Source organism: Coregonus clupeaformis, chromosome 14 (assembly GCF_020615455.1).
Source record: "Coregonus clupeaformis isolate EN_2021a chromosome 14, ASM2061545v1, whole genome shotgun sequence".
Taxonomy (NCBI): Eukaryota; Metazoa; Chordata; class Actinopteri; order Salmoniformes; family Salmonidae; genus Coregonus; species Coregonus clupeaformis.
The window spans coordinates 38,181,112-38,251,856 of NC_059205.1; the positions used below are offsets into that span (position 1 = coordinate 38,181,112).

The window sequence follows — 70,745 nt, forward strand, 5'->3', positions numbered from 1 at the left end:
GTAGATAGAAACACTGGCTCATCAGAGAAAGAGACTGGGTACAACAGCCTCTGTCTGTCTGTAATTGTCATCATGGCCATCTAGCCTTATGTGAGCCTATAGCAGAATTATCTGTCTGTCTGTCTGTCATCACCAGTGGATCTGTACTGGCTGAGGCAGGGGATACAGGGCAGATATGGAACCCATTTTGGACAGACAAGAGTGGGTATAGGCTATTTGGATGTCACTCTTCCTCTACTAATATCAAGCTGCCAAGATGGAGGAGCAGAGAACCAATCATGACAGCAGAATGAAGCAGTCAATCGGGTTTGCTTGTCTGCAAAGACAATGGGAGATTGCAGGCATATTGCAGCACTCACTGTACAGCTACAGTCTGCCTGCCCACATGGTACAACTGCTTGATATTTCACAGCCTAATTTCCCTTAGCATACAAGGATTTGATTGCGTTGATATAGCTTTTGGCAAGTGAATCTTTCCATTAACGTCAGAACAATATACACCTTGGAGAGGGCTGCAGTCAAAGCCAACCTGGCTTTGGCTGCAGCCCTCAGTCTCCGGGAGCATCTTTGTCTCCGTGAGCATCTTGATCAGTCGTAAGAGCTTTTTTCAAGGCCTCCCCCAATGCAGCTTTGGTCTGACAAATTGATTCTTACAATGTTTACCTTTCCCCATCTTATTAATTAACCCATACATTAGGGATTGCTTGCTTTTAAGTTCCTCTGAGGTGCTGTGGAAATTAGCTGGTTAATTAACTTATTGTGCCTTTGGCTGGGAGCCATGGATTAGGAAAATATTGCTGCGGAGGCTGAGAGAAGACAAACAACTGGTCTGTCTGATTTGTAGGGAGCCCCTGGTGACATCTCCAGTGGTCTCTCAGGTATTTATTCCCACAGCGATGAGATGGATTGATTTCTGATCACCCAGGGTATTGGTGAGCTGGTGATTCACGGAGGTGCTTGGAAGGTTATGGTGCAGTGGGAGGACCATAGGGCTGGGCAGACATAAACATGATGGAGAAGAAGAGAAAGAGAGAGTGGCATCTCTCTCTCTTTCTCTTCGTTGGCCAACAGCAAGTGTTCCTCGAGGGGTGCGTGGCTGACAGAATGACCATGATTCATTGAGCAGAGCTGCAGAGTATGATGATAATTACAGCCCAACAGAAAGAGAGAGGGTTGGTATGGTCACACTGACTAGCTCCTGTGTTCGCCTTCCTTCCTAGAGTTCAGCTCACCCTGAGGGGGAACTAGCACCCGCGTCCTACCCCCTTTCTGCATGCTTGGAAATCTCTGAAATGCTTGAGTCTCCCCCGTCTCCCCCTCTCTCCGAGGCTACATTCTTCAGTGGCCTCCAGATTATAGATCCGCCATATCTCCCAGCATTGCTGTTGCACCATGTAGAAGTTGTGACACTGTAGCAACGTGATAACACCACTGTGCCATTCCCGAAACCATTCCTGACGTTTCTTCAGTAATGCATGACAGAGACAGACATGTGTATAGGTAGCTTTGAGAAAACAGCAATTTGAGAAGCATGGTTTGCGTCCCAAATGGCACCACATATGTGCCCTGGTCAAAAGTAGTACACCATATAGGGAATAGGGTGCCATTTGGGACACAGACATGGTTGTATGGGCAGCAATGAGACACAGAGGGAGGCTTGTGCTGCAGCAATGTCTTACAGTATTTTTCCTCTGACTGGAGACTGTTATTAATGGCTCAGGCCAGATCATTTTCCATCGCTCCTCCTCCCCCATGAAGAAACCCTGTGCTTCCTGTGTCCTGGATGGCTTTGCTGGTGTCTAGTGGGGAAAGGTCAGGATGTGATGCGTCCCAAATGGCACCTTATTCCATATAGAGTGCACTGCTTTTGAAAAAGTAGTGCATTATATAGGAAATAGGGAGCCATTTGGGACGCAGACAGTACTGGTCAGCTGATAGTGTGTCTGTGATGGTCATGCAACAGAGCAGTACGTACCCCACAGTGTATGTGAGGACAAATGAGGAGACTGCTCTTGGTAGACCAAAACACACAGCAGGTTCTGTCCTTCTTCTCCTGTCTTGTCTTGAGTGGGTGGAGGGGATGGTGGTTGGAGCCTTCATCCAATCAGTCTGCTACCCGGCCCTTTTCCCTTTCCCACCTTAAGCCGCTCCCTGCCTGAAGAAGAATATTTTCTTGAGAAAAAGAAGCTGGAGATGGAAGAAAGATTCTCAAGACAGATTTTATTTTCTTGCGAGCGCATCTTAAAAAGGGATTTGCTGGAGAAAAAAAAAAAAAGCCCTTGATATGCAGATCAGCGCCTATTAATCAAAGAAACGAGATTAGGATTCCAAATTGAGATGAAAAAAGCCTCATTATCTTGGTTGAGTGTCATGTTTAATAACGTGGAACGGCTATGTAATTCACTGGCATGGCAGGCTGAGGAGCAGGCTGAGGAAAAGACATTGCGCTTAACGGGTCCTTGGCGGAGTTATTTTAAGTGCTAGGTGACCTGGGGAGCAGGGAAACAGGGGGCTGGAGCAAGCAGGGGGCTGGGGGGAACCACTCAGCAGAGAGTAGAGGGAGAGGGGGGAAGAGAATCAAAAGAACACGCTCCTACAGGAGCCAGGCGACCATGTGTGCTGACTTTGATGTTAAAGTGTCTTGCCGTGTTGTGGGGAGCGGGGTCTCCATCGCATGAATAATGGTTTGTATAAATGTTGCCACTACAGTACACTCTGACTCACGCACCTGCAGACTCTGCTGCCATCTTTCTGTTCTGTTTTGGTCTGGGGATGGAACTGGTAAAACAACTTAAACACACGTAAACAAAGAAAAACGTCAACAAAAACACAACAGACTGTAGCATCATATTTAATAATCCTCCACATATTAGCAAAAGTGCATTTGTGAAATGTAATTTTAAAGATTCTGCTGTTGCTGGGGCGTCTCAGAATTTATTTTGACAATCTCCTTGCCTTTGGGAAAAATACTGAAGTCACTGATGACTACACTGTTGTACTCTCCTGCTCCTTGGGACTCGGGAGCCTGCGAAATTATGCTGGCATTAATATTTAATATTACGAGGGTCTGGGGAGAACACATGTGCCAGATCCTTTGTCTTTGTGTCAATGAAATGTGCTTGGATGCAGGCCGAAAATCATTTGAAATGGAAGACATGGGAAATGAGCTGCACCTTGGTGTTGTGTCTCTGAATAATGCAGAGAGAAGGCCAGCCGGAGCTGGGCGGTGGGGTGAAGAGGTAGACAAAGAGAGCCAGTTTAACAATCTGCCCATCAACCACAACGGCCAACTGAACACTCACTGTTTATGCATGTTGAAATATGCAATAACCTTTGGCATGGATTGACATGACTACATCAAGGGGCGAATTTGCAAAGGCAAAGTAGGCTATGTTCATGTGTAAGTACAAGTAGTAACTTACAGCCAGTTTCTCTGTCCATTAATGAAATCCTTAAATCTATTCTTAGTATCACTTAGTATCACTTATCTTAGAAACAGATAATTTGATGGTTAGATGGTTACTGGATAGTGGAAATTGTGGAAATAGTGGAAATATAAGTGCTTATTTCAGACGTCCAATCACAACTAATGTAAAGTGGTTAGTGTCAGTTAAGCCTTCTCAGATCTATCACACATAAGAGGGTCAGGGACCCCCACTAACTGACTGTGTGATCCCACTGAAAATGAAGGTCACAGGGACCAGGCTTAGAACTTAGTCCTCTGGATATATCATGTGAGGCTTTCAGGCCTTCAGGCTGACCTTAGAATGACCTTGTGATGAAGGACACAGAGATAGTATTCCCCTCAGAGTATATTGTAAAATAATGATTCGATGTACAATCACAATGTTATGGGTGAGTTATTAGGACTAGTTTATAAGCAGGTATAGACCACTAGTGCCATTCAAATGAGCTTGGTATGGGCTGATCTCACTAGAGGGCAGTGACGAGATGTATTTGACAAATATATCTAAACCAAGTAAAGTGTTTATATCAAATAGGGCCCACTGTGTCTGTGGCGTGAGGCTCTGCATCACGTTTGGTGTGACAATAACACCACAAAGGAGCGGTGTCTGTTTGATGGTGATTTGGTAAGGCTACAGGGTACATAAAGGACCACTTTAAGCGTGTGTGCATGTTCTTGTTTGCTATGTTTCTGTGTGGGTGTGTATGTGAGTGTGTGTGTTTGGGGGAGTGTATGTGGCAGACGAGCTGTCTGCACATTGGAATTGAACCTGACAGCACAGCTGCTGATGAAAATCTGAACACAGAGGGAGGCCAGGCGGTGTGCTGCATTAGAGCACTACTGATAAAGGTAAACTCATCTCTAATTGAGACCAGAGAGCTAGAAGCCTCAGTCACAGAAAAACCATCCAGTTAGTCCAAGCTAGAATACGGTTCGATATTAGACCACTGAAGACTGCTAATATGTGGGGAATTATTAAATATGATGGTGGGCTGAAGGTGGCTTACTTGTCTCACTGTTCTATGAGGGTTCTGCAAGAGGTAGTCAAGATGCTAGATTAGGAGCCTTTCTAGCCCTTCGGCAGCCATTTTGTATTGTTCATCAGACATCCCCCCCATAAAAGGCACAACCATGACACCTACATAGTGTAATAACACAAATGTGTGTGTGTGTGTGTGGGGGGGGGGGTTGAAACAGATGGTGCTTCTCTTTTTACAAAGGGTCAACCCCAAACACAATTCTAGGGCATGTCCGGTGAGATATAATGCAATCAATGAATGAGTGATGAGCTTCCAAATGTCACGCTATATCAGCTTGAGCCTGACTTAGCAGAACATTAAATTGCCAATCCTTTGATAGCCGGGGGAAAGTTTGTGAGTCAAATTTGCTATTCACAGTCACATCGACCCAATCCAGAGTAGTGAGAATGATCCACACCTGTTTTAAATTCAGTGTTGTGATTGCAAACAGGAAAGAGTTGAGATGGAGCGGAGTGGCCTCTCAGGTCTGCCAAGTCTGTCTGTGTGTATGGTATGTTGTATTCAGACTGGTGCTCTCCTCTCCTAGTCACATGAAACAGGCCTTAAATGATGACTGCAGCATCCCCACTGTGTCGCTTTCAGCTTTCACACACAGAGAGGCTGACTCATCCGCACACACATGACTGAGATGTTAATCAGGCTTAGTGTGTGTGTGCGTGTGTGTGTGTGTGTGTGTGTGCGTGTGTGCGTGTGTGTGTGTGTGTGTGTGTGTGCGTGTAGGGATATCCATCTTAAGCCGCTTCCATTAGGAACCAAATGATAAACTCTTGTTTCAACAAAACAATTTCCATCCATGTCTATATGGACCTCTTTAGCATGCTCATACATACCTTATGCCCTGTACTGACCCCTTTACGAGTGCCCTGTACTGACCCCTTTACAAGTGCTAGCTGGTTGGCTGGCTGAAACAAGAAGCTGAAATGAAAGCACTAGCTGAGATTGCTCACCCTCTTGTTAACCCTCTTTGTCTGAAACCAGTCGCTCACCTCAAGCACCATCATCAGCCGCTCATTCTCCAGCCCCTCTCACTGACTTTGTGATTACTGGCTGGCCTGGCTAAGGAGGGCTCACCCCCACTTTAAGTGATTACTAATTACAGTCTACAGACAAGGTGCTACTTGGTGTTACTGGGGAGCCTACCAAACTAACTTACAAGTGCCTCTACATCATCACTTTCCCTTGCTGTCAGTGGTTGTGTTTTTTTCCCTCTTGTCGCCGTAAGTGGTGTATGTTTGTTGATCTGTGAGTAATTTTATTCAAAAGATAATGTCGCCATGTCTAGATGTGAGAGAGACTCGTGAATATGAGTTCTTATCTTGTTTGAGGTTTAGGCTTTTAGCTTGTACAACAAATACAACTTTTTCGGTGCATAGTGGATGGATTTTTAGAAAACAATCATATTTTAGCAAATATAATTAATGTTGTTTTTGATATGTGAAGCATAGTTATATTTGTTTTACAGTATACCTACAGTGCCTTCAGAAAGTATTCATACCCCTTGACTTATTTCACATTTCATTGTGTTACAGTCAGAATTTAAAATTGATTAAATATATATTTTGGAGTGTCATAGCAAAGCGGTGTGAATACTTATGTAAATGTGATATTTATGTATTTCATTTTCAATAAATATGCAAAAATGTATATAAACGTGTTCACTTTGTCATTATGGGGTATTGTGTGCAGATGGGTGAGAAATGTTTTATTTATTTAATGCATTTTGAATTCAGACTGTAACACAACTAAATGTGGAATAAGTCAAGAGTATGAATACTTTCCGAAGGCACTGTACATGTAGAACAGCATAGAGTAGCTGGGGACAGCACACAAATTATTCAAATAATATAATAATAATATGCCATTTAGCAGACGCTTTTATCCAAAGCGACTTACAGTCATGTGTGCATACATTTTTACGTATGGGTGGTCCCGGGGATCGAACCCACTACCCTGGCGTTACAAGCGCCATGCTCTACCAATTGAGCTACAGAGGACCACTTTCTCAATCCCAAATAATTTGGCACCAGCCATTGAATGTAAGATGGCTCCCTTTATATCAGTCACAACCGTGACATGCTAAACTAAAGAAAGGGCGAAACAAAGAGAGGGAGAAACAGAGGAGGGAGTTAGGGGAGAGATTCTCATTCCGTCCAACCTCTCTCCACCACAAAGTAATGTGCTTTCATCCGCTTTCAATTCCCCTTATCAATCGGCAGCAGGAGAGGAAGCCGCCGATACTTAAAGTGACAGTGGCGTTAAAGGATGACCTTCATCTCCCGTCTCACGGGGAAAGTGACATTTAACTGAACACCCAAGAACCTGTCACTTGTTTATTGCACAAACAGTCAGTGGACAAACGTTGAGGGGTGGCCTCTGCTGTAAATCACTGCAGCTGTAGACCACTTCATTCTCCCAGACAAGTCACATTAAAAGACAAGTTCCAAGAGGATATCTTGTCAGATAATATGTAACAGGCTTAGGGAGCCAAGGAGGAGTGTTGGCTGTGTCAAACTGATTAAAATGAGAGTGGTGGAAAATACTAGCTATCATTTATCTGCAGTTTGCACAGACAATGTGTTGTAAGGAGACTCAAGGGTTTGTTTTCAGACTGTAAACTCAGTGGCACTAGCACAGCCATGAGCATGTGGTGTTGGATGGCTGGGGTTGAAGACTGACAACAATATATTGCTCCTCTCAAATATCTCTGTTGGAGGACACATGCCCCCAGAGCAATACTACAGAGCTGATTCCAGTGACAAAATATGTCCAAATGTGCTTCTGGCAATCAGCTGTGGGGTATGAGATGTGACACTATATACTTGCGAGGAAAACAATGGTCAACTCACCAGCAGCATATGGTCTGTAAATCTACACAGCTGTATCTATGAGAGACATTTAGAACTGGCTACTTTACATGGGGCCACAAAGCCCCTCTGTCCTTGGTCGTGACATGTGTCACAAAGACGTCACAGTGCCTGCGCGATTGTCCTCTCAGTGAATGTTGTTGAACAGCTTTTTAAGACATCTGGCATGCAATTCAACACAACAGACTGAGCACTGAGCTACGTCGTTTTCCAGCATCCATGAATGGTGTGAGAATGAGAGTTACACATCCAGGTTCAGGGACGGCCCCAGGCATAAGTAACATAAGAGGTCACTTAGGGCCCCCGGCCGCATGTTTTTTGGGGGGGTTTCAGTCAGGGTCTCAATTTACTGTTGAGAGTTAGAATAGTAGAATACACAAGATGCAGTTTCGAAATGTGGTTGTGCATTAGCAATTTTTATTTTGTTATGTCAATCACTGACAGTCAATTAGCCCATGTCAGCTAACATTTTTTTTGTTATAGTCTAGCAGCCAGCTATCCTGACCTCCAGGTGCCCCCCAATGATTTTGTTAGTCACTTTCACTCAGATATCATATTAACCTGCCATGTACATTTCAGGAAATTAGCTTTAACACTGCAAAAAAAAAGATCTCCACCCCATGGGAAAATGTGTAGAATTGTAGTAATTTATCTGTGAAACTGCACATTTCTCTTTCCGTCCCATGGCAAAACGAGTAGAATTGCATGAAATTAGTTATGAAATTGCAACATTTTCTCTCCGTCCCATTGCAAAATGTGTAAAATTGCAGAAAACTTGCCTTAAAGGAAGACTCAGCAAAATGTCATTGCCATGAGCAGCACCACAGATATTGGGATGAGCGAGATGCAAGACTTCGCTCTCAAACCACAGTGTAGTAGCCAGAGCACCAAAACAGAGGAGAAGTTGAGCCTTGTGCTTTTACCCACTATGCTGTTTACCTTATGCATCTTTAAAATGGCAACATTTTCTCTACGTCCCATGGCAAAATGTGTAGAATTGCAAAAAATGTAAAATGTGTTCTTGTTGCCGTCAAAACACTAAAATCATCTGACTGTGTGTCCCTTTAAAATGGTGGGCTGTTTCAGCTAGAGAGAGGGTGAAGCCAATTGATGAGCATCTAATCTTGGGTCCCTGGTGTACTGTTGTGAATGTTAGGGGAACAGGAGGGAGGATGGGACAGGAGGTGACGGGTGAGGAAGGGGGGTTACTGGGAATCCTCACAGAACAGTGACAAGGAGGGAGTAGGAGGGGCTCAGGGGGCAGTTTTAGACTGCCTGCTGACTGGCGATTGGCTTACCTCCCAGCCAATGACTCCTAAGACAAATGAAGTGTCACAGAGGGAGATTAGATAAATAAGTGGAATCTAGACCAGGAGGCCTGCTCGGGTTTATTTCAATTAGGCAGAGTCGCCAGAGTGTGGCTGAGACTTCATCCCTAATGACCAAAGGGGGGATGGGAGGGAACGGGAGAGGGCTTGCTCTGGGGGTCTGTGTGTGTTTGTTATACCACAGGTGGGAGGGAAGGCTAGAACAGAAACAGAGGCTTTGGTCCAGAAGATAGAGACCTGCTTTACTTAAACATGATTGGTCAATAAATAGATCAATTTTATTTTATTTTAAATACAGTATTAATGACATGACAAAATCTGTAACATTTGCCTCTGCATCTCTTTCTCATGTCTGTTTGCTCTTCTTGTTAAGGTAGCTCTTGTACTAGAAGTTTCTGAAGAGCGTGATGAGGCTGAGGGAGTAGGCAAACACCACAGCGTTCATGGAGTCTGGGATGTTGCAGTCAGTGAACAGGTTGTAGCTGGTGTGGATGGTCACTATGAAGAAGTGGAGCTGGGGTCACAAAGGGTCAACATAACCAGTGTCAATAAGAAGAAAGCTCAGTTGTGGGCTTCTAGTGTGACTACATTGGAACTATACAGTTGTAGAGCCCATAAACAGAGTTAACGTATTTTCCAAACAATTAATACAAACATCAGGACCAAATCAGGAAACTTAAACAAACAAGGTATGAGTCAGCACTAACGCTCAATACATGCTATCCTATTGTCTTGGCACAACAATTATACACTGGCCTCTCTAGATTTCAGACTGTTTTGGTGAGAAGGAGTTTTGGCCTTCCATGGTGAGATCAACATGCGGTAAAATTAGTTAATAGACCAATAAGAAAGAGAGTTCAAAACCTCTGCCAATAACAGCTCATGTTCAGTGTTCCCCCACACACTCAAACCACTCTCAGACGGTCCTAGCAAAAATCTTGCTTGAGAAATTGCTCTTTGCTAAGAAGCATTTTTTCCCCATTTATTTTTCCCATTTTAATTGAAAACAATCACAGTAAGGTACTTAATTGTTACCCAGAAATTATTTGATATTGAGATAAAAATGGCTGCATTGGACCTTTAACAAGGCTTCTTCCAATGAACAGATCATCCACAGGCTAATTAGCCTAGCATCCTGACAAAACACTGAAGGTTAAAGCACTTTAAGGTGCGAGGAGAGGGTTGGTAAACCCTGCTTTTACATGATATACAGTAAATGTAAATTAAGTATTATCTAGACTCTAGGATGTACTGTACGGGTGCTTCCCAAATAGCACCCTATTCCCCTATGAGTCTTGGCCAAAATTAGTGCTCTATAATAGGTTATAGGGTGCCATTTGGGAGGCGGCCATACTGTAGCAGAGGCTCTGCATCAAGGCCACTCTACTCACCAGCTGCAGGGAGGTGAGGTAGCGCTTCCACCAAAGATATCTCTGCATGTGAGGCCCCAGGGCTGCTAGCCCATAGTACAGATACACTACATGGTCAAAAGTATGTGAACACCCATTCAAATTAGTGGATTTGGCTATTTCAGCCACACCCATTGAGCACACAGCCATGCAATCTCCATAGACAAACATTGGCAGTAGAATGGCCCGTACTGAAGAGCTGAGTGACTTTCAACGTGGCACCGTTATAGGATGCCACCTTTCCAACAAGTCAGTTCGTCAAATTTCTGCCCTGCTATAGCTGCTCCGGTCAACTGTAAGTGCTACTATATTGTGAAGTGGAAACATCTAGGAGCAACAATGGCTCAGCTGCGAAGTGGTAGGCCACAAAAGCTCACAGAACAGGACCGTCGAGTGCTGAAGCGCGTAGTGAGTAATAATCGTCTGTCCTCGGTTGCAATATTCACTACCGAGTTCCAAACTGCCTCTGGAAGCAACGTCAGCACAAGAACTGTTAGTCGGGAGCTTCATGAAATGGGTTTCGATGGCCGAGCAGCCGCACACAAGCCTAAGATCAACATGCGCAATGCCAAACGTTGGCTGGAGTGGTGTAAAGCTCGCCGCCATTGGACTCTGGAGCAGTGGAAATGCGTTCTCTGGAGTGATGTATCACTATCTGGCAGTCCGACAGACGAATCTGGTTTTGGTGGATGCCAGGAGAACACTACCTGCCCAAATGCATAGTGCCAACTGTAAAGTTTGGTGGAGGAGGAATAATGGTCTGGGGCTGTTTTTCATGGGTTGGGCTAAGCCCCTTAGTTCCAGTATAGGGGAACGCTACAGCATACAAAGACATTCTAGACGATTCTGTGCTTCCAACTTTGTGGCAACAGTTTGGGGAAGGCCCTTTCCTGTTTCAGCATGACAATGCCCCCGTGCACAAAGCACAAAGCGAGGTCCATACAGAAATGGTTTGTCGAGATCGGTGTGGAAGAACATGACTGGCCTGCATAGAGCCTGACCTGAACCCCATCCAACACCTTTGGGATGAATTGGAACGCCGACTGCGAGCCAGGCCTAATCGTCCAACATCAGTGCCCGACCTCACTAATGCTCTTGTGGCTGAATGGAAGCAAGTCCCGCAGCAATGTTCCAACATCTAGTGGAAAGCCTTCCCAGAAGAGTGGAGGCTGTTATAGCAGCAAAGGGGGGACCAACTCCATATTAATGCCCATGAGATGTTAGACAAGCAGGTGTCCACATACTTTTGGTCATGTAGTCTACATCACCACGTGCACCAATAAGGAAGGCTGGAGGGAGGAAGACACAAAATACCCAGAGAATGGGCTATTCATTCAGTGGTATGTTCATAGTTATTCACTGTTTTAATACAAGGTAAGTTGTTTAACTTGTTTCTAAAGCTGGGTTCTTTCATTGAATAACAACATCTTGACCAGAAAGATGGCGCCGGAGGAGATGGCTGCCGTTTCACGGCCCTCTAACCAATTGTGCTATTATGTGTGTTTTTTCGCGTTATTTGTCATTTATTTTGTACATAATGTTTCTGCCAGAGCTTCTGGATATCAGAACAGTGATTACTCACCTCGTATTGGACGAAGATTTTTTCTTCAACAAGTCGTACGCAAAGGATATTCTACAGACACCCGACAAGGCCCAAATCCCCGTCACTCTCTGAGAAAGAGACGGAGATATCGTGGACGTAGGTCGGGGTGCCTTGTAAGGATCCAACGGCGAGCAAGTAATCTGCCTCTTCCATCAATCCTATTAGCTGGCGGGATATACGCTACATCAGCAGGATAGAACGGCAGACTCCGGTAAGACAAGGGGTGGCGGTCTGTGTATATTTGTAAACAACAGCTGGTGCATAAAATCTAATACTAAGGAAGTCTTGAGGTTTTGCTCGCCTGAGGTAGAGTATCTCATGATAAGCTGTAGACCACACTATTTTCCAAGAGAGTTTTCTTCTATATTTTTCATAGCTGTCTATTTACCACCACAAACCGATGCTGGCACTAAGATTGCACTCAATGAGCTGTATAAGGCCATAAGCAAACAGGAAAACACTTATCCAGAGGCAGCGCTCCCAGTGGCCGGGAACTTTAATTCAGAGAAACTTAAATCTGTTTTACCTCTTTTCTACCAGCATGTTAAATGTGCAACCAGAGGGGAAAAAACTCTAGACCACCAAGCTCTCCTTGTCCTCCATTTGGCAAATCTGACCATAATTATATCCTCCTGATTCCTGCGTATAAGCAAAAACTAAAGCAGGAAGCACCAGGGACTCGGTTAATAAGGAAGTGGTCAGATTACGCAGATGCTAAACTACAGGACTGTTTTGCTAGCACAGACTGGAATATGTTCCGGGATTCTTCCGATGGCATTGAGGAGTACACCACATCAGTCACTGGCTTCATCAATAAGTGCATCGATGACGTCATCCCCACAGTGACTGTACATACATACCCTAACCAGAAGCCATGGATTACAGGCAACATCCGCACTGAGCTAAAGTGTAGGGCTGCCGCTAACACGGAGTGGGACTCTAACCCGGACGCTTATAAGAAATCCCGCTATGCCCTCAGCCGAACCATCAAATAGGCAAAGAGTCAATACATGACTAAGATTGAATCGTACTACACCAGCTCCGATGCTCGTTGGATGTGGCAGGGCTTGCAAACTATTACAGACTACAAAGGGAAGCACAGCCGCGAGCTGCCCAGTGACACGAGCCCACCAGACGAGCTAAATCACTTCTATGCTCGCTTCGAGGCAAGCAACACTGAAGCATGCATGAGAGCATCAGCTGTTCCGGGTGACTATGTGATCACACTCTCCGTAGCCGATGTGAGTAAGACTTTTAAGCAGGTCAACATTCACAAGGCTGCAGGGCCAGACGGATTACCAGGACGTGTACTCTGAGGATGCGCTGACCAATGGGCAAGTGTCTTCACTGACATTTTCAACATGTCCCTGAATGAGTCTGTAATACCAACATGTTTAAAGCAGACCACCATAGTCCCTGTGCCCAAGAACACTAAGATAATCTGCCTAAATGACTACCGACCCGTAGCACTCACGTCTGTAGCCATGAAGTGCTTTGAAGGGCTGGTCATGGCTCACATCAACACCTTTATCCCAGAAACCCTAGACCCACTCTAATTTGCATACCGCCCCAACAGATCCACAGATGATGCAATCTCTATTGCACTCCACACTGCCCTTTCCCACCTGGACAAGAGGAACACCTGCGTGAGAATGCTATTAATTGACTACAGCTCAGCGTTCAACACCATATTGCCCTCAAAGCTCATCACTAAGCTAAGGACCCTGGGACTAAACACCTCCCTCTGCAACTGGATCCTGGACTTCCTGACGGGCCACCCCCAGGTGGTAAGGGTAGGTAACAACACATCTGCCACGCTGATCCTCAACACGGGGGCCCCTCAGGAGTGTGTGCTCAGTCCCGTTCTGTACTCCCTGTTCACCCATGACTGCATGGCCAGGCACGACTCCAACACCATCATTAAGTTTGACGGCGACTCAACAGTGGTAGGCCTTATTTGTTCTTTTACATTTTTTTTACTTATCTATTTTTTACTTAACACTTTCTTTTCTTAACTCTTAACTGCATTGTTGGTTAAGGGCTTGTAAGTAAGCATTTCACTGTTGTTTTCGGCACATGTAGCAAATAACGTTTGATTTGATTTGATTTGATTTCATCGCAAAGTGTGACGAACTGCCCATCTGTCCATCTTAGGACGCGCAATGTGAAATAAAATAGCCAGGCTGTGTTTACTATCTTTAAACCAAAAGGAGGGCAAATGCTGCACTAAGATGCACCGCCAGCTGTTTTCTGCAAACTCACCGCCATTTTAAACAAATTATAATGCATCTCAGTGCCAAAAGCTTGTCTTAATCTTGGCCGTTCTGTTCCAATCCTTGCTAGTCTAGTTTGATCACTGCTGCTTTCACCGCACCAAATGTCTTTTTCAAATAGCAGGGGTGTGAAACAGTTCCAAGGACACTGTGGGTATCGTTGCACGTGTTCCACTCATTGAAATGTAATGTGCATTTCAATATGTGGGTGTGTGTACTGTATATCTCCAGAAGAACAAGTATGAAAAGCATAATAATTATTTCAACCAAGGCTGAGCAGGAAGCAGATACAAGAAATAGATTGTGCATTGCCATACTGTTACATACAGGAGATAATTGTCTGGGTCTAACACCAGGTAAATGAAACACTGTCCCTGCTGTAGTGATGTGAATGGGACAACACTTACACTGGCCTCCTGCCACGTACTTGACCCCAGCCCACCAATTGAAGATCATGGTGCTTTGGTGGTAGACATGCGGGAAGGTCAAGTGACTGTTCATCTTCCTCAGGATGAAGAACACCTGGAAGAGACATGTCATATTTGTTTAATTCACATGACCGATACAGTTGAAGTCGGAAGTTTACATACACTTAGGTTGGAGTCATTAAAACTTGTTTTTCAACCACTCCACACATTTCTTATTAACAAACTATAGTTTTGGCAAGTCGGTTAGGACATCTACTTTGTGCATGACACAAGTAATTTTTCCAACAATTGTTTACAGACAGATTATTTCACTTATATTTCACTGTATCAGAATTCCAGTGGGTCAGAAGTTTACATACACTAAGTTGACTGTGCCTTTAAATAGCTTGGAAAATTCCAGAAAATGATGTCATGGCTTTAGAAGCTTCTGATAGGCTAATTGACATCATTTGAGTCAATTGGAGGTGTACCTGTGGATGTATTTCAAGGCCTACCTTCAAACTCAGTGCCTCTTTGCTTGACATCATGGGAAAATCAAAAGAAATCAGCCAAGACCTCAGAAAAGAAATTGTAGACCTCCACAAGTCTGGTTCATCCTTGGGAGCAATTTCCAAACACCTGAAGGTACCACGTTCATCTGTACAAACAATAGTACGCAAGTATAAACACCATGGGACAACGCAGCCGTCATACAGCTCAGGAAGGAGACGCATTATGTCTCCTAGAGATGAACGTACTTTGGTTCCAAAAGTGCAAATCAATCCCAGAACAACAGCAAAGGACTTTGTGAAGATGCTAGAGGAAACAGGTACAAAAGTATCTATATCCACAGTATAACGAGTCCTATATCAACATAATCTGAAAGGCTGCTTAGCAAGGAAGAAGCCACTGCTCCAAAACCGCCATTAAAAAGCCAGACTACGGTTTGCAACTGCACGTGGGGACAAAGATCGTACTTTTTTGAGAAATGTCCTCTGGTCTGATGAAACAAAAATAGAACTGTTTGGCCATAATGAACATCGTTATATTTGGAGGAAAAAGGGGGATCTTGCAAGCCGAAGAACACCATCAGTCAGGAAGTTAAAGCTTGGTCGCAAATGGGTATTCCAAATGGACAATGACCCAAAGCATACTTCCAAAGTTGTGGCAAAATGGCTTAAGGACAACAAAGTCAAGGAGTTGGAGTGGCCATCACAAAGCCCTGACCTCAATCCTATAGAAAATGTGTGGGCAGAACTGAAAAAGCGTGTGCAAGCAAGGAGGCCTACAAACCTGACTCAGTTACACCAGCTCTGTCAGAAGGAAGGGGCCAAAATTCACCCAACTTATTGTGGAAAGCTTGTGGAAGGCTGCCCGAAACGTTTGACCCACTGGGAATGTGATGAAAGAAATAAAAGCTGAAATAAATCATTCTCTCTACTATTATTCTGACATTTCACATTCTTAAAATAAAGTGGTGATCCTACCTGACCTAAGACAGGGACTTTTTACTAGGATTAAATGTCAGGAATTGTGTAAAACTGAGTTTAAATGTATTTGGCTAAGATGTAAACTTCCGACTTCAACTGTATACAAGAATATGACAAGAAACACAGAAAACAAATCCTCAGGAATTAGCTACATTTACAGACATTAGTCACATAGACAGAAGACAGTACATAAAATATGTCTTGATAGAAGAGATGTAAATATAGTCCAAGTGGTGCTGCTCACACAATTTTTGCTTCAACCTGGGATAGTAGAATCCCCGAAGTGTACTTACATTATCACTAAGCTCAAGCTTTGGAGAAGTAGAACCACTAGCAGACCTTGGCCATCTGTTCAGAACACAGAGAAGAGACATTTCAGCAGTAGTTTTAGGTCAGAAATCATTTAGATATGTACTGTATATTAAGGCAATTGCAATGCATTGAAAGCATTGCCAAAACCTTTAAACACCTTGCTGTAGGCAGCAATATTAAGTAACCTTGTTGCAACTGTTGAACAAGAAGTTATAATATTACCTGTGAGCCTGTGAATAAATAAATAATACAATTAGAAAATTTAAAAAAGGAAGGAAGAAAAATGCATTAAAATACTGTATGTTTACAGGTAGAGGAATAGCTGCTCATCGTCACTTATTTACACATAGAGTATATAACGAGGATATAGATAGGTACTGTGTACAATAGATCTAAAGAATATCCAAGATGGGTAAAATAGCTACAAGTTGCCCATGCTTTCCCCTGTTTCCATACCTCATAGAACATGTGGGCAGACAGGCAGACCATGGCAAAGCTGTAAACAATGAGCACAGGCTTGAGGTTGACTGGCTGTCTGAGCCATCAGCTTGGGGCCCACCCATATGAGGAGCAGGTAGCACAGGAGGATGCAGGTGATTGGCACAGGTGAGTACACCAGCAACCAGCTGTCGGTATTTTTGTCTGGAAGGACACAAAGACAGCATTCCTATAGGCTAAGAAAATGGTATTGGACTGAGAACTTCAGTGAGCACTGTGTCTGGACTTAGTTACCTCCATTCTCTAGCACCTCTTGGTAGAACAGTTGGATTTTCTGCCATGTTGTGGCCATCCCTAAACGCTGCAAAAATGCATTATGTGATAAGTTATATTCAGTTACTAATTTCCATTATATAAAGTAAATCCTGACTCTAATGAAACTACAAGAAATTACTCCTAGAAGTTTACACTATTTCACAACTCATATACCATACCTCATATGGAAATGTCTATGCACACGACAGTACTGCCATCTAATGTCAGATTGGTAAATTATGGAATGGGACACAATTGCAAAACCTGCACAGAAATATCTGACAGCTACCTATAAAAGATCCACTGAAGCATGGCAGATGTTTTGTTGATAGCCTACTCAAGTCAGTCGGCAGGCTGGATAAGCTAAAGTAGGTTTAGCTTCTTGCTTCAGGAGGATTTAGAAAATCACTTACACAACCACACTTATTCAACCTCTAACCTATAAACGTTTCTGTTTTAACTCCCTGTCGCCTACAAAATAGTTAACATACACTTTCTATGATGGTTTCTTTCACAGACGCGTAACACAGCCTACATCAAATAACAAGGTGTTGTTGGCATGAATAGTAGTGATTGTGATAATGGTGATGATGAGGATGGTCGCAAACCATCTAACCATGGCATGAATCAAGCTTCAAGATCGTTGGAATTGTCTGCCGTCCAGCGCGCCATTCTCCCGAGTGTTGATGATGATTTGTGACCTGAGTTACCATCACCCCGTGCGGCAATGAGATAATCCACCTGCTACGCATGGTGTTTTAACCTAGGCTATCTATTTAATGCCTTGCCCACTTGTGAGCGGTTATTTAACTTTAAAAAATGAAGGGTTTTAAAGAATGGTGAATAGATTAGATATAGGCCTAGGCACAAACAATAATATTTTCCGATTATGTGTTGGGAAATTAATTAGTTCACATAAAGGTGAAACACTACTGACACCGAGATGTAGCCCTACTGCTAATGTATAATGTATGGCTCACAGGTCATTAGCAGCAAGGTAAGATTCATTCAACTGGGATTGCAGGTCACCAACCTCTCTCCTATGGCACATCAGTAATAGAGCAGCTGAGTTGTTCCTCAGCTTAGTCAGACTAGACCCATTTTCTCAAACTGTATTTGGAATTCCCTACTTCTGGCTGCCCCCTCTCCACTCTGTCCTTGGTGCTTGTCTTACTTCACTTTATGCAACTCTTATTATTTCAACTTTTGAGGTGTTTTGCTGGTGATGTATTCATATTCGGTTTCCTCACTTATCCACTGACAGTAACTGAAGACAAGCTAAATAAGTCTACCCTGACCCACGCTTTATGAACATAGGAACGCAACATATTTAATGTATTTTGATTACAATCATAGAACATCATAATCATACTTTTAATTGTGCATTTAGATTAGTTATATAGAACATAGTAGGCTTAGGCTACATGCTTGTGAATAACCAGTATCTGACCATGGAACAACTAGCAACCTGGAACCTACATTTTGGATGCCTAAGTATACCCTGAAGTCCAGCACACTGCCCTGCATGGGTTCGGTGACTATCAGTCCCATTTTCCTCAGCACAGCATCTGCCTACAGGCACCTCAGTAAGGTTTGACCCGCAGACTTCATAGCAGAGGAGAGTAGAACCTGTCACCCAACCACATGTAGGGAAGACACACTGTATTCCAAGGGCCAGTTTACTGTACAGGTTTGCTTTATCAGATACAATTGACAGGCACAGACAAAATCAAACTGAATTCATACAAAACTATTTATCGGACGGTCAAGTCACTGACATAAGCCACCACCACCATGCTAACTAACTATTACTCGTCTCAGAAACTACACAGATGATGTTAATTGGAGTCCTGTTTATCTGTGTCTGACCCAAGGTTGTGGTGGTTATGATGCTGCTGGTGGTTATGTTGCTGCTGCTGGTTATGTTGCTGCTGGTAGTTATGTTGCTGCTGGTGCTGCTGGTGATGTATGTTTAGCATATTAACACCCCCCTCAGACAACATCTGGTGTCCATCAGTTGGAGCTGGGTTGCCGACAGTAGCGACTTCAATCTGCCTCACTGTATCTGCCACTGTGCTGTCTGTCTCGTTAACACCCATCCCTGCGCTGCTCAGAGACTTGTTTCTCTGGCTGCTGTTACACCCAGCTGAGGAAGTAGAGTTGGAGTCCACCTGCATAATAGTAGAACACACTAAAGTTAACAAAATAGATACAAGCTAAAAATACATCACCTGGGAGAGCCACAGATAGATCTCATTATTTGGTTAGCTATTCAGATTCAGTTCCCATTCTAGGGGTGTTCCTGTTCTAGAAATTATATTCCTATGGAGCGCTACTGCAGACAGTAGTGTTTTCAAATGACGAGTCAAACAGAAATTAAATATCTGTAATTCCCTTAAGAAGTGTGCTTTCACTTACGGTGCAGTTGCCACAGATGTCCTTGTGGTAGGTGGCTCTGACAGCTGCTTCTATACAGGGGTAGTGGGGGAAGCTGTAGGGCAGGACTATGTGGAATGTTAGTCTCCCACATCTGTCAGCGAGAGGAGAGAGATCCATGGCCACATGAATGAGGTGTCACACCAATTACAAAGATCTATGTAGATAGAAAATATCTCATTTAAACCTGAAAAGACACTTCATACCATTAAAGAGCAGTGGTAAGCTTTAGATTGGTGCTGACATGTTGCCTTCAATCAATACAAACCCATTCCTTATTCATGGAACATTTATAATTCTGAGAAGCAACGTGACAGTATTTGGACCTGGGCTGTCCCACACAAGGACCCCTCTGTGATGGATCTTACCTGTCATATTGAAGTGACAAGGTTATTCAGCAACTCTTGGAGGACAGTGAAAGTTGATAAAAGTGCTTGTTTATTGTTTCAAGTAAAACCAAGGCATTTTAGCCCTCAGCCTTCATCAGGGCTTTTTCTCGTCAATCCCTACACCTTGGTTGGGGAGCTAGGTATGGGCAGTGTTCCCTTCCCTTCTTCTCATATAGCCTCATTATTGTTATTTTATTGTGTTACTTTTATTTTTTTAGTTTATTTAGTAAATATTTTCTTAACTCAATTTTCTTCAATCTGCATTGTTGGTTAAGGGCTTGTAAGTAAGCATTTCACAGTAAGGTCTACACCTGTTGTATTCAGCGCATGTGACAAATAACATTTGATTTGATTTATATCAGGAAGTCCTCCTTGTTTCCATATAGGGCCTCCCAGACATCATCCTGTAGCTGGGCCTGTTGGTTGACAGGGATGTCAGGGGGCCCCCTCCTCTTCAGCTCCCAGTACATGCCTCTGGACTGGGCCACCCGCTCGTTCAATATGAGGAAAGACACTTCTGTCAGGTTGTTGTCACACAGGCCTCCTAGAGCAAACATGATACAGTGCCACTAGATGGTGATATTTACTCCTACCCATTCTGTCGTCATTTGGATACTGTATATTTGGGTAGGCTGCTCTTAATAACTTTCTGAAATGGATCACTGGCAGCATTTCATCAACAACATCACATCAATTTGTTTGAAAATACATTATTACAACATCATTATGATTTCTTTACCAAATCTTTCCACAGTGGTATAATAACAGTATGTTACAGTAGGTCCTACAGTAATTATTATTCCAGAGAGATTCTGAAGACTACTCTCTTACTTGGATGCCTGTGTGAGGCTTCCACATTTTCTTCACCATATAGGCCTACTAGCTGTCGTACAGTCAGTCTTTGCTATATTGTCCTGTCATTGTGTGTTGCATTCTTCCAAAATGAAACACATATTCAAACAAATTAATTTAAAATCTCTTTCATGAGTCATGACATCACGCCAATGAAAGCCTCCTCATCGTCTGGACTATCACATGTGGATATGATTCCTAGACCTAGCTCTGCCAGCTCATCACAGCCCATGGCTGTCGTCACCATGATTTTGTTCTCCAGGCGGTTGCATAAAGTTCTATAAGAGGGCAGGGGGTAGCCTAACTCCCGGAGGAATTCATAACCCTTGTCACCGACCGCACATCGGATCTTACGGGCCTTCAGCACAGTCTCGTGGGACCACACAGCTCTCCGGGAACGCTTGGTCAGGGTCAGGGCACGGACCTGATCTTCATACAGAAATGTCTGGAGGCCCCTCTCTATTCTGTCCAGTCTGAACATCCGCTTTTTCATTTCCTCTACCTGCACAAAAGATGAGATAACATACATGTTGAGGTGTTGTCTTTTCAAAGACGCTCACAAAATGTTGTTGTTCTTCCCTGTAAAATCATTCTAATGACTGAAAGATTGAAGTGTCCATTGCATAATTGCACATAACGTATCAATAACTTACAATGAAAAAGTTTGAATGGAGAAAGTTGTTTTATGAAATATGAGGCAATAGTTTGAAATAGTTTAGAAAAAGGAGCTAGCACCACACCTCTTTCTGTAATCTGGCTGTGTGTTGCATTTCTTGTTCCAGCAGGGTTCTGTAATGTTGACAATGGGTGCAGGGACGTTCCTCTGTCTTGTGTAGTTCATCAGCATCATCTTCCTCCATGCCCAGAGTTGTTTGCCGTCGTGCGTAGCGGTGATCCCCCACATTGAGATCCCTCTCCACTAGATAGACAGAACATTAACAACACATTGGACTCACTCACTTGATCCACTTTTACAATCAGGAATGAACAGTTAAAAAAAAGTTGTGTTAGATCAACAGGACCAACATTTGCATTAGGCTTCTACTATCTGACAATTGTGTGCTTTCTGGTAATCTATCAATATCTAATTTCACATATGTTTTTTTATGTGATTTTGAGAAATAAATAAAAAGTAAAGTTACCTGGCTCTGGCTTGAGTGGTAGCACTCTATGTGGGGTGATGGGATAAGGTGGATCTCGCACATTGAAAAGAGTTGGGATGGCATTTGGTTTCAGCTTCTTTCCCCCTGCTGGCGACCTGGCAATTTCTTCAAACTGACTCAGCTCAAAATGGTCCTGCAAGAAGACATAGCTGTATGATTAACGTTAGCTGGCTAAATATCGACATATTTCTCTTGGTGCATTATAGTGTACTAAAATCAATTAATACCGTTATGATATTAAATGTGTAGGCAAACTTGTCAACATGTTTTGGCCTAATTTGGAGTTAGGAATCTGTTGACTGGTGGACCTAGCTAGCTAGCCAGTAAATTTAGCCACCCATAATAAACTTGCCTGACACAGTCTGGAATGTGGAGTTGGTACACAATTACGCCGGCAGTTTACAAGCCATTTCTTCTTGCGTATAGGCTCTTTTGGAAAACGAAACAGTTGCTTCCCAATGGTTGTTGAGTTTGAGCAATTTGGAGCGGAGCACCCACCCATACCTAGCGAGCTAACAAGTCACAAATAGCTAAATTTAGCTAGCAAGCTAACTATGAGCCAGAGTGTTGTTGGCAATGCAATCGAACGACACAGCTAACTAGCATGTAGCTTGGTGAGGCTAATGCTACCATAACTTTACACTTGTTCTCATAGGAAACAAAACTAAATACAGTATGGGTTGAAACATGAGCTCATGTAACATATTTGATCTCATCCTAATCGTTTACAAAAACATCAAGCGATGTTAGCAACATGGCAAAAAATATGAAATTGCAAAGAAGGTAAATTCCGACTGTTTGAGCCAAAATGGCGCACTTGCCCCAACGGTTGTTTGTCAACGTCACCGGTATGCGCTGTCCAAGTGAATGCCAGCTTTAAACATTTATTCAAGAGAAGTAAATATAACATCTCACGCATTAAAATTCGAATTATGCTGACTAACAAACGACACCATATCTATTTAGTCGAAATTGTCTCCATGTTGAAAATTAAGTGATTACATTTTTAACAATAAAAAAAACGGTCCACGCCTACTGGGGTCCTTTGTGTGTTGTTGACGGAAAATCTGTGAGGGCCCATTCAGACCACGTTGGAATTTTTACTGTTTAAACTACGCTTCATTCTAGGCATTCGATCACACTATCTCCAGCTAGCTAACATTAGCTTAGCTATCTAGCTAAGCTACAGACGTTGAACATTTAGGTTGTGCTCCAAAATATTAACCAGGTAGCTATGACATCCTCCATCGTAGTCCCTGTTATTGATGTGCAGAATGATAATTTCAAAGAACTGTGGCCTGCTATGGTCCTTGCAATCAAGACTGCCTCCTTCATTGCACTGGATACGGTAAGTGTCCCATCAGTTTAGTAGACAAATATAGCTAGCTACATCCATGGTGTTCTATACGTAATTATATGGGCACAACAACCTTTATGTAGGTCCATTGATACTAATAATGTCATATTCTGTCTGTGCATGTTTTGTTTCAGGAATTGAGTGGCCTTGGAAATAGAAAAGCTTTACTGGCAGAGTATGGATGTTTATTAATTTCAGTTTAATCTGGATTTCTCATTATGTAATGTACTTGCACTATGGTATCTCAATCTCAAGTGTTACATTGGATCTATCTCTGTTTTAATTTTAAGATGCATAGAGGACCGTTACAAAGCGATATGCAATGCAGCTCGCACACGCTCCATTCTCTCCCTTGGGTTTGCTTGTTATAAGAAACTTGAAAACAAGGTAAACGTCTCCTATGTACATTTTGACATTCAGAAAGCTAAACATAAAATGTAACATTAATTGATGTCATATCTCTTTCCAGGATGATGATACGTACCTTGTGCAGGTGTACAACCTGACATTGCTCTGCAGTGAGAAGTACATAATTGAACCACAGTCCGTGCAGTTCCTGGTGCAACATGGATTTGACTTCAACAAACAATATGCTGAAGGTGTTCCTTATCTCAGGGGAAATTACAGGGTGAGATCAAGATTTTGTTGTGATCACTCATAGATTCGCAGAGACAAATGCACACGTTTATCCGCTACTAGGCTGCAGATTTGATTTTGTGGACTATTCCTTATTGTTACCTTTAAGCAGTGAAGTGATCCAGCGTTCTATTCCTTTCTTGTATCCAGGGAGTGGATGCCCATGGAATAAACATGAGGATGCTGTTTGTGGAACTCCTACGGGCTCGCAAGCCTTTGGTGCTGCACAACGGCTTGATTGACATGGTGTTCCTTTATCAGTGCTTCTATGCCCAACTGCCAGATAAACTAGGCACTTTCACTGCTGACTTGTCCCAGATGTTCCCTGCTGGGATCTATGACACCAAGTACGCTACAGAGTATGAGCTGCGCTTTGCTGCCTCTTACCTGGAGTATGCCTACAAGAAATGGTTAGTATAGTAAATACTAATATATATTCAGGGCTCTATTCAATCACATCCGCTTTAGCCGACATCCGCATAGCGGTTGTTTTGACATGTCAGAAGTGGAACTGTGTTAGAGCTGTCAAATCCACAAGTGGCTCCCGACATTATACCTAAAGCGGACATTGCCATTGGCTGCACGTAGTCACATTAACAGAAATCCCCATGTAGCCTTGTTTACAAGTTTGAACGCTGGAATTTGATATGTAATCTACACCTCGATTAGGATGATAGAAATCTGCATTATTTAATGATTTTTCAATTTGCGCGTAATTATTTCTATATAGCCTACACTTTCTCGTTCTGAACTTCTAACGGGAGTGGGGCAGGTATGGCTTTAAAACAATGACCACAAGAGCAGCTGCTCACCGATTTTGACTGAGCCAACGCAGTTCCACCTCTGACAGTGCCAAAACATCCGCTATGCAGGTTTCTGCTATTGCCAGTTAACGCTTGATCTGATTGAATCTAGGCCTTAGTCTATCCAACCATAAAGCTGTGGTAGTACATCAATGCTGTTTGCTACTAAACTTTGATTAGTACAGTGCATTCGGAAAGTATTCCGACCCCTTGACTTTTTCCACATTGTTACGTTAGTCTTATTCTAGGATGGATTAAATAAAACAATTTCCTCATCAATCTACACACAATACCCCATAATGACAAAGCGAAAACAGGTTTTTAGAAATATTTGCAAATGTATTAAAAATAGTAAACAGAAATACCTTATTTACATAAACATTCAGACCCTTTGCTATGAGACTTGAAATTGAGCTCAGGTGCATCCTGTTTCTATTGATCATCCTTGAGACGTTTCTACAACTTGATTGGAGTCCACCTGTGATAAATTCAATTGATTGGACATGATTTGGAAAAGCACACACCTGTCTATATAAGGTCCCACAGTTGACAGTGCATGTCAGAGCAAAAACCAAGCCATGCGGTCGAAGGAATTGTCCGTAGAGCGCCGAGACAGGATTGTGTCGAGGCACAGATCTGGGGAAGGGTACCAAAACATTTCTTCAGCATTGAAGGTCCCCAAGAACACAGTGGCCTCCATCATTCTTAAATGGAAAAAGTTTGTAACCACCAAGACTTCCTAGAGCTCCGGGAGGCAGGGCTTTCTCCTATAGATCTCCATTTTTATGGAACAGTCTGCCTACCCATGTGAGAGACGCAGACTCGGTCTCAACCTTCAAGTCTTTACTGAAGACTTATCTCTTCAGTAGGTCATATGATTGAGTGTAGTCTGGCCCAGGAGTGTGAAGGTGAACGGAAAGGCTCTGGAGCAACGAACAGCCCTTGCTGTCTCTGCCAGGCCGGTTCCCCTCTCTCCACTGGGGTTCTCTGCCTCTAACCCTGTTACAGGGGCTGAGTCACTGGCTTGCTGGTGCTCTTTCATGCCGTCCCTAGGAGGGGTGCGTCACTTGAGTGGGGTTGAGTTACTGACGTGATCTTCCTGTCTGGGTTGGCGCCCCCCCCTTGGTTTGTGCTGTGGTGGAGACCTCTGTGGGCTATACTCGGCCTTGTCTCAGGATTGTAAGTTGGTGGTTGAGGATATCCCTCTAGTGGTGCGGGGGCTGTGCTTTGGCAGAGTGGGTGGGGTTATATCCTTCCTGTTTGGCCCTGTCCGGGGTTTCTTCGGATGGGGCCACAGTGTCTCCGGACCGCTCCTGTCTCAGCCTCCAGTATTTATGCTGCAGTAGTTTATGTGTCGGGGGCTGGGGTTAGTTGGTTATACCTGGAGTACTTCTCCTGTCTTATCCAGTGTCCTGTGTGAATTTAAGTATGCTCTCTCTAATTCTCTCGTTCTCTCTGAGAACCTGAGCCCTAGGACCATACGTCAGGACTACCGGGCATGCTGACACCTTGCTGTCCCCAGTCCGCCTGGCCTTGCTGCTATTCCAGTTTCAACTGTTCTGCCTGCGGTTACGAAACCCCTACCTGTCCCAGACCTGCTGTTTTCAACTCTTAATGATCGGCTATGAAAAGCCAACTGAGAGACCTGAGCCCTAGGACCATACGTCGGGACTACCGGCCGTGGTGACTCCTTGCTGTCCCCAGTCCGCCTGGCCTTGCTGCTATTCCAGTTTCAACTGTTCTGCCTGCGGTTATGGAACCCCTACCTGTCCCAGACCTGCTGTTTTCAACTCTTAATGATCGGCTATGAAAAGCCAACTGAGATTTATTCCTGATTATTATTTGACCATGCTTGTCACTTATGAACATTTTTGAACATCTTGGCATGGTTCTGTTATAATCTCCACCCGGCACAGCCAGAAGAGGACTGGCCACCCCTCATAGCCTGGTTCCTCTCTAGGTTTCTTCCTAGGTTTTGGCCTTTCTAGGGAGTTTTTCCTAGCCACCGTGCTTCTACACCTGCATTACTAGCTGTTTGGGGTTTTAGGCTGGGTTTCTGTACAGCACTTCGAGATATTAGCTGATGTACGAAGGGCTATATAAAATAAAATTGATTGATTGATTGAGCTGGCCGCCCAGCCAAACTGAGAAATCGGGGGAGAAGGGCCTTGGTCAGAAAGGTGACCAAGAACCCGATTGCCACTGAAAGCGCTCCAGAGTTCCTCTGTGGAGATGGGAGAACCTTCCAGAAGGACAACCAGCTCTGCAGCACTCCACCAATCAGGCCTTTATGGTAGAGTGGCCAGATGGAATCCACTTCTTATTAAAAAGCATGACAGCCTGCTTGGAGTTTGCCAAAAGGCACCTAAAGGACTCTGACCATGAGAAACAAAATTATCTTGTCTGATGAAACCAAGATTGAACTCTTTGGCCTGAATGCCAAGCGTCACGTCTGGAGGAAACCTGGCACCATCCCTACTGTGAAGAATGGTGGTGGCAACATCCTGCTGTGGGGATGTTTTTCAATGGCAGGGACTGGGAGACTAGACCGGATCAAGGGAAAGATGAACGGAGCAAAGTACAGAGGGTAACGTAACAAAATGTGGAAAAAGTCAAGGGGTCTGATTACTTTCCGAATGCACTGTATCAACACCACATTTCAAGAGGTAGTTAAAGTATATATATATATATATATATATATATATATTTTTTTACAGCAAATTGGACAACAGCAAGTCGATTGAGGCTGGTGGTAGTGGACGCCATCTGTTCCTGGAGTTCTGCAAATACACAGGCCACCTGAGCAAATATGTGGACTACAGGCCCTGTCTGGCTGGGTCTAGCCCGGATGGACCGCTCAATGTCTGCCAGCGCTTCTCTGTAAGTAGTTGTACATCACTTCTCATAAACCAGGTTGTTTTAAAGGATCCCTAAAATGTCTGTGCCAGGATGATCAGCACTGGGGTATTTCATGGACTATTTTTCTAATGGTAATGCAGACTCAAATAATCAGTGCCATGTTTACCACTTAGCTTGTGTTTTCTGTATTTGCCAGGATTATGATTGGTGCCCCAATGGGTCACAGTGTCCCTTGTCACATGACACCGACCTCATCATCCAGCATGATGAAAAAAACAAGAAAAAGAAACGGAAGAGGAAAAGAAATAGCTCTTCTCAGGGGAAAGCTGAGGTTGATGGTGCCCCCGAGAGCAAGCAGCCCCATATGGAGCTGGAGCAGGTGATCCCTGACAGAGACACCAAACCTCTCCCTGTCACAGAGCTGGCAGATGGGGCTCAGGCACAGGGGTCAGAGAGCGACGAGAAAATGAACACTAAGGTGGAGGAAGGCAACGGAGTCAGAGAGCCACAGGCTGCGTCTGCAGATGGGGAATTGAAGACTGACAAAGAAGAGGTGGAAGGAAATGGAGTGTCAGAGCCACAGCCTCTCGCCACACCAGCTGCAGAGAAGAAAGAAGAGTCCATGAGGAAGAAGCTGGAGGGTGGTACACACCGGACAGGGTTTGATGCATTCATGACAGGCTACATTTTCTCCTATGCCGCCACTTTGACAGAGAAAGTAGGTGAGCCACTGAGCTCAGAGTCCTGGCTCCCTGAGTGCCTGAACAAGGTTTACCTCAGTGGCAAGTCTGTCCCGATGCATATCGTCAAGAGCACATTCTCCAAGTCCTTCAAGGCTCACATGCGCATGATGGCTGTCGTGTGGGGAAAGAGCGTGGTTAGCAAAGTAGAGGGAACTGTGTAATCATTCAATGGAACCAAATCTATTCCTTGTTTATAATAAAGCCTTTTTAGTTAGACATGCTTTGTTGCAGATTTTAGGGTAATTTCATTCAGTATTTGTTGATAGTATTGTTTCAATAAATGCTTTTCCTTGGTTATGACACATGGTGATTTGTATCCTGAAAACCCCTTGATGCGAGGTTAGGAAGGAAAATAGAAAAGCAAGCCCTTATTTCACATTACTGATTGCTAATGATGAGTAACGTGTATGCCTACGTTCATAGGGTCACACTGAACGAAGCAAAAGTTAAACATTTATTTTTAAGCGATTGGGGACGCATGTTCTTTCAACAATAAAGGTACAATTCAATCCAGATTTGTATTAAAACAAGCTTTTTTGCCAAGACTGGGGGGAATAAGTAATTACAGTTAACAATCGGCAAACATCTCAATAACATTGCATACAAAACATTAAGATGTAAACATCGATCTTCCTTTATAAATATCAAAATAGATCCTCTATGCAAAACGATCCTGATGCAGTTTACATTTATTGCATAGAAATGTAGTGATAAACAAGAGAGAGGTAACTTTTTTTCCCCTTTCAAGTGCAATTTCCTATTAAAGTAGTTACTGACTGGAGTATTTCAGTAAATCAAAACAGGTGCCAAGGGAGTTGTGAACCAAAGCATGAGCGAGTGGGCCATCCACACCAACTAGTGCTGCTTGCACAGCTTATACCCAGAGGTGCTGACCAAAATAGGACCCACTTTAACAAAAGTGTGGTGGATCACACATTCAAGCCACACTCAATTCCACAAGTGTTCACATCATTCCTCTCTATTCATAGAGCTATAATTTTTCATGATTGAGGACAGACATACCAGTGAAAACAAAACTAAATGTGATAAACTGGTCTTCAGAATCTATCAAAATATTTCTATAAGCAGGGTCATTTGAAAGAAACAATCCTTAGAATGTGCACACCAACATATAGGCCTACCAAACTTTTAAATCATATAAAAATGTTAAAGGTACATACAAACGATCACATTTCCAGTGCTCGTGGGGGTGTACAATAAACAAACTTCGGTTTTACTGGTAAGTTTACTGTTTAAGTGCTCTGTAATGTACATTTTTATTAGTCTCCATAAGAGACCTCAGTAGTCTGGTAGACCACTCAATAAATAGCCCTTTAAAATGGTCATGATCTATTCCCTACACCTTGGTTTGGACTCATTCTTCTGAAATGCACACTTGTCCAGTACAAAAATACCACCAGTAACAATGAATCTTAAGGCAGGGATCTCAATGGTTGCCATTTTTCATTCAGACCCCAACCCTTTCTCCCTGTTAAGAGTGTTAGATTTGTTACTTTCATATCATGTACATGTACTCCCATGCATCTCCCTATGGGGCAGAATGTAATCACAATAAAACCATTGAACATCAAGAAGGCAGTGACTTAAAACCAGCATACACACAAAGAACCTCAAGGAATTAGGAGACCCCTGGTTTAGGGACGCCTTTTTTAAGAAACAAAACACATTTTCAGTATATTAAATAAAAACAATCTTGAAAAAATAATCTCTATCTGCAAAGAATTGATTAAGATAATCGTCACCACACGTCATCATTCCTATCCGAGTGTCTCTGAGGAGTGTCTCTCTCAAAGCGGCCTTTCTCCATGACCCGTTTTATTCCTAGATGTCACACTTAAGAGGGCAGTTCTGTGGTGGCATGTGGGGCCGTACATGGCACCAGTACGATGGGACTCAGATGGCCTCCGTTTGTGGTTGGGCTGAGGGTGACAGTGTGACATGAGGTCTGTTGCTGCTGCTGCATGCCCTCCTGGTCCTCAGCCTCCATCTCCTCACACATAGACACCATGCCTCTACTGTCCTCCACTGGGCCTCCATTCTGGGCCTGCATGTGGCAGAAGAAGTGTTTGTCCTTGTCCTCCACTGGGCTCCCTTGGCTGCTGGAGCAGTCCATAGCCTCTGCATTGTCACTGGGCATGGGCATGGGAGAGGGAGACCAGCTCTCATCTACTCTGTTCTCCTCCCCTTTCTCTACCTCTACCGTTTCTTGACCTCCATGGTAAGGAGGGATCTCCATCACAGCATATTTCCTGGCCCAAGCGCTGAGCACCTTCTGCCTGACCTCTTGGCACCGCTGGGCCGGGTCACACTTGGCAGAGAGGGGGCAGGAGGCCGGGGGGCAGGAGCCATCCGATAGGGCCAGCTGGGGGGAGGCAGGCAGAGAGCGGCACTGCCTGCCGGTGAACCAGGTCTCCTGCCACATGCCTGGGTGGACGGGGGCTCCAGAGTGGGTCTGGGTCCCAGAGGAAAACACGCTGTCCTGGAGAGAGTGCAAATCGAACATCAGAGAGAACACAGACTTGCTGGGCACGTCAAAGAACTTGATCTTGCCTCCGCACAGGTCCTCACGGGCATTGAAGGGGTTGATCTTGCGGGCCCCTGGCGCGGCCCTGGGGCCTGGGTTGTAGTAAGGGTCGTGGACATTGACCTTTCTGCCTGGCTTGCGGGAAAATATGTCTGACTGGCTGCGGGAGAGCCAGATGTTGCGACGAGGACGCGGTGATTTGGGAGGGATCTTGTCGTCCTGCAGACCCAACGAGTTTAACCTCTTAATCCCCTGGACCTTTTCACCTGGACCTGGAGAGAGAAGCAACAGTCAAACATCTCTACTGCACAACACATGGGATTGTTATGAAGTGTTAGTTCCCAATGTAACCACCAGGGGGCAATATAGGCCAAGACCTACAGTACAGGCATGAGATAAATAAAGGAGGCACAGTCAAATTCTTAAATTGAAGTAAATCGCATAGGTGGAAGCATTATGGGAAACATATGCAAATCGTTTCTAAGATATAATGTAGAAATACTAAAGTGAACTGGGAAGCAGAAGGTAAATAAACAGTGAAGAGGGAGTGACTGGCCGAGGAAGGAAAGCTAGCTAAACAAAACAAAGCCCAGACCCAATACTCCCATGAACCAAATTAAAAAGGAAATAGACAAATTATTTCCAACTACTCTGTGTATACATGGTGGTTCCCACCTAACAACCTTACTGTAGCTTATTCTTTGTTTCACAGAATCGGGTGATTGCGAAAACACTTAAGAGGTTAGAAGTTTATGTCATGCTAAATTGTAGTAAGGCAACTTGAACCTGCAAGCAGACACTGCATCATAAAAGTAGAGGAAAGGACTGGGGAAAGTATATGACTCTTTGGGACAGAGTTGGGAGGGAAAGGACAGCCCTGGCTTGCCACTGGACCTATTTAGAGTAGACCTGATTTACATCCCAAATGGCAGCCTATTCCCTATGTGGGCCCTGGTCAAAAGTAGTACACTATAAAGGGATTAGGGTGTCATTTGGGAGGCAACCCCGGTGGATATGCAACAGGCAGATTACAATGTGGAGCAGCTACTGGCAGCCTCACTGCTGCTTGGTTTACAGCTTCTTCCTGCTTCCAAGAAACCATTGGTCTGCACTGTGCAGTCTTGACACCGTGCAGGAAACTGGGTGTCAAGTGGTGCAGGACTGCAGGCTAACACATGGCAGTCAGGGGGAGTTGCCACTATGAAAAGCAATAATGTGAGGCGAGGTTTTATTGCCAGTACAAATGCATCTGCAACACTAGATCACAGACTTGGAGATTCAAAATCATGTGTAGTGGACATTGAAGGGAAAGTGGTAACTGAGGGGCATTTTTAAACTGTTGTAAATGTTTTAGGGAGTTCATCTGGTGGTGATGTTTATGGTTTTGATCATGCTAATCTTATGCTATCCTCATAAAATTCTACTCAAGAATGAATAAATAAAACAGTCCCACTGCCATGGCAGTCAGGCTTCTGAAGGGGTTAGATACGAGGTGGTTGGAGGCATCACCTTTGGGGATGGTCTTCTTGTCATTTTCCCCACTGAGGGGGATCCTCTCTCGTCCAGACTCCTCGGCCTTCAGCCGACACAGGATCTCCTCCAGTCTCTTGACCAGCTCAGGGAACGAGGGCCGCAGCTTGGGGTCCATCTGGAGAGTGGATATGAAGAGGAGAGGTGATAGAGTAGCCAGGTCAAACAAGATAAGGGGGTACTACTAAATCAGATTAATTCTAATCAGATTGTGTTACTAGTTTCTATTCCACACAATCAAATACAGATTTTGGAAAATTAAGAGATTGAGGGCCTACTCACGTTGCAGCAGTTGAAGGCCAGCTGTAGGAAGTCATGAGGACAGTCTCCTACCATGTGCTGGAAGGCATGATAATCCAGGCCAAAGTTCTATCAGGGAGGGAGAGGAGAGAGGGAGTAGGTAGAGATAAAATAGAGGGGGAGAGGTCCGACAGGAAATCCATACTTTGGGATGTTATCTATGTTAATCTATTTTTGGCATCTAACTCAACATATTGAAAGAGCTGTGCTCTTCTAAACCACCTCTGGTGCCAACATAATGTCAACTAGATCTAGACATGAGTCTTATGAGTGTTAGTCTTATGTAATGTGAGGATCAAGGGGATGGAGGACAGAGGAAACGGAGCAATCCTCACTTCAGTGCGAGGAAGGTAATCGGGGTCGGCCTGTATTCGGGCGATGATCTCACAGAGGACAATACCGTAGGAGAACACATCCGCCTGGAAATGGAAGAAAACAGAGAGACAGGCGTTTAAGATGAGTTCTTAGCTTGGGGGGGTTGATGTGTAGGAGATAAGTGGTCCTGTTTAGTTCAGGGAGAGGTCAAGGGTTAGAGGTCAGAAGTCAGGGACCTACCTGCCTCTCCCATGCCCATGCCCAGTGACAATGTCCTCTGTAGCTCAATTGGTAGAGCATGGTGCTTGTAACGCCAAAATGTATGCACACATGACTAAGTCGCTTTGGATAAAAGCGTCTGCTAAATGGCATATTATTATTATACCTTCTCATTGTAGGGTTCATCTCTCAGCACCTCGGGGGCCATCCAGAAGGGAGAGCCCACCACCGCCAGCTTCTCCCCCTCACCACTGCAGGCACAACACAAGTACAGGAGAAAAATGTTAGACTGGAGGTTGTGTCTTTAGGGTAAGGGAATAATGCAATTAATTACTTCAATAATTTGACAATTTTTGTATTTTTATCACAACAATTAGCAGACAAACCAAACATTTTATGTTCCTTCTCCATGACTGTTTTGAGGAAAAGGTATATTCATGATCAGGTACAGTGCCTTGCAAAAGTATTCAGACCCTTTTGGATTTCTTCACATTTTATTGTGTTACAAAGTGGGATTAAAATGGATTTAATTGTGATTTTTGGACAACAATCTACACAAAATATTCTGTAATGTCAAAGTGGAAGAAAATTATTTTATTTTTTAAAGACTAATAAAAATGCAATAAATAACTCAAACATAGTCATTGCATAAGTATTCCGCTTCCTGAGTCCATACATGTTAGAATCACCTTTTGCAGCTATTACATCTAAGAGTCTTCTTGGGTAAGTATCTAAGAGCTTTGCACACCTGGATTGTGCAATATTTGCCTATTATTCTTTTCAGAATTCTTCAAACTCTGTCATCATGTTGGGGATCATGGCTAGACAGCAATTTTCAAGTCTTGGCTTGCCATAGTATTTCAAGCAGATTTAAGTCAAAACTGTAACTTGGCCACTTCGGAACATTCACTGTCTTCTTGGTAAGCAAGTCAAGTTTAGATTTGGCCTTGGGTTGTAAGTTATTGTCCTGCTGAAAGGTGAATTCCTCTCCCAGTCTCTGGTGTAAAGCAGACTGAAGCAGGGTTTCCTCTAGGATTTTGCCTGTGCTTAGCCCTATCCAGTTTTTTTTATCCTGAAAAACTCCCCAGTATTTGCCAATGTCAAGTATACCAAAAGCTGGGACCGAGAGAATGAAAAACAGCTTCTATCTCAAGGCCATCAGACTGTTAAATAGCCATCACTAGCACATTAGAGGCTGCTGCTGCCTTTTGAAATCACTGGCCACTTTAAGGAATGGAATACTAGTCACTTTAATAATGTTTACATATCTTGCACTACTCATCTCATATGTATACACTGCATTCTATTCTATTCTACTGTATCTTAGTCCATGCCGCTCTGTCATTGCTTGTCCATATACAGTGAGGGAAAAAAGTATTTTATCCCCTTCTGATTTTGTATGTTTGCCCACTGACTAAGACATGATCAGTCTATAATTTTAATGGTAGGTTTATTTGAACAGTGAGAGACAGATCAACAACAAAAAAATCCAGAATAACGCATGTCAAAAATGTTATAAATTGATTTGCATTTTAATGAGGGAAGTAAGTATTTGACCCCTCTGCAAAACATGACTTAGTACTTGGTGGCAAAACCCTTGTTGGCAATCAGAGGTCAGACGTTTCTTGTAGTTGGCCACCAGGTTTGCATACATCTCAGGAGGGATTTTGTTCCACTCCTCTTTGCAGATCTTCTCCAAGTCATTAAGGTTTCGATGCTGATGTTTTTTCTGGATTATTTTGTTGTTATTCTGTCTCTCACTGTTCAAATAAACCTACCATTAAAATTATAGACTGATCATTTCTTTGTCAGTGGGAAAACGTACAAAATCAGCAGGGGATCAAATATTTTTTTCCCTCACTGTATGTATATATTCTTAAATCCCATTCCTTACTAGTTTTGTGTGTATTGGGGATATGTTGTGAAATTGTTAGATATTACTGCACTGTCGGAGCTAGAAGCACAAGCATCTAAAGCTGCTAAACACGTGTATGTGACAAATAAAATGTGATTTGATACCCATACCATAATGCAACCACCACCATTCTTGAAAATAAGGAGGCAGTTACTCAGTGATGTGTTAAATTTTCCCCAAACACAGGCCTTTGCATTTAGGCCAAAAAGTGTATTCCTTTGCCATGTGTTTTTGCAGTATTACTTTAGTGCCTTGTTGCATACAAGATGCAGGTTTTGGAATATTTGTATTCTTCTTTTCACTCTGTCATTTAGGTCATTATTGTGGAGTCACTACAATGTTGTTGACCCATCTCAGTTCTCTCCCATCACAGCCATTGAACTAGCGGTTTTAAAAATCACCAAATGGCCTCATGGTAACATCCCTGAGCAGTTACATTCCTGTCCTACAGCTCAGTTCAAAAGGATGACTATATTTGTGTTGTCTGGGTGGTTTAATTTATTTTTATTTTTTATTTCACCTTTATTTAACCAGGTAAACCAGTTGAGAACAAGTTCTCATTTACAACTGCGACCTGGCCAAGATACATAATGCACAGCATAATTAGTAACTAGACCATGCTTAAAGGAGATATTCAATGTCTGATTTGTTATTGTTACCCATCACTGCCCTTCTTTATGAGGCTTTCGAAAGACCCTGGTCTTTGTAGTTGAATCCGTGTTTGAAATTCAATACTTGACTGAGGGACCTTACAGATGTATGCATGGGACACAGAGGAAGGGTAGTCATTCAAAAATCATGTCAACCCCTATTATTTCACACAGAGTGAGTCCAGGAAACGTATGTTATTTGTTAAGCTAAATGTTACTCCTGAACTAATTTAGACTTGCCTAAACAAAGGGGCTGAATACTTAAGCAATGACTATATTTTAGTTGTCTAATTTTGTATTAATAAAACAAATATTTATAATCTTCCACTTCGACAGAGTATTTTGTGTATATTGTTTACAAAAAATGACAATTAAATCAATTTAATCCTACTTTGTAACACAATAAAATGTAAAGAAATCCAAAGGGTTTGAATACTTTTGCAAGGCATATGTAATAATGAAGTCCTAGCCATGAGAGAGCGGGGCCTTCTTAACCTGCTCTGGTATTATTAGCCTAGCGCTCCAGTTTATTCCTGACCTGAACAGTACTTCATGTTCCTTCCTAATCAAATGGCCCTCTCATACTGGCACTTGTCCATCCCTTTACCTCGCAGTCCCACATTCATTTAGTACAGAGAGATTTAACTGGACTGACTCAAAGGAGCAAATCTGAATTATACACTAACGGTCAAAAGTTTTAGAACACCTACTCATTCAAGGGTTTTTCTTTATTTTTACTAATAGAATAACAGTTAAGACATCAAAACTATGAAATAACATATATGGAATCATGTAGTAACCAAAAAAGTGTTAAACAAATCAAAATATATTTTATATTTGCGATTCTTCAAATAGCCACCCTTTGCCTTGATGACAGCTTTGCACACTCTTGGCATTCTCTCAACCAGCTTCATGAGGTAGTCACCTGGAATGCATTTCAATTAACAGGTGTGTCTTCTTAAAAGTTAATTTGTGGAATTTCTTTCCTTCTTAATGCGTTTGAGCCAATCAGTTGTGTTGTGACAAGATGGGGGAATATACAGAATATACCCTTGAATGAGTAGGTGTTCTAAAACTTTTGACCGGTAGTATTCAAAAGTTTGGGGTCACTTAGAAATGTCCTTGTTTTCAAAAGAAAAGCAATTTTTTTGTCCATTAAAGTAACATCAAATTGATCAGAAATACAGTGTAGACATTGTTAATGCTGTAAATGGCTATTGTAGCAGGAAACGGCAGATTGTACACCTATGTAGATATTCCATAAACAGAGGCCCATTATCAGCAACCATCAGTCCTGTGTTCCAATGGCATGTTGTGTTTGCTAATCCAAGTTTATCATTTTAAAAGGCTAATTGATCATTAGAAAAACCTTTTGCAATTATGTTAGCACAGCTGAAAACTGTTGTGCTGATTAAAGAAGCAATAAAACTGGCTTTCTTGAGACTAGTTGAGTATCTGGAGTTTCTTGTAGTTGGCCACCAGGTTTGCACACATCTCAGGAGGGATTTTGTTCCACTCCACTTTGCAGATATTCTCCAAGTCATTAAGGTTTCAAGGCTGACATTTGGCAACTCCAACCTTCAGCTCCCTCCACAGATTTTCTATGGGATTAAGGTCTGGAGACCGGCTAGGCCACTCCAGGACCTTAATGTGCTTCTTCTTGAGCCACTCCTTTGTTGCCTTGGCCGTGTGTTTTGGGTCATTGTCATGCTGGAATCCCCATCCACGATCCATTTTCAATGCCCTGGCTGAGGGAAGGAGGTTCTCACCCAAGATTTGACGGTACATGGCGCCGTCCATCGTCCCTTTGATGCGGTGAAGTTGTCCTGTCCCCTTAGCAGAAAAACACCCCCAAAGCATAATGTTTCCACCTCCATGTTTGACGGTGGGGATGGTGTTCTTGGGGTCATAGGCAGCATTCCTCCTCCTCAAAACACGGCGAGTTGAGTTGATGCCAAAGAGCTCGATTTTGGTCTCAACTGACCACAACACTTTCACTCAGTTCTCCTCTGAATCCTTCAGATGTTCATTGGCAAACTTCAGACGGGCCTGTATATGTGCTTTCTTGAGCATGGGGACCTTGCGGGCGCTGCAGGATTTCAGTCCTTCACGGCGTAGTGTGTTACCAATTGTTTTCTTGGTGACTATGGTCCCAGCTGCCTTGAGATCATTGACAAGATCCTCCCGTGTAGTTCTGGGATGATTCCTCACCATTCTCGTGATCATTGAACTCCTGAGTGGCGCAGTGGTCTAAGGCACTGCATCGCAGTGCTAACTGTGCCACTAGATCCTGGTTCGAATCCAGGCTCTGTCGCAGCCGGCCGCGACCGGGAGATTCATGGGCGGCGCACAATTGGCCCAGCGTCGTCCAGGGTAGGGGAGGGAATGGCCGGCAGGGATGTAGCTCAGTTGATAGAGCATGGCGTTTGCAACGCCAGGGTTGTGGGTTCGTTTCCCACGGGGGGCCAGTATAAAAAAAAAAAATGTATTCACTAACTGTAAGTCGCTCTGGATAAGAGCGTCTGCTAAATGACTAAAATGTAAATGTAAATCATTGCAACTCCACGAGGTGAGATCTTGCATGGAGCCCCAGGCCGAAGGAGATTGACAGTTATTTTGCGTTTCTTCCATTGCGAATAATCGCACCAACTGTTGTCACCTTCTCACCAAGCTGCTTGGCGATGGTCTTGTAGCCCATTCCAGCCTTGTGTAGGTCTACAATCTTGTCCCTGACATCCTTGGAGAGCTCTTTGGTCTTGGCCATGGTGGAGAGTTTGGAATCTGATTGATTAATTGCTTCTGTGGACAGGTGTCTTTTATACAGGTAACAAGCTGAGAATAGGAGCACTCCCTTTAAGAGTGTGCTCCTAATCTCAGCTCGTTGCCTGTATAAAAAGACACCTGGGAGCCAGAAATCTTTCTGATTGAGAGGGGGTCAAATAATTATTTCCCTCATTAAAATGCAAATCAATTGATAACATTTTTGACATGCGTTTTTCTGGATTTTTTTGTTGTTATTCTGTCTCTCACTGTTCAAATAAACCTACCATTAAAATTATAGACTGATCATCTCTTTGTCTGTGGGCAAACGTACAAAATCAGCAGGGGATCAAATACTTTTTTCCCCTCACTGTATATATACACAGTGGGGAGAACAAGTACACTGCTCAAAAAAAAAGGGAACACTTAAACAACACAATGTAACTCCAAGTCAATCACACTTCTGTGAAATCAAACTGTCCACTTAGGAAGCAACACTGATTGACAATAAATTTCACATGCTGTTGTGCAAATGGAATAGACAACAGGTGGAAATTATAGGCAATTAGCAAGACACCCCCAATAAAGGATGGGTTTTGCAGGTGGTGACCACAGACCACTTCTCAGTTCCTATGCTTTCTGGCTGATGTTTTGGTCACTTTTGAATGCTGGCGGTGCTTTCACTCTAGTGGTAGCATGAGACGGAGTCTACAACCCACACAAGTGGCTCAGGTAGTGCAGCTCATCCAGGATGGCACATCAATGCGAGCTGTGGCAAGAAGGTTTGCTGTGTCTGTCAGCGTAGTGTCCAGAGCATGGAGGCGCTACCAGGAGACAGGCCAGTACATCAGGAGACGTGGAGGAGGCCGTAGGAGGGCAACAACCCAGCAGCAGGACTGCTACCTCCGCCTTTGTGCAAGGAGGAGCAGGAGGAGCACTGCCAGAGCCCTGCAAAATGACAGCCCAACACCGTGCAGGACGTTTGGCATTTACCAGAGAACACCAAGATTGGCAAATTTGCCACTGGCGCCCTGTGCTCTTCACAGATGAAAGCAGGTTCACACTGAGCACATGTGACAGACGTGACAGAGTCTGGAGACGCCGTGGAGAACGTTCTGCTGCCTGCAACATCCTCCAGCATGACCGGTTTGGCGGTGGGTCAGTCATGGTGTGGGGTGGCATTTATTTTTCATTTCTCCATCTGCTCGCCAGAGGTAGCCTGACTGCCATTAGGTACCGAGATGAGATCCTCAGACCCCTTGTATGCTGGTGTGGTTGGCCCTGGGTTCCTCCTAATGCAAGACCTCATGTGGCTGGAGTGTGTCAGTAGTTCCTGCAAGAGGAAGGCATTGATGCTATGGACTGGCCCGCCCGTTCCCCAGACCTGAATCCAATTGAGCACATCTGGGACATCATGTCTCGCTCCATCCACCAACGCCACGTTGCACCACAGACTGTCCAGGAGTTGGCGAATGCTTTAGTCCAGGTCTGGGAGGAGATCCCTCAGGAGACCATCCGCCACCTCATCAGGAGCATGCCCAGGCGTTGTAGGGAGGTCATACAGGCACGTGGAGGCCACACACACTACTGAGCCTCATTTTGACTTGTTTTAAGGACATTACATCAAAGTTGGATCAGCCTGTAGTGTGGTTTTCCACTTTAATTTTGAGGGTGACTCCAAATCCAGACCTCCATGGGTGGATACATTTGATTTCCATTGATACATTTTGTGTGATTTTGTTGTCAGCACATTCAACTATGTAAAGAAAAAAGTATTTAATAAGATGATTTCATTCATTCAGATCTAGGATGTGTTGTTTAAGTGTTCCCTTTATTTATTTGAGCAGTATATTTATATATATTTTACTGTGGGATTCAATTTCAGTCTTGATCTTATCATGTCATGGATCGTGTTTGATAAATAAGCGTTTCTGTGGAAATGACTTACTCCTGGTTGGGAATCTTCTCAGCAAGACCAAAGTCACCAACCACTGCTGTGTAGCCGTTTTCGTCAGACTTGATCAGGCAATTCTGAGGATAAACAGTGAGCATAAATTCCATCATTAGCTTCTAAAATGACAAAAATGTCTGGAGAAAATGGGATGTTTCAGAGATAATGCTCAATCAGTCATACTTAAACTGAATCAGAAATGAACTGAATCACATACAGTGGGGGAAAAAAGTATTTAGTCAGCCACCAATTGTGCAAGTTCTCCCATTTAAAAAGATGAGAGAGGCCTGTAATTTTCATCATAGGTACACGTCAACTATGACAGACAAAATGAGATTTTTTTCTCTCCAGAAAATCACATTGTAAGATTTTTAATGAATTTATTTGCAAATTATGGTGGAAAATAAGTATTTGGTCAATAACAAAAGTTTCTCAATACTTTGTTATATACCCTTTGTTGGCAATGACACAGGTCAAACGTTTTCTGTAAGTCTTCACAAGGTTTTCACACACTGTTGCTGGTATTTTGGCCCATTCCTCCATGCAGATCTCCTCTAGAGCAGTGATGTTTTGGGGCTGTCGCTGGGCAACACAGACTTTCTACTCCCTCCAAAGATTTTCTATGGGTTTGAGATCTGGAGACTGGCTAGGCCACTCCAGGACCTTGAAATGCTTCTTACGAAGCCACTCCTTCGTTGCCCGGGCGGTGTGTTTGGGATCATTGTCATGCTGAAAGACCCAGCCACGTTTCATCTTCAATGCCCTTGCTAATGGAAGGAGGTTTTCACTCAAAATCTCACGATACATGGCCCCATTCATTCTTTCCTTTACACGGATCAGTCGTCCTGGTCCCTTTGCAGAAAAACAGCCCCAAAGCATGATGTTTCCACCCCCATGCTTCACAGTAGGTATGGTGTTCTTTGGATGCAACTCCAAACACGACGAGTTTAGTTTTTACCAAAAAGTTCTATTTTGGTTTCATCTGACCATATGACATTCTCCCAATCCTCTTCTGGATCATCCAAATGCACTCTAGCAAACTTCAGACGGGCCTGGACATGTACTGGCTTAAGCAGGGGGACACGTCTGGCACTGCAGGATTTGAGTCCCTGGCAGCGTAGTGTATTACTGATGGTAGGCTTTGTTACTTTGGTCCCAGCTCTCTGCAGGTCATTCACTAGGTCCCCCCCGTGTGGTTCTGGGATTTTTGCTCACCGTTCTTGTGATCATTTTGACCCCACGGGTGAGATCTTGCGTGGAGCCCCAGATCGAGGGAGATTATCAGTGGTCTTGTATGTCTTCCATTTCCTAATAATTGCTCCCACAGTTGATTTCTTCAAACCAAGCTGCTTACCTATTGCAGATTCAGTCTTCCCAGCCTGGTGCAGGTCTACAATTTTGTTTCTGGTGTCCTTTGACAGCTCTTTGGTCTTGGCCATAGTGGAGTTTGGAGTGTGACTGTTTGAGGTTGTGGACAGGTGTCTTTTATACTGATAACAAGTTCAAACAGGTGCCATTAATACAGGTAACGAGTGGAGGACAGAGGAGCCTCTTAAAGAAGAAGTTACAGGTCTGTGAGAGCCAGAAATCTTGCTTGTTTGTAGGTGACCAAATACTTATTTTCCACCATAATTTGCAAATAAATTCTTAAAAAATCCTACAATGTGATTTTCTGGAATTCTTTTTCTCAATTTGTCTGTCATAGTTGACGTGTACCTATTATGAAAATGACAGGCCTCTCTCATCTTTTTAAGTGGGAGAACTTGCACAATTGGTGGCTGACTAAATACTTTTCCCCACTGTAGCTACCGAACAAAGTGTGTAAATTAGATCCAACTCAAGAGGTTTACACCTTGCAAGCCCCATGTGTTTCAACCCGAAGTACAAGCCGAATTAGCCAGATAATCACATCTTACAATAACAATGTACTCTGCGGAAAAACAGTTTCCAACGCCCAAGGTTTGAAGAACAGAAACTGAAGCACACGTTGCTGTATTTAAAGCGAACTAGATCGATGATTCTTATCTCTGTTGTAGAAAGAAGACACAGGTGCATCTGAAATGGCAACCTATTCCCTATATATATAGTGCATTTCGGACGCATCCATCCACAGTTAACAGCCACCCACTTTGGAGGTGAGGTCCCGGTGGAAGATGCCTTTGGAGTGCAGGTAGCCCAGTCCATTGGCGATCTCACAGGCCAGCTTGAGCCTGGTAGCCCAGCTCAGAGGCTTGTTGCTGTCCAACAGCTGCTCCAGGTTCCCACCATTGATGTACTGCAGAAAGGTAGAGAGGGAGGGAAAACATGCTCACGTTTAAAATTAGACTTCAGTACAAAGTACACATTACGAATAGGCCTAAATGCACATTGTCTTGAATTCAATTCCCATATATAAGCCTACTGTATGTACTTTATATGAGGTAGAGATAAGGTACTGCACTATAAGTAAAGTCATTGTTACAGCATCCTGTCGGTCATTTGAGGCTACTCTACACACCACTCCATTCCATTCAGGAAGACCGGTCAAAGAACTCAATTGAGTTACTCTGAGCGCTCTAAACATAGCATCAATCTAATGCCAGGCACAGTTGGGGACAATGACAGTGACACAGACGGGATTGCCTGCGTGCAGGGAAAACGAAGTGAAGTGGGAATCTGCTAGAAAGTAGCTCTCTTTTACGTTGTGCATGTCAGCTTTAATCGTGACAGGCTTGGCTGTCCCGTACACAGAACTACTATATGACAAGTGCTGTAGAATGCCTCACCACATCCAATAAATAACGTGACAATTAATTACAGAGAGAAATGAAAGTAGACAAGAGTAATGTAGAGAGTAAGACACAGGTCCCTTGACTGACCTAATTTCTCTGGGCCTTACCAGTGGTTCTAGACTGGTGTGTTTTCGTTTTCTTGGCAAACTGTCACAATGACTTCATTGATGCCTTAGGAAAGTTAACATTACTCAAACGTGTCTGTCTTCACACAGCTGGAACTGTAATGATCACGAAATATGAACACAGCCTATAGCCTATACCTTTTAATGGGATTAGTGAGCAGAATTGAGTCTGCCCAAAGTGAAGAGGTTACAACGTCACTCACTTTTGACTTGTGCTTCAGTCTTCGATCTTTGTTCAGGTAGACTGTTTGTAGTAAGCCTAATAATAAGTCAACCTAGACAATATACTGTACAGGTAGGCCTATAGTTTACCACAGGATATGCATATGATACCAGAGAAACAAATGAACTTCAAGTGTGTTGGATGTGCATGTCCATGGGTCTAAGCTTAGGCACTAAAAGCCCCCCACGCTGTAAGGCTCTCTACACTACCTCCTCTGTCTTCCCTCCCCCTGCCCTGCAGACCATTCCCAAACCAGAGGATTACGTCGGCTTTACCTTACAAATTCCTCTGTAGCCCCACTGCATCTGTCGTCTGCCAGCCTAGCGCTCCACTAGGAGCCTCCCCTACACAGGGGTAAAGCCCAGACAAATCCTGCTGCCAGTCGGTCAGTGTGGACATGATGCACTCCATGAACTCAGTAGATTTAGAGACGAGAGTCTCCAGATCAGAGGAGTGAGCGAAGGAGCGTAGGACAAAGTTAGGCACACAGGGAGGCCCATTTTAGGTTATGAGGCAACATCACCTCACCTCACCTCACCTCCACCCCAAACCCTGACACCGTAACCCGGAGAAGGGAGTGCAAGGCCATTGACACGTGATCACAGATCAAAGACAGCAGAAGCAGTGGACAACAGGAGAAGAGGGGGAAAAACCCAAGACGTTGAAATGTCTTAACATGGAGTAACACATCTACACGGATGCTATTCTTAGAATTTCTCAACTGATAATATCGACCAGCTGAGGAAACTTTCCTCGAACTAATAAGAAAGATGGAAAGAAAATGGGAATTAATTGTCTCGTGACCACTGTGAGCATCTTCAAATAATGGTGTAATCCCCAAGTGGGTCATGGATTACCCAGATTATAATGGTCCTAATCGGTATTTGCCTAATGTGTAGCCTAGATCTATCAGGCAGTGGGAAAGCAGTGCAGCGGTTACTGTGCCAACCCAACGGGCCATGGCGGGGCCGGCGGAGGCCAAGGAGCTTTATACGGACGACTGATTGTATCTCTAAGCCTGTGGTTGCACAGTAACTTGACTCTTCATTTCCTACCATGGAGGTCTGTCAGGCCCGTCGCTAAGGTCAGGATCCAGTCAGAGCAAACAGCACTGGTAGCTAGCTGCTAGTTCTGATAACACAGCAGTAGCTCCAAAACATATCCCCATGATGCAGTGTTTTCAGTATTCACAGCCTGTGGCTTGAGGCTGCTGACATCAAAGCCCAAGAGACTGGGGGTGGGGTGAGCAGAACCGAGAAACTGCAAGCGCGCCAGCAGAGACATTTCCCTCCCTCCCTCCCTCCCCATCTCCATGGATCCACATATTGGATAACATCCTGCTATCATTCACTTCACACAAGTGCTTGGGTGAATGTGATGTGGCAGTCAGTCGTAAAGCTTTTCCCTAACTAATCAACGCTAATCATTAGCACAAGGTTATCTATTTGGATTACAACAAGAGAGCACACCACACAGGTTAAAAATAAGTTGAGCTTGAAAACAATAATGGAACCCATCCCCTGGCTTCTCATTGAGAACATCAACACACACAGCTTTATTTGCGCACATGTAAACTGTGCCTTCAGGTGAACACAAGGTTCTTTCAATTACAGGTTCCTGTACTGGGTGATGTGTCAATGTTCACCTGAGAAAAACCCCTGACAAAGACTTGGTTGAGCACGCAGTCAAACACTTACACCTTTTCATTATATTCACACTGCAAGGAGGTCACCTTTTAGAGGGTTATACTTATCTGAGACGTACTCATGTAATATAACATCAAACTGACTGTACTGCAACGTGACTCATTGAATAATATGACAGTATAAGCTACATTAGAAGTAAAATGCATCTAGGCCTATACTGATGCTAGAGGACCCATCATGTTTCTAGAATCACATTCTATTATAGCGTGGATGAAAAACTTAATAAGAAAACAGACAGTGTCTCAACGTCCCAACCTGAAACATGACAGCCAGTGGCACAGTCAGGTTTCTCAGGTGTAGGCTATCTATAGGAGGCTGTAAGTAATAATAATAATAATAATAATAATAATAATAATAATAATAATAAGCCATTTAGCAGACGCTTTTATCCAAAGCGACTTACAGTCATGTTTGCATACATTTTTACGTATGGGTGGTCCCGGGGATCGAACCCACTACCCTGGCGTTACAAGCGCCATGCTCTACCAATTGAGCTACAGAGTCACAAAGGAGAACAGTGGTCCCTCTTACCTCAGTCAGAGCATGGAGCTGGCCTTCCTGAACACACACACCCATGAACCTAGAGGAAGAAAAAACAGAGAAAAAAAAAAAAAGGGTTATGTTTCCATGTAACTACCACAGAGAAACATGTGGTGGACACATACACTACCATTCAAAGGTTTGGGGTCACTTAGCAATTTCCTTGTTTTCCATGAAAACATACATGAAATTAGTTTGAATAGAAAATATAGCAAAATGAATAGGAAATGTAGTCATTGACAAGGTTAGAAATAATGATTTTTAATTGAAATAATAATTGTGTCCTTCAAACTTTACTTTCATCAATGAATCCTCCATTTGCAGCAATTACAGCCTTGCAGACCTTTGGCATTCTAGTTGTCAATTTGTTGAGGTAATCTGAAGAGATTTCACCCCATGCTTCCTGAAACACCTCCCACAAGTTGGATTGGCTTGATGGGCACTTCTTATGTACCATACGGTCAAGCTGCTCCCACAACAGCTCAATAGGGTTGAGATCCGGTGACTGTGCTGGCCACTCCATTATAGACAGAATACCAGTTGACTGCTTCTTCCCTAAATAGTTATTGCATAGTTTGGAGCTGTGCTTTGGGTCATTGTCCTGTTGTAGGAAGAAATTGGCTCCAATCAAGCGCCGTCCACAGGGTATGGCATGGCGTTGCAAAATGGAGTGATAGCCTTCCTTCTTCAAGATCCCTTTTACCCTGTACAAATCTCACACTTTACCACCACCAAAGCACCCCCAGACCATCACATTGGCTCCACCATGCTTGACAGATGGCATCAAGCACTCCTCCAGCATCTTTTCATTTGGTCTACGTCTCACAAATGTTCTTTGTGATCTGAACACCTAAAACGTCAATTCTTCTGTCCATAACACTTTTTTCCAATCTTCCTCTGTCCAGTGTGTGTTCTTTTGCCCATCTTAATATTTTATTTTTATTGGCCAGTCTGAGATATGGCTTTTTCTTTGCAACTCTGCCTAGAACCTCAGCATCCCGAAGTCGCCTCTTCACTGTTGACGTTGAGACTGGTGTCTTGCGGGTACTATTTAATGCAGCTGCCAGTTGAGGACTTGTGAGGCGTCTGTTTCTCAAACTAGACACTAATGCATTTGTCCTCTTGCTCAGTTGTCCTTTTTCTACTCTGGTTAGAGCCAGTTTGCGCGGTTCTGTGAAGGGAGTACGAGATCTTCAGTTTCTTGGCAATTTCTCACATGGAATAGCCTTCATTTCTCAGAACAAGAATAGACTGATGAGTTTCAGAAGAAAATTATTTGTTTCTGGCCATTTTGATTCTGTAATCGAACCCACAATTGCTGATGCTCCAGATACTCAACTAGTCTCAAGAAGGCCAGTTTTATTGCTTCTTTCAGCACAACAGTTTTCAGCTGTGCTAACACAATTGCAAAAGGGTTTTCTAATGATCAATTAGCCTTTTAAAATGATAAACTTGGATTAGCAAACACAACGTGCCATTGGAACACAGGACTGATGGTTGCTGATAATGGGCCTCTGTACGCCTATGTAGATATTCCATTAAAAATCAGCCGTTTCCAGCTGCAATAGCCATTTACAACATTAACAACGTCTACACTGTATTTCTGATCAATTTGATGTTATTTTAATGGACAATTATTTGTGGAAATTTCTAAGTGACCCCAAACCTTTGAACGGTAGTGTATTTCCTGTTGTGCTAATCTCACGTTGCCAATTTATTTTAGAATCTTGATCTATATTGACATGACAAAGCTAAGCTATGGGGTCCAGAATAAAACATTTGAGTGGGCCTATATATGGCTGTGTTTGCACAGGCAGCCCAACTCCGATCATTTTGGTCTTTGGACCAATTAGATCAGGTCTGAAAAACAGCTGATGTGATTGGTCAAAAGACCGACCAATTAGTTGAAATAAGATCAGAATTGGGCTGCCTGTGTAAATGCAGCCTCGCTAGTACAAAAAGTCATAAGCTGGCCAGCATAGTCCTTTAGAAAGAAAAATGACAATGCTCTTGGCGTGGATATTGTTAAATATTTCTGCACTGGTGGGCTGCAAGACAAGACCCAACAAGAGGTGCAAACAAGAATGTAATTTTCAGAGGGGAAAACAAGGCTCACTCTCTTGACCTGCATTCCATCTCTTTTCCCTCTTTTCCTGAGGTACTGCTTACAAATCTTAACAGGCTGGAGTCACAGTCAAGTCAGTTTTTTCTAAATGACACAAATTGCCTGTATCAATAGCCAGGCTGTATGCACAGCGAGTGTTGGAGCCCCTAGAGTTATGACCCAATAAACGTGAGACTTGGTGCGTCCTCGAAGGGTTTCTCAGACAAAGACCCCCTCAGAATGCTCGTCTGCCCACCCCCACAGAACTAGCTGCAACAAAGCTGTGATTGTACCACAGCACATACAGACTGTCTCTCTTTCCTACCCACCACCTACAGCAGAATGTGAGCTCTGTAGAATATCATTCAGTAAAGAGACACATTGGGTGTTGAGAATGGCAGAAATCACAGAGAAACTTGAACAACCTCAAGGATCATGCAAAGCTTCGGTCAGCCGAATCCATGAAGATATCAAATTCACAGATTAGATCTAGTTAAATTTTATTGTCCACGACAACATAAAACATGGTCATACAATTATGTATCCAAAGAAATGTGTTCCATCGTGATGGGTTTGGTCAAATACTTTGTGCAGGCTCACAACGCTATACGAAAATAAACAGCCTTGGTGAGAAGAAAGTGAAAAAGGAAAGGGCGTGCATGTCAATGAAATTCAAACTCAGGATGTCGTTCCAGAAAATCCATTGTTAATAGGTTTCTGACCTGCTTTCTGTGGAATAGGGGCGATCAAGGTCACCCCACTGATTCCATTACAAAGGAGAGGAGGCTTATGTCATTTTGACACAAAGCTACAGATCCAAGTCTCTTTAAAAGATGAAGGGTTCACAAATGACTGATATTGAGTCCGTAAAAAAATAAGCCTATTTATGAATATGGCACCATAACTGAACTTAGCTAGCCCTGTATTTTACCCATTTTTGATTTTATATCCCCTTGAGATTATTAACATTTTTACTTTTTTTTTTATGCTGGGGTAATTCAATCAGCAACTGAACAATAATTAATTCAACACCATTGAATAAAACTGCATAAGGCATTATATTTCAATGTTTCTTCAATGGACAGATTGATATTCAAACTATACAAAAAATGATGATGATGATGATGATGATGATGATGGTGGGCCCAAGAAAAACTATGCAGAATATAGTTAGCGGTAGACAGGCGTTTTGTTTCCTGGAGCTCACCGGAGGATATTAGGATGGGACAGTCTGTTCATCAGTTGGACCTCTCTCAGCATGTTGGCTCGATTACTGCTCAGTTTGTTCATCTTCAGAGCCATCACCTGGCCTGACACTCTGTGTTGCACCTACAACAAACACAACAATCCGGTCATTTAGGCGATATCTAGGCAGTTACACTGAAAATGAACACTTCTCTATAACCATACAGTTCCCTTAGCCAATATTCCCTTCTCATGGGGACACTTTTCTCTAAACATGATCAATATTCCAAGATCATGGAGCATGGCTTGCTCTACCCCTGCAGCAAAATGAATCAAGACGTATCTTTCCAGAACCATAGCTACAGTTGAAGTCGGAAGTTTACATACACCTTAGCCAAATACATTTAAACTCAGTTTTTCATAATTCCTGAATTTAATCCTAGTAAAAATTCCCTGTCTTAGGTCAGGTCAGTTAGGATCACCACTTTATTTTAAGAATGTGAAATGTCAGAATAATAGTAGAGAGAATGATTTATTTCAGCTTTTATTTCTTTCATCACATTCCCAGTGGGTCAGAAGTTTACATACCCTCAATTAGTATTTGGTAGCATTACCTTTAAATTGTTTAACTTGGGTCAAACGTTTCCGGTAGCCTTCCACAAGCTTCCCACAATAAGTTGGGTGAATTTTGGCCCATTCCTCCTGACAGAGTTGGTGTAACTGAGTCAGGTTTGTAAGCCTCCTTGCTCGCACACGCTGTTTCAGTTCTGCCCACAAATGTTCTATAGGATTGAAGCCATTTTGCCACAACTTTGGAAGTATGCTTGGGGTCATTGTCCATTTGGAAGACCCATTTGCGACCAAGCTTTAACTTCCTGACTGATGTCTTGAGATGTTGCTTCAATATATCCACATAATTTTCCTTCCTCATGATGCCATCTATTTCGTGAAGTGCACCAGTCCCTCCTGCAGCAAAGCACCCCCACAGCATGATGCTGCCACCCCCGTGCTTCACGGTTGGGATAGTGTTCTTCGGCTTGCAATTGTCCACCTTTTTCCTCCAAACATATCAATGGTCATTATGGCCAAACAGTTCTATTTTTGTTTCATCAGACCAGAGCACATTTCTCCAAAAAGTACGATCTTTGTCCCCATGTGAAGTTGCAAACCGTAGTCTGGCTTTTTTATGGCGGTTTTGGAGCAGTGTCTTCTTCATTGCTGAGCGGCCTTTCAGGTTATATCGATATAGGACTCGTTTTACCGTGGATATAGATACTTTTGTACCTCTTTCCTCCAGCATCTTCACAAGGTCATTTGTTGTTGTTCTGGGATTGATTTGCACTTTTGGAACCAAAGTACGTTCATCTCTAGGAGACAGAATGAGTCTCCTTCCTAAGCGGTATGACGGCTACGTGGTCCCATGGTATTTATACTTGCGTACTATACTATTGTTTGTACAGATGAACGTGGTACCTTCAGGCGTTTGGAAATTGCTCCCAAGGATGAACAGGATTTGTGTAGGTCTACAAAAAAAATGTCTGAGGTCTTGGCTGATTTATTTTGATTTTCCCATGATGTCAAGCAAAGAGGCACTGAGTTTGAAGGAAGGCCTTGAAATACATCCACAGGTACACCTCCAATTGACTCAAATTATGTCAATTAGCTTATCAGAAGCTTCTAAAGCCATGACATCATTTTCTGGAATTTTCCAAGCTGTTTAAAAGGCACAGTCAACTTAGTGTATGTAAACTTCTGATCCACTGGAATTGTGATACAGTGAAATATAAGTGAAATAATCTGTCTGTAAACAATTGTTGGAAAAATTACTTGTGTCATGCACAAAGTAGATGTCCTAACTGACTTGCCAAAACTATAGTTTGTTAACAAGAAATTTCTGGAGTGGTTGAAAAACGAGTTTTAATGACTCCAACCTAAGTGTATGTAAACTTCCGACTTCAACTGTACATGGAGTCAGCAGGCCTTTCTACTGTCACTTGCCTTCCTTGCAGCATTATCTCTGATGTGATCAAAGATGAGTGGCTGATTGTATTCCACAGTGGTGCACTAGAAAGAACAATGAGCTGAGGCTAAGAAAATGTAGGCTATGCTTTGGCAGAGAATACATAGACTAACACCTATAAAAATACAGAAGTCTCTCTGTATATCCCTAAGCTTAAGGTTGGATCGATTTGCTTTCTCAGAGGGCCATAACCACAGGAAGTTATGCATCAGGGTGAGAAAATGGTGAGCTTCATCTGCTACTGCTCACTTCCTCCAGCTGAAATATTAAGACATTGAAACCAACAGTGACTAAGAATATACTAAATCGATCCACTCAGGTCAAAGTCTGCAAGTACAATAACAGATACAATGCATATAGTTATACTTTCAGTTCTTTTCTTAATGACTATGATCCCCCTTTCCTATAGATATTAGTGGTATATCAACACAGTTGGAGAGAGGATATAAAAGGTTTGAGGTACAGAAAAAGGAAGAGGAACGATCTAGGCCTTATATAGCATTTGGATGAGTCTCTCCTGTGACTAATGCTTCTTTAGCCACTCTTGAAGTTCAAGTACAAAGGAGGAGCTAGTCTTCCTCTTCCCTGTAGGAGAGGAGCAGGCAGCAGATGGTCTTCTCTAGAACCCCCCCCACCCCACCCCCCACACTCTCCTTCCCCACCAGGAGAGAAAAGAGAACAGCCTGGCTTAAAAAGACCCATAGGCTGCCCCAGCAAAACCCTGCAGCTCCAATCTGTCTCTCCAGCTACTCCTCAATACCTAGCCATGTTAACATGACACAGTCTAAGAAACAGCTCATTCCATTGATTTCATGCATTTTCAAAGCAATGTAGATCAATAGTCCCCTTGCTTAGACAGATATGGAACTCTCATGACACAGTAAATATTTCGGTCCATTAAGCACTTACAGACGCAAGTATTCAATGTCGTCAGTGAGACAAATCAAACAACTGACAAGCAATGAGGGTAAATATCGTTGCACTAATAAAGCCGAAGTCATCACTTGAGCCAGTTCCTGTCCTCATTGCATCTCGAGTGGAAAAGACTGGAAACAGCTGAAGCTATAACAATATAATAGCCCCAAGGATCAAACAACAACGTTTAAAACATGGGTGAGCGTTCGGGTGAATGGAGGAAGCTATTTATTTAGCATATGTTCAACAGGAGGAATACTTGTAGGGCAGCAGGCCCCAGTCATGTTGAGGTTGGATGGGCATTCCATCCCTAAAATACATTGTGTAATTACTTCCCCTCAGACAGACTGGGGCAGGAGTCTATATGTTGCCCTTCCCCCACCAAGTCAGTGATTGGTCCTGTGTGAGTGGTGTGCATTAACCCTTTGAATTCAATGAGCAGTGAATGAGCGGTCCCAAGGTAGACTGCTGTGGCCATGCTCAGAGGCAGGCATTAGCCTACACTGTGAAGCATGGCTCAAGACCTAGCAACACTTCTTTCAATTAAAAACGAGGTTATCATTTCCTATTAGATATGCAAACTGCTCAGCATTCTATTTCAGTTCCATCTGTATGTATGACTAAGATGCAAGACAGGGACATGGGTGGGTGCTGACATTATTGTGGTACTTGTGCAAGCAAAAATAGAATACTCAGACTGACTTCAGTAGGCAGGGCTGAATTCAATAGCCTACACCTAATTGTATTGAAAGGGTGGAGGAAATGAAAACGTGAGTTACAACAAAAGTGAATGTAGGCAGTTTACTGATGTTTTGAGGTCAAGTTAAGGACTTGAACATCAGACTTCAACAGCCATCTCTGTGCAAGTACCAACTGTCCGGTTGAGTTAGTGTAATTGACGATACAGCACTTACCCGAGAGCCATTGTAGCCTAACTACCAGTCCCATCAATAAACCTCTTCAGAGGGAGCTCTCCGAGTCGTAACCACAACGACATGGAAATATAGAAGGGCTTTTCGCACGTCCCAAATCAGTCTATTGTGAGAGAATGGATCAATGTAATAGGGAGAGGCCACATGAGTATCTGCATGCTCTAAGGGCCTGTCTGACCTCAATGGGGGCTGGTCCATAACATAACATATCTGGGTGGTTTGGAGGGAGGTGCAGGGTTTTCCTACTCTGCACAGAAGTCAATGTATTAGCTAACTGTATTGCGCACCACTAACATGTTTAATAATAGAATGAGGGCTGAACTCAGTGTATGAGATCATAGGTTTCTAAGTAATCCGGTGTGTGTCTGTCACACACCGGATAGGTGCAATGAAATGACACACCATTGCTTTACAGCAGGGATGGGCAGCTTTGATGGGGGTGGGGGCCACAAAAAATGTGAACTCATCATCAAGGGCTGCAGTGGCTCGCGGGTCTGCGTACCCACATCCATACACACACATGCAGTCTGAGCCAGCCCTAGCCTGTTGGGGGTCCTAAGGGATATGTTGTTGCAAGGTTTTAGAGTTGATTTCCTGCAATTCTACACATTTTGCCATGGGCTTAGAGACAATGTGACAGTTTTAAAGCAAGTTTGCTGCAATTCTACACATTTAGCCAATGGGCGGAGAGAAATGTTTGCAGTTTATTTATATGATATCTGAGTGAGAGTGACTAACAAAATCTATTTGCCCCCCGGTCAATAATTTTACCATGATTACTACAAGTTTAGATGGCTGGCTAGACTAATTTACCAATCTAATTTTGTTGTTGTTGCTGACATGGGCTAAGTGACTGACATAAGAGAAAAACTGCTGATGCACAACCAAATTTCGAATTTTCAGCCCATTTTTTCCACTAATTCGTCTTTTGACCAATCATATCAGATCTTTTCACATCAGATCTTTTTCAGAGTTGATCTGATTGGTCAAAAGACCAATTAGTGAAAAAAAAGAAAAAAAAAGTGTCTGCCTGTGCAAACAGCCTATGTATTGTTTGACATTATTTTTTTATTTTAGGACCGATACAGGATGCAATTTAGGACATGTTGCATTTTTGCAACTGTAGGTCTTACTGGGTTAAGCTTAGGTTCACTTAAAAAAGTAGAATGTTAATGCAGATTTAACATTGTTTGATTGTTTTTATAATAATCTTTAGGGATGCCAATAATCTTTTAGATTTTTTTGTTGTACAAAATCTCTTTCTCTGAGCAATTGAATTCATATAAAATAATATTATTTCCCCTTTTCTTTTATTAGCATACAACATAGCTCGGTATTTGCGTTATTTATTTTATAGTCTTTTTTATCATCTTTATCAAGGGTACCAATCATTTTGGAGGTGACTGTGTGTTGATATGAATTAATTAGCTGTCCTCAGACAACCACACCTACCAGGCATAAACCTCTTGCATTTCAGGTCAAGCATTACAAACTCACCCTGTAGACCTCTGAGAAGAAGCCAGAGCCGATCCACTCGCAAATGAAGTCATCAAGGCGCGTCAGGCAGGAGAAGGCACTGATGAGGGCACGGTAGGACGAGGGGCACACTCTTCCCACCTGAGACGGGGCCCATTCCCCTCCACCATCCAGGTCATCGAGACGGTCAGGCCTCATGGAGGGGAAGCCGGCAATGGAGTTGCGCTTGTTCCGATCCATCATTGCCTCTTCTTCAATGTGAACTCTGTGAGGGACTCCTCGATAAAGGTTTCACATTTTCGACAACTCCTTTGCAACTCTTTACTGCCCTAAGGGGAAAGAAACACAAAAATACTATCTCAGCTGGCAGACTGAGGAAAAGGTGTGTTTGGGTGCCAGCTACTAATACTTTTCTGTAGTTCAGAATACACAATACAAAGCGTATGGTTCACAGGCTGTGGATGACCAGCCAGAAAACACAAAAATATTTAAAGTTTCAGCTGTTATCCATAGCATCTCTATGGAAAAAATGGTGATGTATGTACCCCTAAAGTATTTTAACTCATAAGCGTGTGTGGTGTGTGTGTGATCTTATCCCCATTAATTTAAACAGAACATGGTTGTGTTGTCATGAGGGGGATAATGAGCCTAATCTATTTATCACATTCCTCTGACATTTCCTCCATTTTTTCCCAACAATTAAGAATGACAAAAACATTACATTAGATAAGGTCAATCTTCTTAGACACACACGACAGGGGTCCTACCCCGCCTCTCGTCTGACAAGTTCACAAATAATGGCTCTAATAGGGATTGATTTTCCAATTATATGAGATTAAGCCAAGATAACGCCAAAGTCCAAAACTGAGATCCAAAACAAACCAGGGAGCCATGAACAGGAACAGAAGGAGACATAAGAACCCCATAGTAATGATCATAGGAAGCAGCCCTTTGATTTAAATTATTCAGGACCCCTGATTTTCACAGCATGCACAGGTCTATTGAGTTTACTCAAAGGGCTGGTTGTAACTAGGCGATGTCCCTGGATTATTCTGCTGTCCTCCCCTTTTCTTGAGTTAGAGACTTCACTAGAGAGGAGCTATTAAACTCTGGGAAAATAATGCTATTTATTTTTAATTCAGCCTCTTGCGAGATTCCCATCCAATCCCAAATGAAAACAACTGAAATCAAATTAAACCCTCCAAAGTTACTGGACTAGTTCGGGGATCTTTTTGCTGATGTTATCCTCCTCTACTACTAAAAGCATCTTTGCCATTTAGCAATTGTATGACAATGATCAAACACCCACTGCCAAGAATGAGTAAAATAGCAACTTGAAACAATCAGCTTTTCAGAAGCAGAATGAGGGTAGAACATACAAGGTAGTTCTTTCATTTCAATTGCTGCTAGGCATTGTCTGGGTAAAAAAAAGAAGATACATTTCCCTTCATTCAAAGCAGAAACACAACATAAATAACGGATGTCATTTCAACCCTCCCACAGCCACATTGCGCCTACTGTATACAGGCAAAGAGGGATTTCTCCAGTCTAAACACTAACTTCCCTCACTAGCATCTCAGCAGTAGCCTACATGTCATAGCTGGTGAGAAAACAATAAGGCCTGTGTGGACATAATGCATGCTTCCAAAGTGATAAATCTCAGAATCAACTATAAGTGACTAAGGAAAAGTGGAGGAATTTTAACAGAGGAATTGGTACAGAGGGCTGGGCCGCTAATAAAAAAACAGATGGGACATCCCTGTGGTCCCCTGAGGCAATGTTTTTTTGCTTTATATAGCTGTGTAAATGGGCTATAATAAAAGGTGTTTATTGTAAATCAACCGAACAGGAGGGTCAGCTGGTTATGAGGAAGTGCAAGATTGATAATCCCCAGGAAAAAGAGGGATGATGAGTGGATGAGGGTAGAAAACAGAATGCACTGGTTAGGTTTCTGTTGTGAAATAGCTAGTCAACGGATTGCAATCACCAAAACAGCTATTCTTAGTCTCACTATCTGAGCCCAATCTGTTGTAAAGGGTGGATATCAGAGGCAGCTATAACATACCTGACATTCCTGAGATTTTAAATAATGACCCAGTCTAGTTCATAGACATAGGGGAGGGCCCAGTTTCTCCTGATCTGTAATCAATCTATAACCTAGTAATAACTAAGATATCTTGAGCTTGGATACAATATGCTGACCAAATTCTTGTCTAGTTAGTTACTAAATGGTCACATTACAGTTAGCTAATTTGAGAGGCTGGCTTCGTTAACTAACGAGCTTGCTAAATTAGCTAGCAAACTTCGCATGCTGGCAGCAGTGGCAGAATTATCAAGAGTTCTTACCTTGCCGTTTGTCATTAAGACGACGATGAGATGATGGACTCTTCAACAACAACTAGATGAAATAACAGGCCAAACTCAGTTACATCTCATTGTAATAATAACTTACAGGCTATTTGATCTACTCACCATGCACAAGAGAGCACGAGCTAGTAGAGTATCTAGCTGGCTAACTTTATTGTGGTTAGTTGGCTATCTCGCTGGTCTAGCTAGATAGCTAGTTTAGTTTGTCAACAGTCCAAACAAGACGAGAGGCTAGCTAACGTTAGCCACTCCAGTTTGCTAACAAACGAGAAGTTATGCAGCCAACGCCGAAGTAACTCTAGCTAACTACACGAATTATAGCTGACCTCAAAACGTAAACGCACAGTCCCCCTTATGTGGCATTTTGTTTTCTCATTAGTAAGACACAATTGCCGTCTGCGGTGGTTAGATATTTCAACCATTTGACAGCTCTGCTGCGCAGTGTTGGCTGGCTCCTTCAACACTCCCACTTAAGTGCCCTCCTCCGCCTTTTAACGTCCAGATTGACAGCTGAAGCTTCCATTCAGGGACGAGCATGCGACACTGTTTTTGTTTATGATGGAGAGGTGTGTAATGTACGGTATTTTATTATCTACTGCGTTAGCTCTAATATTGATAGTAGTTTGAAAGTATATAATAATTTGACCAGCTGTGAATACTCATTTCCCTCTACTATGCATTGACTCTAATTTACAGTTATTTCACATATCACTCTACTACAACACTAATCACATAATTTGGTGAATCGATTTTGTTCCAATTAAATAAAGTCATAACTGACTAAATTATTATTCCACAGATTGCATAATGTTGTCAAATAATTCCCATGTTATTCTGAGTGAAAAATTCGATTTGTTTTTCTACAGAAGCTTGAAAACTCAAATATGGACATTGTACGCCATCTCATGGAGGAACATGGAACTGACTGTCTGGTGAAGGGAACGCGAACCAATGAACGAACTACTACAACCCTTTGACTTTCCTAGCGAGTGGCGGCGAGTAAACCTGCGAAAAAGGTTCAGCTAACACATCAGCCAAATGAATCGTATAGCAAAAGGGAAACAGAGATTATAACCGGATACAAAATGGCAAATGATGGCATGGACTACAACATTGTGTTTCCAGATGCATTGATCTCGGGTGAGCAATTTGTTGTCGATATAGCTTTGCTAGGGTAGCTCGCTAGCTAACAACACGCATCTAGCTAAATTAGCTGTCACCTGAGTGTCACCCAGAGCCATGGTATGAGCTATTTAGTCAACGTTGGCACTGGCAGGTTTGTCCATAATAATAATTAAGTGACAGCTGAATTGGACAAACTCAAAGGCTGCTTGCTAGCTAGCTAAATTAATTGTCCTGGTTAAGTAGCTAACTAGCTTACTAATCAGAGAACAGTTTTTTTTTTCCTCCTTTCAGATAGACACTGGCATGGAACAAATGAACCAGTTGTCATACTGTTGGGATGGGCTGGCTGCAGAGACAAACATCTTGCCAAGTACAGCTCCATTTATAACGAACAGGTTGGAGTTAAACTATTATTGTGGGGGTTAATGTTTCCTGTCATTTCAATGAATTATTAATCTACTTCATTATTAATGTGTGACTTACCTTTTCCCCCATTTTGTTCCAGGGTTGTGTCACTATTTGCTACACAGCGCCCTTGAAGACAGTATTCATCTCTGAATCTTTTGGCTACAAGGAGCTGAGTAACACTGCCCACAAACTGCTTGAGATACTCTATGATTACGAAGTGGAAAACAGTCCCATATTTTTCCATGTGTTTAGCAATGGGGGATTCATGCTTTACCGCTACATTGTTGAGCTCTTGCACAATCATAAACAGTTCAGCACCCTATGTATAGTTGGGGCTGTGGTGGACAGTGCCCCAGGCAGTGGAAATGTGAGGGGGGCATTACGGGCTCTTACAGACACTCTGGGACCCAAAATCAATGTGATGTTGAGGTATGTTCTCTTGGCACTGTTTGCTGTAACAGTTTTCCTGCTTAGGGTGGTTCTATATCCTGTGACCAAGTACATCCACAAGGACCACTACGATGCCATCCGGGAGTGCCCTCCTACCTGGCCCCATCTGTACCTGTACTCCAGAGCTGATCGAGTGATTCGGAACAGTGATGTTGAGCTCATGGTCAAGGCTCTAAAGGAGAAAGGCGTGTCTGTTGAAAGTTTTGACTTCAAAACCCCTGCCCATGTGAGCCATTTCCGTGACTTTCCAGAGGAGTACTCCAAGCGATGCCTGGCTTTCCTGACCAACTGTATGAAGGATTCAGAAGGGACCCAAACAAAAAAGCGACACTTGATCCAGCATTGAAAGCACACTACTGTAACATTTCTCAAAAGTCTATGGCACTTATGTTTTTGTGATTCTACTGTAATGTTACACATGTGTAAATCTGTACTAGGAAATCTGCAGCTCCACTGGACACCTTATTTCAAATGCTAAAGTTTTAGGAGTTGAAGACAACAAAGCAAAATTATACAGGTGATAACCAAATTGCCGGCGTGGTGAAATTTGATTGGTACCATTTGTGAATCTTAAATCTTTAATCCACTTGTTGATGTCTTCAAGAGAATGTGATTGACTAAGAATTAATGTACTTACTAAACATGTGTTTTACAATTAAAAAAGCATTTTCATCATTTGCATTTCATTTGGTCTTCTTGGTTAAAAATGTGGAACTGTAGATTACTTTGGAAAATTGACAATTAGTTTGCAATGGCCCTTACATGAATTAAGTTTCTTGTGAAATTATACGTTTAAAGGGGCAATCAGCAGTTGCTACATCTGTTTTTTGACTTATAAATCAATGTTCCCATTGATTCTTGAAGAATATAACTTATAAATGCCTCACTAGCTTAGTTCAACTGTCATACCCCATCAGAACCCAACATTTAAGCTTGTTTTACTCCAATGTTTGTAAACAAAGTAAATGCAAACAAACACTGTATAGCCTCAAAACATGGTTGAAACTATAATGTTTATCATGGATGGTCAGTCCTTGCATCCATAGCTCTGTCTATAAATTTGATAGTGGTTACATTTCTCCAACCCCGTTCCTCCTTTTATTAAAACGAGTGGGGAGACGCTTTGCTATTGTTTTAACTGCTGATTGCCGCTATAAACACTTGATTACATTTAAATAACATGTCTCAGTTGTGGTAATGCAGTGTAGCATTGATATTTATTTTATACTGAAATAGTAAATATTGCATCACACAAAAGGTCATTTGTAGGTATTCTTTCTGACTTGACTTTTTATATTTATATGCTGCGATGGAAGACCTCTTCCACTCAACCTAGCACTGCAGATTGTGCGTGGCTACCTTTGGCCTTGTCTAAAGAGAGATATGTTACCTCAAGGCAGATAAACTCAGCCTTTGCCTCACCAGACATCAGCGATAGTTTGAAGAGCAGGGCTCTGAATTGGTCAGGCAGATATTATTATTGAATGTCTCTGACTGTCATGTTTGACATTTTGGAGCGAGTCATTGGCATTTGTCTCTCCAGAAGGCTCACCCTGGCACTTCATACATCATTTAGAGCCACTCGAAGGAAAAGGAGAAGGGAAAAGTTGATATATCTGCAGAGACAGATGAACATCACTTATTGGAGTGCATACTAGATAATTTTTGTTCCCTTGGCTTGGGTTGGGTGGCTGCATGGCTCATGTTGCCAAATGGTTGTTTTGGAAATGTTTGACAGCGATGCAGACACTTCCTGCTGACCTGATTTTAAACCTAACTGGCTCTCTGAGTTTAAGGTTTGAACATTTCATTCAACAGAAAGACAAATGTAAATGTGCTGTTAGAATGCTGGAGGTGGTAACAAAGCAAGGAGACAACATGTCTGGATCTAAATAATGACATGAAGAGCAAGCATGAATAACCATTTGGATGGTGTTCCCAATTAATGAAAGTCTGAATTGCAATATTACTAAAGACATGAAATAATTCCTGAGGTGATTTGTGGATAAACTATGGCCAACTCTGTGACAATACAGACTCATACACACTGCTCCTAATAGTAATGGTGTGCCAATTATACAAACATTAAAGGGATAGGTGTGTGTGTGTGTGTGTGTGTGTGTGTGTGTGTGTGTGTGTGTGTGTGTGTGTGTGTGTGTGTGTGTGTGTGTGTTCTTTCTCTTTATAGACATTTATTTTCTTTAGCTTCTATGACCTTAATATTCCTGCCTTATTTTCTCAAAATGTTGATATGAGGCATAAATGGGGGGCTTTATTCTAATTACATCAAAACAAATGTTGATGACATGCTTTGTTTAAATGGTTTTGCCTCTAGCCTCAATCAGCTGATGCGAATGAGGTAAAGTTGAAATAGAGGTACAGTGTAGGATTGGTTGTAATTTGAGAAAATAAATGTCAGGTGAAAATTGAAATGTCAGCTGAAGTCGTCACAAATACACTTGTCATCTGTAATAAAAAAGTATAACTTTATAATTTTTCGAAACCCTCCTCATCTGGTGTTTTGTTTCTAGTTTATTAATTAAAAACTTTAAAAAGAGTAAAGAATAAACAAAGGTGTTGTTCTGTGATTTTAGCAGTACATGAAGGGGACTATTCAGAAATTCTCTGTTGGTCAATATTCTATTTGAGTGATTCACCAACATTTGTCTAGTGCAAAAAGTTACGGAGCAAATGTCTTACAAAAACCTGTGAAAAACCTTCTACAAAATATCAAACCATTGTTCATATACTCATCCAAGTATCAATCTATTCAATATGTTCACTAACAGGCAAGGTCTATAGGTACTATAATGGCAGCATTGTTGTGAGTCAAATTCTGGAAAACGAAGCAGGGCAGATCCATGTGTTCACATAGGCCTATAGTAGTTGTTGAGCTGTATTGTGTCCACACTGGACCACAGTAACATGCCTATGCCTGTGGAGGGCAGCATTTAACCATTATTTTCAACAACAGTATTTCTTCAGCGTCTCACCACAATACATACAAAGACTACACAATATATTATTTTTTATTTAAATGTTTATAAGCACTGTAAACTTTCTCATTGCTCTTGAAATATAGAAAGGGTAATTGTTCACATTTAGTTGTGTATTTTACAGTATATTATTTTACACAATTTTACCATCCAATGGCCTTCAAAGAACCGCAATGCCTTTATGATAGGCTTTCATTGAGGTAACAGTAGTCAGGCTGTGTTACTGACAGTCGAAGCTCTAAGGAGGTTGCTCTGATCTGAAAATGCACCGAAATTGCCCTAGAAGTTAATGAAGTCTCGACACAATGAGGGAAAATTGTGGTGAAGAGGGGTCAATGGGCCTCTTTCGCCTCCTCTTCCATGGAAAATGGCCACTGTCAAGCTCCTTACAGTAGAAGACGCTCAGCATTCATACAGCAAGCAAGGCAAGCACCAAGATGAATGGTGTTAAGTGGTAGAATTTGGCAATCAAGCAACATTTTCTCAGTTTAATCTGATAGTCTCATATATGTCTCTACCATCAACCACGTAGCACTAAACCTACAATGATTTCCTGTTGTTCCTTTTTAACAATACTATAATAATGAATTAACCAATCAGTCAATAAAACATTTGGAAGGCAAGTACACACTCAGCCAAATACTCAGGTGTAGCTAAACAGCAGCCAAGTCCACATCTTATTGTACCATCGCAGTGGAGGATGCTGAGGGGAGAATGGCTCACAATAATTGCCAGAACGGAGCAAATGAAATGGCATCAAACAGCTGGAAACCATGTGTTTGATGTATTTGATACCATTCCACTGAATCCACTCCAGTCATTACCACGAGCCTGTTCTCCCCTATTAAGGTGCCACCAACCTCCTGTTGTATAATGATAATATCAAACAATCATATCTTATGTAATACCCTGTTAAAACCATATATTTGAGAACTAAGTTTTACTACAGCCTTTGCATTTGAGCCTATGTTGGTTTGCATTGCATCAAACACTTACTTTAATGTGCAAACTTCAAAGAATCGACATGTCAATGTTTTAAAGAGTCGCTGTTTGGTTGAATTCTTTAATGTGCCATCCACTTAATTATTTTGCGACTTATTTTACTTTTAGGTCACTCGGACTCGTGATGTTGCTCGAGATGTGAGGAGGAGAAGCGAGATGGACACTATCTGTTGAGCTGGAACTTTTACATCTGCGAAGACACAAATTGCACTTACTTACCTTCCTAGAAAGTCTAGTTAAACATCTATCTATCGAACTTACCTGAATTTGTCTGCTCTGGAGAATATAGCCATCGTCGCTTCAATAAGAGCTAGTCTAGGTTTCGTCGGATCAGAAGTTGGGGAGGACGGCCTGTCCGAGATGAAGACCTCTTTTGTGACGCTGAACATCTCTTCTGTTGCATGCAGGGCATTTTCCGCAATGGATTACAAATAGGCATCAGCCTTGGAATGATTGTTTCATGGGGTCTCAAGCATTTCTATATGTCTCAAGAATTTCTAGTCTTGCTCTTCAGGGTGCAGTGCCTGCTCAATAACATGAGATTGGATGATGTGAATCAATGCTGGTCACAGGAGCTAATGGGTTTTCCAAAGTTTCTTGTAGGACTCAGTCAGTACAATGTCCCTTAAATAAATGGCCGTATTAAATACGGATGGCTGTGTGACCAGTACACTGCCTGCTGTGTAGACCATCAAACATGTACAGTAGCACTAAACCTAAAAGAGAGAATGATCTCTCTTTCACCAGAGTTATGTCTTTCAGAGGCTGCTTTTGCTCAGTTTAATGTCAGGTTATATGTCTGATTTAAGCAGAGGCTTTTTGAGGTGGAACACTGTATTTTGATTTATTACATTTTGCAAGCAATAGGCCAATGCATTATCCGAGGACTGCTATAAACCAATTTTATATCAGTGAATGATGTAGATGGAATCATTCACATATGTCTGTTCTCCTCAGATGATGTGCGCTGATATGATGAGGCAAAATATGACATTTAGATTTATTATTGAAGTCATGACTTAGGTTCACTGAGTTTGATTTCCATTCAACATTCAGTAGGTTAAATACGTTGTAATTCTGACCAAATCAAGTTCCTTCCTTAAAAACAAAATAACAGCAACACCATGCATATAGCAAGGTGTTATAATAAATGTAGTATAGTAATACTGCTCCTCTACCCACATTTAGGGACAACCCGCTACATTCAGTTTTAAAGGTTGAATGTGAACAGATATGTGAACAGATATGTTTGGTCACCTTTTCCCTCTTGTAAGCTCGTAGGCTTTTGTTTTCCAGCCTTGACTGTCTGGAGTCAGGAAACAGACACCAGACATCATCCCTGGTTTGTCCTTCCGTCTCTAATGCCCTCAGACTACTCTGGCACAGAACACTGACGTTTACTGAAAACACACTAAGGGTTGTTCCTACTTCCTAGTCCAACCCTTTCCTCTGCAGCTGTTTTGGCTGACTGACTTGTTATCAAGTTGAGCAGGGAGCCACGAACCAGTCCCCTCTTCCCTAATGAGCAAAGTGTCCCGTGGAACATGCTGGTGACAGCACGGCACCCTCCCTCGGTTTCAAAGCCAGGGGGCTATAGGGACCAAAGTCAGCTCTGCTTTGAGACACTTTAAAAGGTTTCCCTGGTGCTTGGATTGAAGAATGGAGAGAGAGAGAGAGAGAGAGAGAGAGTGGGGGGAGGGGATTGAGCTGGACTAGACATGGAACCAACTGTCATCATCAGAATTCCCATCTCCCATCAGCCCTCCACTTAAGAAGGGAAATAAAGAAAGAGACAGACACGGAAGCCCTCAGCGTGTGCGCAGCACCTCTCAGCACACAGGGCGAGCAGCAGCCACCGCGGCCTGTTCAAAGGGACTCTGCTGCTTCACAGATGCCCTTCAACTGAATACCTCCAGTTCAGCTGTGTGCTGCTGGCACATTTGACAAGCAGCAGGCTCTCTAGTTAAAGCACTGTCAAATTAGATGTACAAAACAAACTGTGTGTCAGTTAGGCGTCGCTGGTGTGATGGCAGTGACGGTGTACTGGGCCGTGTGTGCTCACGCTTATGTGTGTGTGTGTTTGTGTGTTTAATTTGGCTCGGAGCGGGGGAGAGGCACACGGGGAGTGGCACTGGGGAAGCGTGTCTAATGAGGGGGAGAGCAGTGCCAGTGTCTGACAGCCCACCAGTGTGGGACTCTCAAAAGCCACGAGCCACACAGGCCCAGGCACAAGCTAGCAGCCTTTTGATACTGCCTCACGCCTTGTCGTCAAGCCTCCTGTCGACATGGACTGTCTTTGTGTGTTTTTGTTTTATTCCAAGAAACCTCCAGGTTATAGGTTTCATACGTTTTAAAATACAGGGGCACAAAATACAGTTATTCTCATTGTTAAATTAATGTGATAATTATCAACGGTGAGTAATTAACCTCTATTTTTTACAGTATGAATACAATCTGAGTTATTTGATTCCCTATGTGAATTTCATACAGTTTCATAGAGTATTTGTAGGTTCATAAATTAAATGAGAATCATATCATATACCCATTTAAGTTTATTTTAATAGTAATCTTAATAATCCACCTTTTCACTTACACTATTCCCTCTATCTTATTATATAATCTTCTCATGAGCGGTAAACACACGGTAGGTCAACACTCTACCATTAGTATTCGTCCTATGCAGAGGCAAACATTATAAATTACACTATGATATTGCAGTAGTTAATGGAAATAAATATCAATGATAAATGGCTTTATGCTTATGTAAAGCCAGTTTTCCTGTGGGCTGTGTGGAACTCCATAGATACGTCCCAAATGGCACCCTATTCCCTTTATAGTGCACTACTTTTGACCAGGGCCCATAGAACTCTGGGCAAAAATAATGCACTACAAAGGGGATAGGATGCCATTTGGGATGCATTCAGTCCATGTAAATAAAGAGGACCTTTGCTTGCTTTGGAGAACCAATGGCCATGGCAGCATCATCATAATCCTCCTCCATGTGCTTAGGTGGGAGGAGTGTTTAACTTTGCTCCCATTAGTAAAATGTACTGATTTATGCAGTTGCCGACAGACTAATATCTTTAGAATTTTGCCTAGAAGCCGATTCATCTTTAAGAGTGATGAGGGGAGGTTGCTCTCTATGCAAAACACATTAAAGCTAAATGAGAAGTCTATTACTCAAACGTGGCTGATAATCCGTTAGCTAGACCCCACTAACTAAGCAGATTTAGATATGACACGGTGATGACAGCCCCACCTCTGAAGTGCATTACATGAACTTAACTTTCCAGTGACCCCCACCCCCACCCCACACCACTTATCTGCATACAGTACAAGCTCACATTATATAATTAATTCTCTCTCCTTGTCCTCCCGTCCCAGTTGTGTGGAGAATGCACAAGGGACTCTTGATGTTCCTGTGGTTGTGTGAGCATGACCTATACATCATGGCTTGATTAACATACAAGGCATTATCTCTCTCTCGTCTAACATGGTCCTCCTAGTCTCTCAGCTACCCCGCCAAGGATTCAGATCATGCTTTTAGTCTCAGATGTTCTCCTCTTTTCCGGTTGTAAGAATCCTTAAATATAACTACTAATACATTTAATATGGTTAATTAGTATTCCCTGTGTAGACCGTTCAGAAGACTTGATAATGAAGTATAATGTTTTACTTTTCATTACATTGTAATATACAGTGCATTCAGAAAGTATTCAGACCCCTTGACTTTTTCCACATTTTGTTAAGTTACAGACTTTTTCTAAAATTGATTAAATTGTATTTTTTCCTCGTCAATCTACACACAATCCTCCATAATGACAAAGTGAAAACAGCTTTTTAGAAATTTTTGCAAATGTATTAAAAATAAAATACAGAAATACCTTATTTACATAAGTATTCACACCCTTTGCTATGACACCTGAAAAAGAGCTCAGGTGCATCCTGTTTCCATTGATTATCCTTGAAACGTTTCTACAATCATTGGAGTCCACCTGTGGTAAATTCATGGTAAATCCCATGGTTGACCGTGCATGTCAGAGCAAAAACCAAGCCATGAGGTCGAAGGAATTGTCCGTAGAGCTCCGAGACAGGATTGTGTCGAGGCACAGATCTGGGGAAGGGTACCAAAAAATGTCTGCAGCATTGAAGGTCCCCAAGAACACAGTAGCTTCCATCATTCTTAAAAATGGAAGAAGTTTGGAACCACCAAGACTCTTCCTAGAGCTGGCCGCACGGCCAAACTGAGCAATCAGGAGAGAAGGGCCTTGGTCAGGGAGGTGACCAAGAACCCGATGGTCAATCTGACAGACATCCAGAGTTCCTCTGTGGAGATGGGAGAACCTTCCAGAAGGACAACCATCATTGCAGCACTCCACCAATCAGGCCTTTATGGGAGAGTGGCCAGACGGAAGCCACTCCTCAGTAAAAGGCACATGACAGCCCGCTCGGAGTTTGCCAAAGGACACCTAAAGGACTCAGACAATGAGAAACAAGATTCTCTGGTCTGATGAAACCAAATGTAACTCTTTGGCCTGAATGCCAAGCGTTACGTCTGGAGGAAACCTGGCACCATCCCTACGGTGAAGCATGGTGGTGGCAGCATCATGCTGTGGGGATGTTTTTCAGCAGCAGGGACTGGGAGACTAGTCAGGATCAAGGGAAAGATGAACGGAGCAAAGTACAGAGAGATCCTTGATGAAAACCTGCTCCAGAGCACTCAGGACCTCAGACTGGGACAACGACCCTAAGCACACAGCCAAGACAACACAGGAGTGGCTTCGGGACAAGTCTCTGAATGTCCTTGAGTGGCCCAGCCAGAGCCTGGAATTGAACCCGATCGAACATCTCTGGAGAGACCTGAAAGTAGCTGTGCAGCGACGCTCCCCATCCAACCTGATAGAGTTTGAGAGGATCTGCAGAGAAGAATGGGAGAAACTCCCCAAATACAGGTGTGCCAAGTTTGTAGCGTCATACCTAAGAAGACTCAAGGCTGTAATTGCTACCAAAGGTGCTTCAACAAAGTACTGAGTAAAGGGTCTGAATACTTATGTAAAACCTGTTTTTTCTTTGTCATTATGGGGTAATGTGTGTAGATTAATGAGGGGAAAAAACGATTTAATCCATTTTAGAATAAGGCTGTAATGTAACAAAATGTGTAAAAGGTCAAGGGTTCTGAATACTTTCTGAATGCGCTGTAGTTTCCTTTGAAACATGATGTTGTTTTCTGGAAAAAAGCGACAAAACATAAAAACCAGAATAAAGGTTTTTAATGTTTTCATCATTATCATTTAATGGAGAAAATACAGGTTAAGAAAAATATAGCAACACAGTCAAATAAATAACATTGAACAATTAATTGTAACACAGAGAAACTGCAGAAGGGAGATAGGTGTAGTTGTGTGCAACCCCTACACTAATAACTGGTTTCTTGGCATGAAAAAAGACAGAAGAAAAATATGTACTCTATCTTTGTGGAGGAAATTACACTGTGGGTGGACCCATGGGGCTGCGCACAATTGGCCAAGCGTCGTCCAGGGTAGGGGAGGGAATGGTTGGCAGGGATGTAGCTCAGTTGGTAGAGCATGGCGTTTGCAACGCCAGGGTTGTGGGTTCGATTCCCACGGGGGGGCAGTATGAAAACGTAAAAAAATAATGTATGCACTCACTAACTGTAAGTCGCTCTGGATAAGAGCGTCTGCTAAATGACTAAAATGTAAATGTAAAATCAATTTGGCTTCGTTCCCCAGGAAAGGAGAATCCTGTCTCAAGGGTCCATCTGAATTAGTCAACACTGTTCTTTTGTCTTTTTAATTGTAATAAGTTCATTACGTTTATTGCAGCTTACAAAATGAGTGATGATAGAGGTGGAATATGATAGTTACCACTTTAAAATGGACAGAAAACCGTGATGTCATGCGGTTTTCTAAGCATCAATACTTTCTTATATTCTTGGCACCTTTTGAACAATACTATAATAATGAATCAACTTAAGCCAATGAAACATTTGGAAGGCAAGTACACACTCATCCAAGTACTCAGGCGTAGCTACAAAGCAGCCAAGAGACAAGTACACAGGACATCCTGTTGTACAATGATAATATCAAACAATCATAATCTTACATAACAGCATTAGCAGTTCAATGATTATAATGATGACACTGTTCAGATAAGTGCTTTCTCATTAATTACAGCTGCAATGCATCATTTAGGCAGCTATCTGCATTATTATGAGAAAGTGTAATGTGCCATATTCCAGCCACAGCAGGCAGCAGTCAGCAGGACACATGCTTTTAGCCTTGGATGTCCACTCCACTCCAGCCAAATGAGCAAGGCAACACAGAGCGCTTCAAACCTGCAAAATGGGCGACCTATACAAGGCAGATCTTGTTTTGAATGGTCGTTTGGTACTAATTAATGGACTAGGGCCCATTCCTGGCTCCGAATGAAACACCAACGGTATGAATTAAACATGGTGCATCCTTCATCTTGGCACTGCAAACTCAGGGAGACAAAACAGTGTGGAATGCCGGTGACCACGGCTGCCATTCAGAGCTAAATGCATCACAGAGTGCACTTCACTTCACCCTACCCCCTGAGCATAAATTGCTATCTCCACGGTTGCCAGTGGCATTAGCACCCAACAAGATCACCTCAGCTGACAAAAGTTAATTTGCACTAATTATGCTTTATTCTCCCCATTACATTAAATCATATTGTTCCTCCCTACTCACTGTCCGCTGTGTGCTTGCCAGCTAGGCCAGGCCAGCATGGTTTCCTTCCTTCCTGCTACAATGTCATTTAAATAATATGAATCTTATCTGGAATATATTACAGCTCCATTACCTGATTCCTGGCCAACCCATCTACAGTGTAGTACAGTCAATTTCAAGGTTTACCAGTAAACTACCAGCTTTTTGGTAACTTTCAAGGAATATATGGAATATTATCAGATGACAGCTAGAGGGTTTTTTGGGTACTTCAGATTATCACAGGTGTCTCTAATGATCTCTGACCTTCTGTGTGGCCTTATCATGTAAAATATATTTAAAAAATAAGGTGATTTTAAAATAGAATGATAAAGCTGTAAAGCATTATCCTAAATAAAACCATCAACTTACAGTGCCTTGCAAAAGTGTTCATCCCCCTTGGCATTTTTCCTATTTTGTTGCATTACAACCTGTAATTTAAATAGATTTTTATTTGGATTTCATGTAATGGAAAAAATATAACTTCTAAAAAATAAATAACGGAAAAGTGGTGCGTGCATATGTATTCACCCCCTTTGCTATGAAGCACCTAAATAAGATCTGGTGCAACCAATTACCTTCAGAAGTCACATAATTAGTTAAATAAAGTCCACCTGTGTACAATCTAAGTGTCACATGATCTGTCACATGATCTCAGTATATATACACCTGTTCTGAAAGGCCCCAGAGTCTGCAACACCACTAAGCAAGGGGCACCACCAAGCAAGCGGCACCATGAAGACCAAGGAGCTCTCCAAACAGGTCAGGGACAAAGTTGTGGAGAAGTACAGATCAGGGTTGGGTTATAAAACATATCCGAAACTTTGAACATCCCACGGAGCACCATTCAATCCAAATGGAAAGAATATGGCACCACAACATACCTGCCAAGAGAGGGCTGCACACCAAAACTCACGGACCAGGCAAGGAGGGCATTAATCAGAGAGGCAACAAAGAGACCAAAGATAACCATGAAGGAGCTGCAAAGCTCCACAGCGGAGATTGGAGTATCTGTCCATAGGACCACATTAAGCCGTACACTCCACAGAGCTGGGCTTTACGGAAGAGTGGCCAGAAAAAAGCCATTGCTTAAAGAACAAAATAAGCAAACACGTTTGGTGTTCGCCAAAAGGCATGTGGGAGACTCCCCAAACATATGGAAGAAGGTACTCTGGTCAGATGAGACTAAAATTGAGCTTTTTGGCCATCAAGGAAAACGCTATGTCTGGCGCAAACCCAACTCCTCTCATCATCCCGAGAACACCCTCCCCAGTGTTTCAGTC

General features: G+C 42.7%; 5 protein-coding genes and 1 pseudogene across 8 annotated transcripts; 2 read left to right on the forward strand and 4 right to left on the reverse strand.

The window, feature by feature from the left end:
• Positions 1-9,044: 9,044 nt before the first annotated feature.
• On the reverse strand, positions 9,045-16,982 carry LOC121581506 (annotated as a pseudogene).
• A 1,383-nt stretch (positions 16,983-18,365) lies between these two features.
• On the reverse strand, positions 18,366-20,013 carry LOC121580932 (selenoprotein Pb-like). Its single transcript, XM_041896138.2, has 2 exons — positions 19,364-20,013; positions 18,366-19,116 (listed from the first exon to the last, which is right to left on the reverse strand). The coding sequence occupies exons 1-2, from the start codon at positions 19,499-19,501 to the stop codon at positions 18,784-18,786; spliced, it is 471 nt and encodes a 156-aa protein (XP_041752072.1). The 5' UTR covers positions 19,502-20,013; the 3' UTR covers positions 18,366-18,783.
• Positions 20,014-20,053: 40 nt separating this feature from the next.
• On the reverse strand, positions 20,054-22,739 carry LOC121580931. Its single transcript, XM_041896137.2, has 4 exons — positions 22,138-22,739; positions 21,765-21,918; positions 21,363-21,541; positions 20,054-21,124 (listed from the first exon to the last, which is right to left on the reverse strand). Exons 1-4 carry the CDS (start codon positions 22,285-22,287, stop codon positions 20,759-20,761), a joined length of 849 nt encoding a protein of 282 aa, XP_041752071.1. The 5' UTR covers positions 22,288-22,739; the 3' UTR covers positions 20,054-20,758.
• Positions 22,740-22,856: 117 nt separating this feature from the next.
• LOC121580929 (target of EGR1 protein 1-like) lies at positions 22,857-28,480 on the forward strand. Its single transcript, XM_041896134.2, has 7 exons — positions 22,857-23,133; positions 23,277-23,317; positions 23,433-23,529; positions 23,612-23,770; positions 23,929-24,188; positions 27,299-27,461; positions 27,637-28,480. The coding sequence occupies exons 1-7, from the start codon at positions 23,020-23,022 to the stop codon at positions 28,342-28,344; spliced, it is 1,542 nt and encodes a 513-aa protein (XP_041752068.1). The 5' UTR covers positions 22,857-23,019; the 3' UTR covers positions 28,345-28,480.
• Positions 28,481-28,624: 144 nt separating this feature from the next.
• Positions 28,625-57,149, reverse strand: LOC121580928 (dual specificity testis-specific protein kinase 2). 3 transcript variants are annotated; one of them, XM_041896132.1, is made up of 12 exons: positions 57,059-57,149; positions 56,712-56,763; positions 54,387-54,694; positions 49,045-49,166; positions 45,725-45,773; positions 42,497-42,643; positions 40,366-40,448; positions 33,259-33,343; positions 32,894-32,977; positions 32,541-32,627; positions 32,238-32,376; positions 28,625-31,000 (listed from the first exon to the last, which is right to left on the reverse strand). In XM_041896132.1, the coding sequence occupies exons 3-12, from the start codon at positions 54,606-54,608 to the stop codon at positions 30,039-30,041; spliced, it is 1,980 nt and encodes a 659-aa protein (XP_041752066.1). In that variant the 5' UTR covers positions 54,609-54,694; positions 56,712-56,763; positions 57,059-57,149; the 3' UTR covers positions 28,625-30,038. The 3 variants fall into 3 exon arrangements, with proteins under 3 accessions (XP_041752066.1, XP_041752064.1, XP_041752067.1); XM_041896130.1 differs by lacking the exon at positions 57,059-57,149 and adding an exon at positions 56,838-56,928; XM_041896133.1 differs by lacking the exons at positions 56,712-56,763; positions 57,059-57,149 and adding an exon at positions 56,838-56,917.
• Positions 57,150-57,209: 60 nt separating this feature from the next.
• On the forward strand, positions 57,210-59,390 carry LOC121580930 (transmembrane protein 53). 2 transcript variants are annotated; one of them, XM_041896135.1, is made up of 4 exons: positions 57,210-57,298; positions 57,599-57,872; positions 58,128-58,252; positions 58,363-59,390. In XM_041896135.1, the coding sequence occupies exons 2-4, from the start codon at positions 57,818-57,820 to the stop codon at positions 59,059-59,061; spliced, it is 879 nt and encodes a 292-aa protein (XP_041752069.1). In that variant the 5' UTR covers positions 57,210-57,298; positions 57,599-57,817; the 3' UTR covers positions 59,062-59,390. The 2 variants fall into 2 exon arrangements, with proteins under 2 accessions (XP_041752069.1, XP_041752070.1); XM_041896136.1 differs by having other exon boundaries at positions 58,149-58,252.
• The last annotated feature ends 11,355 nt before the right edge of the window (positions 59,391-70,745 follow it).

Excerpts from the sequence above, each read along its gene's own strand:
- LOC121580932 (XM_041896138.2), bottom strand. The coding sequence starts at position 19,501 with ATGGATCTCTCTCCTCTCGCTGACAGATGTGGGAGACTAACATTCCAC. Across the intron at positions 19,117-19,363 it reads ACATCTGTGGCAACTGCACC|GTGGACTCCAACTCTACTTC; the intron begins GTAAGTGAAAGC and ends ACTATTATGCAG.
- LOC121580931 (XM_041896137.2), bottom strand. The coding sequence starts at position 22,287 with ATGGGTGGGTGCTCCGCTCCAAATTGCTCAAACTCAACAACCATTGGG. Across the intron at positions 21,919-22,137 it reads CACATTCCAGACTGTGTCAG|GACCATTTTGAGCTGAGTCA; the intron begins GCAAGTTTATTA and ends GTCTTCTTGCAG. Across the intron at positions 21,542-21,764 it reads ACCACTCAAGCCAGAGCCAG|TGGAGAGGGATCTCAATGTG; the intron begins GTAACTTTACTT and ends CTGTCTATCTAG.
- LOC121580929 (XM_041896134.2), top strand. The coding sequence starts at position 23,020 with ATGACATCCTCCATCGTAGTCCCTGTTATTGATGTGCAGAATGATAAT. Across the intron at positions 23,318-23,432 it reads AGAAAAGCTTTACTGGCAGA|ATGCATAGAGGACCGTTACA; the intron begins GTATGGATGTTT and ends TTTAATTTTAAG. Across the intron at positions 24,189-27,298 it reads GAGTATGCCTACAAGAAATG|CAAATTGGACAACAGCAAGT; the intron begins GTTAGTATAGTA and ends ATTTTTTTACAG.
- LOC121580928 (XM_041896132.1), bottom strand. The coding sequence starts at position 54,608 with ATGATGGATCGGAACAAGCGCAACTCCATTGCCGGCTTCCCCTCCATG. Across the intron at positions 42,644-45,724 it reads AGCTCCATGCTCTGACTGAG|TACATCAATGGTGGGAACCT; the intron begins GTAAGAGGGACC and ends ACCTTTCTGCAG. Across the intron at positions 32,628-32,893 it reads ATTACCTTCCTCGCACTGAA|AACTTTGGCCTGGATTATCA; the intron begins GTGAGGATTGCT and ends CCTCCCTGATAG.
- LOC121580930 (XM_041896135.1), top strand. The coding sequence starts at position 57,818 with ATGGCAAATGATGGCATGGACTACAACATTGTGTTTCCAGATGCATTG. Across the intron at positions 57,873-58,127 it reads TCCAGATGCATTGATCTCGG|TTTTTTTTTTCCTCCTTTCA; the intron begins GTGAGCAATTTG and ends ATCAGAGAACAG. Across the intron at positions 58,253-58,362 it reads GCTCCATTTATAACGAACAG|GGTTGTGTCACTATTTGCTA; the intron begins GTTGGAGTTAAA and ends ATTTTGTTCCAG.